This window comes from Bufo bufo, chromosome 2 (assembly GCF_905171765.1).
Source record: "Bufo bufo chromosome 2, aBufBuf1.1, whole genome shotgun sequence".
In the NCBI taxonomy this organism is placed as follows: Eukaryota; Metazoa; Chordata; class Amphibia; order Anura; family Bufonidae; genus Bufo; species Bufo bufo.
This window is the reverse complement of record NC_053390.1, coordinates 396,971,250-397,043,338: the sequence shown is the minus strand read 5'-3', so window position 1 is coordinate 397,043,338 and position 72,089 is coordinate 396,971,250.

Sequence of the window (72,089 nt, the reverse complement as noted above, 5' to 3'; positions counted from 1 at the left end):
GGGTGCGTATGACTTTTTGATCGCTTGGTATTACACTTTTTGTGATGTAAGGGGACAAAAAATGGCTTTTTTGACACACTTTTTTTTTACGGTGTTCATCTGAGGGATAAGTTCATGTGGTATTTAAATACAGGAGGTTCTTACGGATGCAGCGATACCTAATATGTATACTTTTTATTTATTAAGTTTTATTTATTTAAGTTTTACACAATAACAGCATTTTTTTATTAAAAAAATCATGTTTTAGTGTCTCCATATTCTGAGAGCCATAGTTTTTTTTATTTTGTGGGCGATCGTCTTAGGTAGGGTCTCATTTTTTGCAGGATGAGATTACAGTTTAATTAGTATGATTTTGGGGTGCGTATGTCTTTTTGATCACTTGCTATTAAACTTTTTGTGATGTAAGGTGACAAAAAATGGCTTTTCTTACACAGTTTTTATTTTTAATTTTTTTTACGGTGTTCACCTGAGTGGTTAGTTCAGGTGATATTTTTATACAGCAGGTTCTTACAGATGCGGCGATACCTAATATGTATACTTTTTTATCCGTTTATGTTTCACACAATAACAGCATTTTTTAAACCAAAAAAATAATTTTTCAGTGTCTCCATATTCTAAATGCCATAGTTTTTTTCATTTTTTGGGCGAATGTATTAAGTAGGGGCTAATTTTTTTCGGTATGAGATGACGATTTGATTGGTACAATTTTAGGGTGCGTATGACTTTTTGATCGCTTAGTATTACACTTTTTGTGATGTAAGGTGACAAAAAATTGCTTTTCTTACACTGTTTTTATTTTTTTATTTTTTTACAGTGTTCATCTGAGTGGTTAGTTCAGGTGATATTTTTATACAGCAGGTTCTTACGGATGCGGCGATACCTAATATGTATACTTTTTTTATCCATTTATGTTTCACACAATAACAGCATTTTTGAAACCAAAAAATCATGTTTTAGTGTCTCCATAGTCTGAGAGCCATAGTTTTTTTATTTTTTGGGCGATTGTCTTAGGTAGGGGCTCATTTTTTGTGCAATGAGGTGACAGTTAGATTGGTACTATTTTGGGGGGCATAAATTTTTTTGATCACTTGGTGTTGCACTTTTAGTGATGTAAGGTGACCAAAAGGTGACCAAAAAGTGGATGGAAGCTCTCTCCCTCTACATATCGCATGTGCCGCAGTCAGCGTGGACCGCGGCACATCAAGGGTTTATGCCCATACAGCAGGGGTCTGGCTATCAGTCACTGCCGGACCTCTGCTGCTGATCGGGCGGGCGCAGCTCCTGCACCCGCCCGATCATCCCACCGTAATAGTACTGCTCTGGGCGGCAAGTCACGTCCCGCTGTGCCGTACTATTACGCGCTGGTCAGGAAGGGGTTAAACAACATTAGGCTACAAGCTAGACATCCAGCTATCATGATGCACAGAAAGAAGGCAGTGGAGGCTGGAATAGATATCTATCTTCAGCAATGAGTCCCGCTTTTTTCTCTGATGCAATGATAGCCTGAAATTGGTTTGGAAACCACATGGGCAATGCCATGAAGAGGACTTCACAATAGAATGTTTTATTGGTCTTACATCAGGGATTAGGGTGTGGGGGAGGGGTGTAGCTAAAAGCTCATGGGCCCTCGTGCAAGAGTTCAGCTTGGGCCCCCCTTCCCTCAGTGCTTGTTGGCAAGGGGCAGGGGAGCACATATCCTTCCTGCTGCCTGAGGCAAACATTGAAAGGGCACCCCCTCATGCCAAATTCTTAACCTAACCCCTTCCCTCCAGCCAGAGGTGTAAATTAATACAATTGTAAATTGACCAGTATGCACTTTCAATAATGCCAGTGTCTTATGTGGCACAAGGGCCTTTGGGCCCCCTCAGGCTCCTGGGCCCGGTAGCGACTGCTACCTCTGCACCCTCTATAGCTACGCCCCTGGTGTGGGGTTGCATAATGTTCATAGCCAGAGCCCTCTAGTCTTTATTTCAGGTACACTAACAGCTCGACATTACATTGATTTGGTCATGGAACCAGTAGTATGGTAATTTCTTTAACCGCCTCCGGACCGCCTAACGCAGGATCGCGTTCCGGAGGCGGCAGCGCTGCGCAGAGTCACGCATATACGCGTCATCTCGCGAGACGCGAGATTTCGCTCAAAGCCGGCCCACGCATGCGCATCGTGGGCCGGCAAAAGTCAAAGAACAATTTCGTCACCAGCCTGCCAGCAACGATCATTGGCTGGCAGGCTGGCGATTTTCAAAAAAAACGAATCACAAGCCGTATAACAGATCATATTAGTAAATATGATCTGTTATATGGCTTGTCTGCTCCTCTGCTGGTCCTTTTCGTCGGTTGGATCCAGCAGAGGAGCAGACTTTCACAGTGAGTAGCACCAACACCACACTTTAGCCCCAGATCACCCCATGCACCCCAATTAAACCTTTGATCACCCCTTTGATCGCCCCTGTCAATCACTTAGTGAAAGACAAAAAGTGATCAGTGTAAACTGTCACTTTTTTTTTCACTAGTATTGGCTGTTAGGTTTTAGGATAGTTTAGGCCCCTTGGTTAGGTAGTTAGCGATCGGTTAGCGCCCAGCCCACCGCACCGCAGTCACTGATTCGCTGATTAGCGTATCGCTAATCAGCATTTGTACTTTTATAGTATCTGTAAGTGATCAAAACTGATCACGGTCAGATCTATAATAGTATTAGTGTCACTTTAGTTCGCTCTCCACCCAAAACGCAGTGTTTGCCCAATCAGGCCTGATCGGTCGCCCACACGTGCGTTCACCCACGCCCGCCCCACCGCAGTGACAAAAAATATATATTTTTTGATCACTGCACATTCACTTTACAAGCACTGCGGCGATAAAAAAAATCAGTTTTGATATTTTTTATCAACCGCAGCGGCCTCCGGTACTTCGCTAGCCTCCCCTTTGTAAGACAGGCTTGCTTTTTTTCTTGGGTAGTCTCAGGGAATACCCCTAAATTTAGTAGTCCAAAATGTCAAACAGGGGGTATTCTTCTGAAGAGGCCTACAGGATTCTGACCCAGTCGGATGAGGAATGGGAACCCTCATCTGACGAATCTAGCGGGTCAGAATAGGAACCTGTAGAAAGCAGTGGCTCTCTGACCCAAAGTTCAGACGAGGAGGTGGAGGTCCCTGATAGCACCAGGCGTACCAGGCCCCGTGTCGCTAGACCACAGGTTATGCAAGATCCGCTTCAAGAGCAGCAGAGTGGGGCTGGCGCTGCCGGATCACGTGGTGAGGCATACACCAGCAGCGCAGCCCTCCCTGGACCTAGTACCAGCACTGCCGTACAACATGGTGACGTGGCGAGCACCAGAAGGGCAGTTGAAGCTGGTACGGTGGCACGTGCAATAGTTACCCCGTCGCAGCCACCGCAAAGACAGGCCCGTAGAGCCCCTAGAATCCCTGAGGTGCTGGCAAACCCTGATTGGCAGTCACCAACTTCAGCCGCACCATTAGTTTCCCCTTTCACCGCCCAGTCTGGAGTTCGGGTTGAGACGGCTCATATCGGTTCTGCCCTGGGATTTTTTTGAGCTGTTCTTGACTGCGGAGCTCTTGGACTTAGTCGTGGCAGAGACAAACAGGTATGCCACACAATTTATATCCGCCAACCCGGGAAGCTATTATGCCCAGCCTTTCCGGTGGAAACCAGTCCAAGTTTCCGAAATTAAAATTTTTCTGGGCCTTCTCCTCAACATGGGTCTAACTAAAAAGCATGAATTGCGGTCATATTGGTCCACGAACCCGATTCATCACATGCCCATGTTCTCTGCTGCTATGTCCAGGGCACGATTTGAGGCCATCCTCCGTTTCCTGCATTTTAGCGACAACACCACCTCCCGTCCCAGAGGCCACCCAGCTTTTGACCGGCTCCACAAAATTCGGCCCCTCATAGACCACTTCAACCAGAAATTTGCAGATTTGTATACCCCCGAGCAAAACATCTGCGTAGACGAGTCCCTAATACATTTTACCGGGCGCCTTGGCTTCAAACAATACATCCCAAGCAAGCGTGCCCGGTATGGGGTCAAATTGTATAAGCTCTGTGAAAGGGCCACAGGCTATACCCACAAATTTCGGATCTATGAGGGAAAAGATCAGACCCTGGAGCCGGTCGGTTGCCCTGACTACCTGGGGAGCAGTGGGAAGACAGTCTGGGACTTGGTGTCACCCTTATTTGGCAAGGGGTACCATCTTTATGTGGACAATTTCTACACAAGTGTGGCCCTCTTTAGGCATTTGTTTCTAGAACGGATTTGCGCCTGTGGCACCGCACGAACTAGTTGCGTGGACTTCCCCCAACGGCTCGTTACCACCCGTCTTGCAAGGGGGGAGAGGGCTGCCTTGTGTAACGAAGAACTGCTCGCGGTGAAATGGAGAGACAAGCGTGACGTTTACATGCTCTCCTCCATTCACGCAGACACGACAATCCAAATTGAGCGAGCAACCCGTGTCATTGAAAAGCCCCTCTCAGTCCACGACTATAATTTGCTCATGGGAGGGGTGGACTTCAATGACCAGATGTTGTCTCCGTATTTAGTTTCCCGACGCACCAGACGCTGGTATAAGAAGGTGTCTGTATATTTAATTCAATTGGCTCTGTACAATAGTTTTGTTCTCTACAGTAAGGCTGGGAGAACACGATCTTCCTCAAATTCCAGGAAGAGATCATCGAGAACCTCCTGTATCCAGAAGGTTCCGTGGCCCCATCCACCAGTGTAGTTAGCCGTCTACACGAGCGACATTTCCCCAGTGTCGTTCCTGGCACCTCAACCCAACCGTCACCCCGAAAAAGATGTCGTGTCTGTAGCAGGAGTGGAATAAGGCGTGACACCCGCTATTTCTGTCCTGACTGTCCTGACCACCCTGCCCTATGCTTTGGAGAGTGTTTCCGGAAGTACCACACACAGGTACACTTAGCATAGGGATCACATCTCACAGGACAGGCACACAGGGCTATTAGGGCCCTTTTACTCACAGCTGCTGCAAACCTCTCCTTTCACCTGGGATAAAGTGCATAACGTACTTCGCCACATCTTTGGGCGATTTGCGCTTTGCACATTGTCCCATGGGGAAGGAGAGGTTTGTTCTATAAAGGTAAAAAAAACTAAACAAAAAAAAAAATACCGGTAAGTAAAAAAGTTAAACGTTCAGTTAAAAAAGTTTAAAAAAGTTTATATGTTCTGTTCAAAAGTTAATAAATTTATTGCGTTGCGGCCTGGTTTTTTCTTTTTTGTTTTTTTTACCTTCCAGGTGGACCAACCGATCGACTAGCTGCAGCACTGATGTGCATTCTGACAGAAGCATTGCGCTGCTGTCAGATTACACGCAAGTCGGTGTATGCGGCGCTGCAAGACGAGATTTCTCCTCTGCAGTAAAAGATACGTTTGCCGAGGCATATGAGCTGAGGAGGTGGCGGTGTTCATATACTTTGGCAAACACTTTGTATATATAAAAAAAAAAATCCCGGCAAGGATTTATTCATCCACATCGATTGATGTGAATGGAGAAATCTGGTTTGCCAGGGCATACGAGCTAAGTGGGTATGGATGTTGGGCGGAGCTCCTATGTCCTGGCAGACGCCTTTCCCCTCCTTTTTCTTTTTTTGGCAGAGATTTTTTCATCCACATTGATCGATGCGAATGAAGAAATCTGTGCCGTTCATTTTTTTCTTTCAGCCCAGAGGCTGAACGGAAAAAAGAAATCTCATTACCCGTATGCTCAATATAAGGAGAATAGCAGAAACTCCTAATGCTGGGCATACATGTAATGATTGCGGAGACCCTCAAATGACAGGGCAGTACAAACACCCCACAAATGACCCCATTTTGGAAAGAAGACACCCCAAGGTATTCGCTGAGGGGCATATTGAGTCCATGAAAGATTGAAATTTTTGTCCCAAGTTAGCGGAAAGGGAGACTTTGTGAGAAAAAAATAAAAAAAATCAATTTCTGCTAACTTGTGCCAAAAATTTTTTTTTTATATGAACTCGCCATGCCCATCATTGAATACCTTGGGGTGTCTTCTTTCCAAAATGGGGTCACATGTGGGGTATTTATACTGCCCTGGCATTTTAGGGGCCCCAAAGAGTGAGAAGAAGTCTGGTATCCAAATGTCTAAAAATGCCCTCCTAAAAGGAATTTGGGCCCCTTTGCCCACCTAGGCTGCTAAAAAGTGTCACACATGTGGTATCTCCGTATTCAGGAGAAGTTGGGGAATGTGTTTTGGGGTGTCATTTTACATATAGCCATGCTGGGTGAGAGAAATATATGTTGGCAAAAGACAACTTTGTATAAAAAAATGGGAAAAGTTGTCTTTTGCCAAGATATTTCTCTCACCCAGCATGGGTATATGTAAAATGACACCCCAAAACACATTCCCCAACTTCTCCTGAATACGGAGATACCAGATGTGTGACACTTTTTTGCAGCCTAGGTGGGCAAAGGGGCCCACATTCCAAAGAGCACCTTTCGGATTTCACCGGCCATTTTTTACAGAATTTGATTTCAAACTCCTTACCACACATTTGGGCCCCTAGAATGCCAGGGCAGTATAACTACCCCACAAGTGACCCCATTTTGGAAAGAAGACACCCCAAGGTATTCGCTGATGGGCATAGTGAGTTCATGGAAGTTTTTATTTTTTGTCACAAGTTAGTGAAATATGAGACTTTGTAAGAAAAAAAAAATCATCATTTTCCACTAACTTGTGACAAAAAATAAAAAATTCTAGGAACTCGCCATGCCCCTCACGGAATACCTTGGGGTGTCTTCTTTCCAAAATGGGGTCACTTGTGGGGTAGTTATACTGCCCTGGCATTCTAGGGGCCCAAATGTGTGGTAAGGAGTTTGAAATCAAATTCTGTAAAAAATGGACGGTGAAATCCGAAAGGTGCTCTTTGGAATGTGGGCCCCTTTGCCCACCTAGGCTGCAAAAAAGTGTCACACATCTGGTATCTCCGTATTCAGGAGAAGTTGGGGAATGTGTTTTGGGGTGTCATTTTACATATACCCATGCTGGGTGAGAGAAATATCTTGGCAAAAGACAACTTTGTATAAAAAAAATGGGAAAAGTTGTCTTTTGCCAAGATATTTCTCTCACCCAGCATGGCTATATGTAAAATGACACCCCAAAACACATTCCCCAACTTCTCCTGAATACGGAGATACCAGATGTGTGACACTTTTTTGCAGCCTAGGTGGGCAAAGGGGCCCACATTCCAAAGAGCACCTTTCGGATTTCACCGGCCATTTTTTACAGAACTTGATTTCAAACTCCTTACCACACATTTGGGCCCCTAGAATGCCAGGGCAGTATAACTACCCCACAAGTGACCCCATTTTGGAAAGAAGACACCCCAAGGTATTCGCTGATGGGCATAGTGAGTTCATGGAAGTTTTTATTTTTTGTGACAAGTTAGTGGAATATGAGACTTTGTAAGAAAAATAAAATAAAAAATCATCATTTTCCACTAAATTGTGACAAAAAATAAAAAGTTCTATGAACTCACTATGCCCATCAGCGAATACCTTAGGGTGTCTACTTTCCGAAATGGGGTCATTTGTGGGGTGTTTGTACTGTCTGGGCATTGTAGAACCTCAGGAAACATGACAGGTGCTCAGAAAGTCAGAGCTGCTTCAAAAAGCGGAAATTCACATTTTTGTACCATAGTTTGTAAACGCTATAACTTTTACCCAAACCATTTTTTTTTTACCCAAACATTTTTTTTTATCAAAGACATGTAGAACAATAAATTTAGAGCAAATATGGATGTCGTTTTTTTTGCAAAATTTTACAACTGAAAGTGAAAAATGTCATTTTTTTGCAAAAAAATCGTTACATTTCGATTAATAACAAAAAAATTAAAAATGTCAGCAGCAATGAAATACCACCAAATGAAAGCTCTATTAGTGAGAAGAAAAGGAGGTAAAATTCATTTGGGTGGTAAGTTGCATGACCGAGCAATAAACGGTGAAAGTAGTGTAGGTCAGAAGTGTAAAAAGTGGCCTGGTCTTTCAGGGTGTTTAAGCTATGGGGGCTGAGGTGGTTAAAGTGTCCCAACAACTGTTTTTCAAAAGAACAACGTCCGGCTGCATGTTGCTTGTGCTACTGTGAGCAGCCTGTGTGGCCTAAATGTGCTACCATGGTTTGCAGCTTCTCTGGACTTCTCTCCAATGGAGCACATCTGGATTGTAATTGGTCAGCAATTGCAAAAGATGCTGGTAGCAGCTGATCTTGATGATTTGCGTGACCATTAATAATCTCATTGATAGTATGCCAAGGCATGTAAGTTTGTGTATTTCTGCGTTTATTATCAATACTCCAGACTGAATAAATCAAGTTATTTTAAATATTTTTTTATCCATTTTTTTAATCATTTTCATATCATTAACATTTCTATCGATCTTGTGATTTCATAAATGAATCAATTTTCCTTCTTGGTGCTGCAATTTTAATGTTGAGGAGTTTATGTAAACCACACCATCAACAAAAGAAGGAAAATGAAAGTGGAACTCAAACACCTAATTACCTGGATTACATCCCCAATAGCAGCACCTGCTACAAAGCTTAAAATACCTGCCCAGAAGCACCACATACCACAGTGAAGCACAAAATGCCTCCCGAGCAGAGGTAAACAAATACATTGCAGAACAAAATAACTCCCCAACATTTGTAAAAAAATATCACAGTGCAGCACAAAATACTTTTTCAGTAGCAGCAAACATCTACCACAGTACAGTGCAGCATACTCTCATTCTTTCATCTAATATCTATATAGATTTGAGAAAGGCAGATTTTATGCGTCACTGTAATGTGTCAATAAATCACAGCAAGATTATATACTAACAGCGAGTGCCGGTCCTTTTTTCCTAATATCTATACAGGTGATTGTACTTTACATGTTTTATTACCTTTAAGCACCTAATCATATGGGTATTTATAGGACAATGAGATATTCAGACTTTTACCCCTGAGGAAGCTGGGCTTTCCCGGCTATACGCGCGGGGCGTTTTTTTCTTAAAATAGGCGCACATCCATGTCCGGGTTTCATACTATTGCACTTTATCCTTTTCAAGTATTGTTCTATATTTCTTCATGCTACATTATTATTTATATATTACTTTTTCTTTTTGGCATTGAATTGGACTTTAAGTCATCCCGGACTGCACATCTTTGGTCCCTGTTTGTGGACCTTTGTGGGCTGTGTATCCGTGCCTGGTTTCACATATACCGGCACATTGTTCATTGTATACAATTTTTAAAGTGTTTGTATTTATGTTTGTCCTGTCCAATAAAATTGATTTACTGATTTTATATCTATTAGATGTGCATTTCATTATGGTTTTCTAAGCTCTCTTGCTTCTTGGTTGTTTAGTATTGTATTTGAACCTTTTTTGCACTCCTTACTATTGGTAGTGTGCCCCCCATACCAATTAGAAATAAAGTTGAACCTCAGGCTGATTACTGACATGTTTTTGTCCTTTGTGCTTGTCAAATCATTTCCACATTCATCCAAATGCTATTGTCTTGCACTTTCTTGTTCCAACAGGATGTACGTAGGATTAATACACCTTAAGGCCTTATTCACATGTGAGTGATTTGCGAACAGCTCACGCACCCATTCATTTTAATCTGTGTATTAACACATCTGTGTTTTAGCCCGGCCCGTTGGTCTGTGCTTTTAGCAACAGTGATGCTATCTGTGTTTCATCCGTGTTTCATGGACCATTTATAGGATGTGCTCTGAAAATTAATTTTCAGCTATGCAGTGTCAGTGGAACACGGATGACATACGGAAGGAAAAAAATTGACACATGGGCAAAACATGGATTCTTCACAGATAAATCACTGACCATCTTTTCAAGGATTTTATTACAGACGTGTGAATAAGAATAGACATATTCTAGGTAATTATAACTCACTAAAGGGGTTAAGCACTAATTTCTAGACCTCTCGGACTGGCAGGACCCGGGGATCAGACTTACCTGATCAGACCTACCCTGGCACTGAGTCCCAGTTCGTTCCCAGCCTCCTCTGCTTATCTCGGGTCCCTCCATGGGACCCGAAAACAAGCTGTTGCAGGCAATTACTGGCTGGGGCTCCTCTTGCATCATGTCAAATGGTCACGTGACAAAAGAGGAGCAGATCAATGCGGCAGCTAGTGATTGGCTGCAGCAGCGTCAAACCAGAAGTTCACATGGAGGGACCCGAAGCAACCAGCGGAGGCTGAGGAGCAAACAAGCGGGACCCAGCACTGGTGATCAGGTAAATCTGATCACCAACGCGGGTGCCACCAGTCTGAGATGTCGGGAAATTAGTGCAAAACCCCTTTAATCCCTTCCTGACCACCCTATGTAAATTTTCCTCGGCAGAGACCACATGCATTTAATCCCTCAGATGCCATGGTCAAATGTCACCAAAGCATCTGGGAGTTTAAAGACCAGGAGTGCGTGCTCCCGACCTGTCTCCGGCTTCCCCGGCCAGGATCAGGGGAGCCAGAAGTAGTGTGCGGCAGCCTCTGTACTCAGGAGCGCTGTTGCACATAAGTTCCTATGGAGAGCCTGCCTGAAGAGTGTAAACCACATATACTCTAATGGTGGCTTGCTATAGTTCCCTATATTAATTACTATTACTATTAAAAAGTGTAAAGTAAAAAAAAAAATTATAAAAATATTTTAAAAAAATATATATATAGAAAAATGAAAATAATTAAAAAATTAAGACCATGGGCATCGCCACGTGCTGTTAAGATCTAAAAATATTTATCCCATACGGCAAACGGCAAAACTGAAAAAAGTCAAAATGGCCGTTTTGCCGTTTTTTTGTGGCTTCACCTCTCAAAAAAATTTTTTATAAAAAGTAATCAAAAAGCCATACACTCCACAGAATGGTATCAATGAAAAGTACATCGTCCCACAAAAATGAACTCTCACACAGCTCCGTACACATAAAAAAGCGTCAGAATATGGCAATGCAAAGGAAAAATTTGTTTTTTTCCAAAGTTTTAAAAAAAAATTCAGTATTAAAATGCAAGGAAAACTATACATATGTGGTATCATTGTAATTGCACTGACCTAGAGAATAAAAGTAACAGGTTATTTATGAATGGGATGGTTTCTGCAGCACGTTCAAAGATTTCTGCAAGCCCCATTCAGATTAATGGGCTGTTACTGAAAGTTTTGCAGCAAATCTGCCTTGTCTGAATTCACCCTAAACCTCACTTTGTACTGAAACTTAAAATAAGAGTGAAATAGCCGCTACAGAGAACAGTATACAGTATTAAGAAGCAGATGAAAGATTGCTAAAACTGGCAATTATGATAAAAGTATTCCCCCCTTTTCAATGTTTTCGGCAGAGAAGCAGAATACCAGAATTGGGGTATCCGGCATAGCTGGGGACTGTGGGGGCCCACCAGATCCCCATTCACTATAATGACATCCTTCATGTTTCTGGCATGAATGTCAGATTTCTGTTGGAAAAATACTGCTACATGTGCAGCACTAGTAACCAGTGTAAAACCCAATGTGAGTAGAGAAAAGACTACAGTGCTTGCCCAAGCACCAGGGCCTCTGCCAACAGCTGATCTACAGGGGTGCCAATGGATACACCTCACACCAAATTTTGATGACTTATCCCAAGGATAGACCATCAGTTTTAACACCCTTTTGCTGCAGAGGTTTCCTGTTTTTGTGTTTTCCTTTTTTACTCTCTGCCTTCGAAAGCCATAACTTTTTTATTTTTCTGTTCGTCCACATAGCCATATGAGAGCATGTTTGTTTGTTGGACAAGTTGTCACACAATGTCACACATATTAATGTATTGGAATTGGTAAACCGCAGTTCACAAAGGAATGTAAAGGTGCACCATGTGATCGATGTAAAAACAGGCGTGTTTTAGGTAAATCATTGCTGTCTAAATGCAAGGGACGATCCTCCATTAAAGGGGTTAGGCTATGATTGTTGTAAAAAATGAAAAAGACATCATATAGTACATAACAGTGGTTTCCTAACAACAGTGTTTTGTGGTCTGTTTTTCACGGATCCGTTGTTCCGTTCTTTGTTTCTGTTTCTGTTCCGTTTTTCCATATGGCATATACAGTATACAGTAATTACATAGAAAAAATTGGTCTGGGCATAAAATTTTCAATAGATGATTCCGCAAAAATGGAACGGATACGGAAGACATAAGGATGCATTTCCGTATGTGTTTTTTTTTGCTGACCCAATGACTTGAATGGAGCCACAGAACGGGATTTGCGGGCAATAATAGGACATGTTCTATCTTTCAACGGGACAGAAAAACGGAAATACGGAAATGGAATGCATTTGGAATGGTTCTGTATACGGACCATATACGGAATGCAAAAATGGCTCGTATACGGAACGCAAAAAAACGTTTGTGTGAATAAGCCTTTAAACAGAATTTGTGGATTGTAAATGTTGTAGATTTAAACATGAGCATGTGCAACAACCTCAGGAAGGTGGACAAGAAATAAGAAAAAAAAAACAGCAGGTGGCGCTGTACAGATGCATTTTATTGAATAGCTCAATGGCTACACAACATTTTTAATTACGTGCAGTTGTAAGGCTGGGTTCACACGAGCGGATGCCGTGCGTGGCATTCGCTCCGTTAAAGAGTGCCAAGACCCGATGCAGACTGCAGAGGCACGGATCATTAACATGACTGATAATGCTCCGTGCCTCTCTGATCTCTTTACTATGAAATCACAGTGACAACTGTGAGAGATCACAGAGAGGCACAGAGCATTATCAGGCATGTTAATGCTCCGTGCCTCTGCAGTCTGCATCGGGTCTTGGCACTCTTTCACGGAGCGGATGCCACGCACGGCATCCGCTCGTGTGAACCCAGCCTAAAAGTTTTGAGATCCAGGTGCTGGTTTGAAAAATGTTAAATATTTTTTGTGGCACAACCCCTTTAAGTGAGTTAACGATCGCATGCAAATTAATTTGTACATAATAATCTTCCCATGAAAATGCTTGTCTGTCATTGGCTTTAAAGTAATAAATTGAATTGCTTTGTTAATCACCCAAACCATTATCCACTAGTCTGAATGTGCCGTCATACAGACAACCTGGTACTTTGAAAGGAGCTCAAGCCTGGTCTTTGATAATATCTGTAAGGGCTAATGCATACAGCTGTGCCGTGTGTTCAAACCTTGTTCGCCTGGCACGTGAGAACAATACCTTCACTAAAGAGCAATGGCCCACATTTACTAATACTGTCTAATACTAAGGCTTCATACACACGACCGTTGTGTGTTCTGCGGTCCGCAAATCGCGGATCCGCAAAACACGGATGGCGTCCGTGCGCGTTCCACAATTTGCAGAACGGCAAAGAATAGGACAGGTTATATTTTTTTTGCGGGGCCACGGAACGGAGCAACGGATGCGGACAGCACATGGAGTGCTGTCAACATCTTTTGCGGCCCCATTGAAGTTAATGGGTCCGCATCCAAGCCGCCAAAGCTGCAACGGCCGTGTGCATGAGGCCTAAGACAGTGTAACGTCAGATGGATAGTATTAAACTGCACCAGATTTATCACAGTTAGCTTAGTTAAATCCCAAAAAATAGCCAAAGCAAATCTCAAGGCATTTTTTGGCACATGGTGTCAAATGTAAGCCATACCTATTTTGGCAACGTCACGCTCCCATTACACAAAAGCCTCATGCACACGACCGTTGTGTGCATCCGTGGCCATTGTTCCATTTTCCGTGATTTTTTGACTTTCAATGGGTCCGTTGAAAACTCGGAAAATGCACCGTTGTTCATCCGCAGCAGTGATCCGTGTTTCCTGTCCGTCAAAAAAATATGACCTGTCCTATTTTTTTGACGGACAACGGTTCACGGACCCATTCAAGTCAATGTTCAAGTTAAAAACACGGATGCACACAAGATTGGCATCCGAGTCCGTGATCCGTGGCCGTTGACAACTTTCACACAGACGGATCACAGATGCGTCTGCATAAAAGCTTTTTCAGATATGAGTTTTCACTTCAAGAAAACTCATATCCGACAGTATATTCTAACACAGAGGCGTTCCCATAGTGATGGGGACGCTTCAAGTTAGAATATACTGAGAACTGTGTACATGACTGCCCCCTGCTGCCTGGCAGCACCCAATCTTTTACAGGGGGCTGTGATCCGCACAATTAACCCCTCAGGTGCCGCACCTAAAGGGTAAATTGTGCGTATTATAGCCCCCTGAAAGAGATCATGTGCTGCCAGGCAGGAGGGGGCAGACCCCCTCCCTCCCCAATATTATATTCATTGGTGGCCAGTGCGGCCCCCCTCCCCCCCCAGTTAAAATCACGTTTCGAATCCCCCATCATTGGTGGCCAGTGCGGCCTCACATCTCCCCCCCTTGTTAAAATCACGTTCCGAATCCCCCATCATTGGTGGCCAGTGCGGCCTCACATCTCCCCTCTCCTAGTTAAAATCACGCTCCGAATCCCCCATCATTGGTGGCCAGTGCGGCCTCACATCTCCCCCCCCTTGTTAAAATCACGTTCCGAATCCCCCATCATTGTGGCCAGTGCGGCCTCACCTCTCCCCCCCCTTGTTAAAATCACGTTCCGAATCCCCCATCATTGTGGCCAGTGCGGCCTCACCTCTCCCCCCCCCTCCCTAGTTAAAATCACGTTCCCCCATCATTGGTGGCAGCGGAGAGTTCCGATCGGAGTCCCAGTTTAATCGCTGGGGCTCCGATCGGTAACCATGGCAACCAGGATGCTACTGCAGTCCTGGTTGCCATGGTTACTTAGCAATTTTTAGAAGCATTATACTTACCTGCGAGCTGCGATGTCTGTGACCGTCCGGGAGCTCCTCCTACTGGTAAGTGACAGGTCTGTGCTATAGGCAATGCGCCGCACAGACCTTTTACTTACCAGTAGGAGGAGCGCCCGGACGGTCACAGACATCGCAGCTCGCAGGTAAGTATAATGCTTCTAAAAATTGCTAAGTAACCATGGCAACCAGGACTGCAGTAGCGTCCTGGTTGCCATGGTTACCGATCGGAGCCCCAGCGATTAAACTGTCACGGATCACGGACCAACGGAACCTCGTTTTGTGGACCGTGAAAAAATACTGTCGTGTGCATGAGGCCTAAGCCGTGTTAGGTGAGTCACACAAATTGTCTAAATCAATTAAAGGGGTATTCCCATCTGAGACAATGGGGGCATACTGTATGTTCACATTGTCTGATAGGTGTGGGCCCACCGCTGGAACCTGCACTTACATTGAGAACAGAGCGGGGAAGATGGTGTCTTGAAGACCCCAGGTTTCTTCGGGTCCTGCCACCACCAAGCGCCCTCCCATAGAAGTGAATTGGAGTGCATCCCGCTTGCACGGCCACCACTCCCATTCATTTCTATGGAGCTGATGGAAATAGCCAACCCAGTGCTCGACTATTTTCGGCAGCCCCATAGAAATGAATAGAGGGCAGCCGCACATGTGTGGTGCGCACTCAGGGACTTTGCTGACTGCCATTACAAGATACAGTAGGTCCCCATTGTCTGAGATAGGAACACTCTTTAGGCTCCATTCACACATCCGCAATTTCGTTCTGCATTTTGCGGAACGGAATTGCGGACCCATTCATTCCTATAGGGCAGCATGATGTGCTGCCCGGACACGGAATTACGGATCCGCACTTCCGGGTCCGCACTTCCGTTTAAAAATAGAATATGTCCTATTCTTGTCCGCAATTGCGGACAGGCATATTCTATTAGTGCCGGCAATGTGCGGTCCGCAAAATGCGGAATGCACATTGCCGCTTTTCGTGTTTTGCGGATCCGCGGCTCCGTGGATCCGCAAAACACGTTGCGGACGTGTGAATGGAGCCTTAAGGCCTATTTCACACTGGCGTGTGCGGACCGCATTTGCGGATCCGCGATACACGGGTGCCGTTCCGTGGGCATTCCGCATCACGGATGCGGACCCATTCACTTGAAAGGGTCCGCAAATCCGGAGATGCGGAATGGTGCGGAACGGAACCACAGAACGGAACTCTGTAGTGCTTCCATGGGTTTTCGTTCCGTACTTCCGCTCATGTCCTATCTTTTTGCAGAACGGCCGGATCGCGGACCCATTCAAGTGCATGGGTCTGCGATCTGCTGCGGTTGCCCCACGGACTGTGCTCGTGCATTGCGGTCCGGGAGGCACACGCCAGTGTGAAAGAGGCCTTAATGTGTTGCAAAGCATGTACGCCAGGATTTTTTTTTTCTTGCACAAATTATGCCAGATTTATAATGGGGCATTAGATGCTGCATTGCATAATTTTTTTCCCTGGTAGATGTAAATATATTATGTAAGGCTTTAAGATATATTTTAGGGATGCCATACCTTCCAGACAACAGAATCGATTTGATTTGATTTGCCCAAAATAAAACTATATATATATAAAGTTATCATATGAAATTATTATTATTAAATGATCGAATTTATATAAAATATGATATTCGAGAAAAATAAAGAAAGTTTTATTTGCCAGACCTTGGGGGGGCGGGGGGGGTAAAATTTAAAAATCTTAGTCTTAGGCCTCATTCACAGGAATATTTTTGAGTCCGCATCCGAACAGCATTTTTTGTGGCTTGGGTGTGGACCCATTCACTTCAATGGGGCCGCAAAAGATGCGGACAGCACTCCGTGTGCTTTCCGCATCCGTTGCACTGTTCCGTGGCCCCGCAAAACAAATTCAGCATGTCCTATTCTTGTCCGTTTTGCATTTCTACAATGGGCCGCCAGTTCCGTTCCGCAAATTGCGGAAGGCACATGGACTGCTTCCGTTTTTTGCGGATCCGTGGTTTGCGGACCGCAAAAAACAAAACGGTTGTGTGCATGAGGCCTTAATTTGAGAGGTATGAGGGTTTAGATATGGATGCCAGCTTGGATCTTGAATATGAAATACAATAATTCAAACAGTACTACTGCACTAATTCAGCTAGTTTTTTGTTGAGGTGGTAGGACCATGAGTGCGTTTCTTTATTTTATTTCCATTGTGCTGATAATTTCCTTGAATATTATCAGCAAAGGAGCTAAGTTTCAAGCGCAGTGACTCTAATTAAAACCTCTTGACCCCAAATTTTAATAAGCAGATAATTCAAGTCATCTACATATTACAGGTTTTTGGCAGGTCACAGACATGGCCGGTCACAGACATTGCAGCTCGCAGGTAAGTATAATGCTTCTAAAAATTGCTAAGTAACCATGGCAACCAGGACTGCAGTAGCGTCCTGGTTGCCATAGTTACCGATCGGAGCCCCAGCGATTAAACTGGGACTCCGATCAGTACTCTCCACTGCCACCAATGATGGGGGAATGTGATTTTAACTAGGGGGGGGGGAGATGTGAGGCCGCACTGGCCACCAATGATGGGGGATTCGGAACGTGATTTTAACAAGGGGGGGGGGAGATGTGAGGCCACACTGGCCACCAATGATGGGGGATTCGGAACGGGATTTTAACTAGGGAGGGAGAGGTGAGGCCGCACTGGCCACCAATGATGGGGGATTCGGAATGTGATTTTAACAAGGGGGGGAAAGGTGAGGCCGCACTGGCCACCAATGATGGGGGATTCGGAACGTGATTTTAACTGGGGGGGGAGAGGGGAGGCACACTGGCCACCAATGAATATAATATTGGGAAGGGAGGGGGGTGTGCCCCCTCCTGCCTGGCAGCACATGATCTCTTACAGGGGGCTATGATACGCACAATTAACCCTTTAGGTGCGGCACCTGAGGGGTTAATTGTGCGGATCACAGCCCCCTGTAAGAGATCGGGTGCTGCCAGGCAGCAGGGGGTAGTGAACTATCACTATGGAAACGCCTCTGTGTTAGGATATACTGTCGGATATGAGTTTTCACGAAGTGAAAACTCATATCTGAAAAAGCTTTTATGCAGACGGATGTGCGATCGGTCTGTGTGAAAGTTGCCAACGGCCACGGATCACGGACGCGGATGCCAATCTTGTGTGCATCCGTGTTTTTTCACGGACCCATTGACTTGAATGGGTCCGTGAACCGTTGTCCGTTAAAAAAAATAGGACAGGTCATATTTTTTTGACGGACAGGAAACACGGATCACGGATGCGGCTGCAAAACGGTGCATTTTCCGATTTTTCCACGGACCCATTGAAAGTCAATGAGTCCGTGAAAAAAAACGGAAAACGGAACACACAACGGTCGTGTGCATGAGGATGCACACAACGGTCGTGTGCATGAGGCCTAACTGAGCAGATTGTGAAATACTCAGACCGGCCCGTCTGGCACCAACAACCATGCCACGCTCAAAATTGTTTAAATCACCTTTCTTTCCCATTCTGACATTCAGTTTGGAGTTCAGGAGATTGTCTTGACCAGGACCACACCCCTAAATGCATTGAAGCAACTGCCATGTGATTAGTTGACTAGATAATTTCATTAATGAGAAATAGAACAGGTGTTCCTAATAATTCTTTAGGTGAGTGTATATAATACATATAGTTAGGGGGAGATAGTCAGTGTAGGTTATATCCTGATATAATGTAGCTCTTGCAGTGCAGTGTGTTAGGTAGTGTGATAGGTTCTGCTGTCCATACATACATGCAGACCTGCTAAAATGTGAAGTTTCACGTATTGAGCCAAAATATTCGCATCATTAGTGCCGATTAGCGAAATCGCAATTATATTGGAGCACTCTAACTGCATATAAAGCCATTTTAATGTTCTGCCATGCCAACCATTTTCTCCAGTGTCAGAAAACTTCTAGCAGCTTGGAAAATGTAGCAAAAGTGACCCATGCATGTATTTTGCACGCATTACGCAAATATTACATTGCCAATTTTTCGCAATCAAGAAAATAATCTCGAATTAGCGAATATATGACGAGTATTCGCCCAAATATTCGTGAAATATTGCGAATTCGAATATAGCCTCTGCCGCTCATCACTAGTGCTTATTGTTATAAAGAAAAACTAAACTAAAGGAGCCTTACACAATCCAATAATGGGAACAATTCAACTATTGTTGATCATCAATTGCAAGCATTTTAATGTGTTATCAAATTCCAAAAATAAAATTCAGACCTGATTGATGGCACTGTTGAGGAAGGGTTGAGACAGATGCATATATATATATATATATATATATATACACTCACCTAAAGAATTATTAGGAACACCATACTAATACGGTGTTGGACCCCCTTTTGCCTTCAGAACTGCCTTAATTCTACGTGGCATTGATTCAACAAGGTGCTGATAGCATTCTTTAGAAATGTTGGCCCATATTGATAGGATAGCATCTTGCAGTTGATGGAGATTTGAGGGATGCACATCCAGGGCACGAAGCTCCCGTTCCACCACATCCCAAAGATGCTCTATTGGGTTGAGATCTGGTGACTGTGGGGGCCATTTTAGTACAGTGAACTCATTGTCATGTTCAAGAAACCAATTTGAAATGATTCGAGCTTTGTGACATGGTGCATTATCCTGCTGGAAGTAACCATCAGAGGATGGATACATGTTCTCATTCTGTTTACGCCAAATTCAGACTCTACCATTTGAATGTCTCAACAGAAATCGAGACTCATCAGACCAGGCAACATTTTTCCAGTCTTCAACAGTCCAATTTTGGTGAGCTCGTGCAAATTGTAGCCTCTTTTACCTATTTGTAGTGGAGATGAGTGGTACCCGGTGGGGTCTTCTGCTGTTGTAGCCCATCCGCCTCAAGGTTGTGCGTGTTGTGGCTTCACAAATGCTTTGCTGCATACCTCGGTTGTAACGAGTGGTTATTTCAGTCAACGTTGCTTTTCTATCAGCTTGAATCAGTCGGCCCATTCTCCTCTGACCTCTAGCATCCACAAGGCATTTTTGCCCACAGGACTGCCGCATACTGGATGTTTTTCCCTTTTCACACCATTCTTTGTAAACCCTAGAAATGGTTGTGCATGAAAATCCCAGTAACTGAGCAGATTGCGAAATACTCAGACCGGCCCGTCTGGCACCAACAACCATGCCACGCTCAAAATTGCTTAAATCACCTTTCTTTCCCATTCTGACATTCAGTTTGGAGTTCAGGAGATTGTCTTGACCAGGACGACACCCCTTAATGCTTTGAAGCAACTGCCATGTGATTGGTTGACTAGATAATTGCATTAATGAGAAATAGAACAGGTGTTCCTAATAATTCTTTAGGTGAGTGTATATATATATATATATATATGCATGCATGCAAACACGTGCATGCATGTATAATATATACGCATACATAAATGGGCGCATTATGGGATGATGTGCGCAGATTTGCCCAGCATCTGCGCACATATGCCCTTAATATTCCACAGGGGCTCATTGTGGCCCCTGTGGGGAACACGTGCCCCCTTATACATGTGCCCCCATATACAGTATGTGTCCCCTTATAGTGTGTCCCCTTATAGTAAATCATATACCCCCCCCATATCCATAGGCCCCTTTTATACCTGAAACCAGGTGCATCAGTGTGAATGTGCCCCAAGCATTCACACTGATGCAATCTGGTTGATTGCATCAGAATGACCGGACAAGGGTCCGGTCATCCTGATGACTACAAAGAACTCAGATTCATCAGAATCTGAGTCCTTTGTTTTAATTATCTCCAGCGCTGCTGGAGATAATTATGCATGATAGAAGGAAGGGAGAAACCTCCCCTCCTTCTATTATGCGCATTCCGGCAGCGAGATTACCGTCGCGCTGCCCGGAATGCAAAGTGCTACAGGCGGGAGATCAAAGGCTTCTCTCGACTGTCAGCAAGTGGCGCGGCCCCGAAGCGCTCGTGCGGTGACGCACGGGCTGGCGCAGTGACGTCATCTCACTGCGCCGGCCCACGTTTCTCCCCCATAAATGTCTGGCAGGCCCTGCAATAAGGGGAGAAGATGCGAGCCGCCCCCTGAAGAGGAGAGACCCCCTACCCCCCAGCAGAGGACGGAGAGTGCAGGCAGCGCTCGCTGGAGGAGTTAGAATCATCCCCAGGATGACAAGCATCCCCTGGACAACGAGCAATTAACCCCTGGAGGGCTGAGTATTGATTCCCTACCACTATCCCACCAACTATTCCCCTACCACTATCCCACCAATGACCACCACCCATATAACCTGCCCATATTTCCCTATAACCCCTACCTGCCCATATTCCCTTGACCCTCACATACCCTAATTCCCCTGCCAAGTTACCCCAGCATTCACCTACAGGGTATTAACCCTTGCATTGCCTGCTGTACCCCTACCCTTCAGTTACCACCTCTGTACCCCTACCCTTCAGTTACCCCTGACCCCTTGACCACCTATCCCCTACCCTAACCCTACAGGAGAATCCCTGCTCCCTATTAACCCCTGCTGTAACCCTGTGTCTGTGGCCTGCAATTACCCTTGCAGCGCCACCGTTAACCCTTCGTTCATAGGGATAGTTTAGAGCCAGGTGGGGTGGGCTGCTAATAAATGTATGTAAGTGTATTGTCTAGTTAGTTTGTGGGTGGAACTTGGGATTGAATAGTGTATTTAGTGCTGTATTTATGGTGCTGTATTGTGTGTATTGTGTACTGTAGGTGATAATAAATATCTTGTATTATACCTACTGTGTATTGTGTGGTTATTAGCGGTAGCTAGCTCAGTTAGGCGCTTGTAGCTAGCTTAGTGATTAGCGTAAGGCAAAGTGAAAGTATTATTCTTTACTTAAGGTATAACTAGGCGGAGTCATCACTAGACGACTCCTCCTATTTATGAATATTAATTATTGATATTTGCATAAATATTGGTAATTAAGATTCCCCCTTTACAGGTACCATCAATTGGGTCTGTATTTTATTTTTGGAATTTTTATCACTTTTTCATTAGGACGGTGAACTACTTGGTATATTTTTTTAACCTTCCGGTTTGTATTTATTACCTTATTATATACTATTACTTTTGACCTCTTCTTTTGCTGGCATATGTATGTGTCTGTATTTGCCAACTTATATAAATTGACCAAAAATATAAACGCAACACTTTTGGTTTTACTCCCATTTTGCATGAGCTGAACTCGAAGATCTGAAACATTTTCTTCAAATATTGTTCACAAATCTGTCTAATACTGTGTTAGTGAGCACATCTCCTTTGCCGAGATAATCCATCCCACCTCACAGGTGTGGCATATTAAGGTGCTGATTAGACAGCATGAATATTGCACAGGTGTGCCTTAGACTGCCCACAATAAAAGGCCACTCTGAAATGTGTACAGTTTTGCCATACGGGGGGGGGGGGCAAAAAACCAGTCAGTATCTGGTGTGGCTACCATTTGCCTCACGCAGTGAAACACATCTCCGTCGCATAGAGTTGATCAGGGTGTTAATTGTGTCCTGTGGAATGTTGGTCCACTCCTCTTCAATAGCTGTGCGAAGTTGCAGAATATTGTCAGGAACTGGAACACGCTGTCGTATACGCCGATCCAGAGCATCACAAACATGCTCCAGTGTCCAGTGAGTATGCTGGCCATGCAAGAACTGGGATGGTTTCAGCTTCCAGGAATTGTGTACAGATCCTTGCAATATGGGGCAGTGCATTATCATGCTGCAACATGAGGTAATGGTCGTGGATGAATGGGTCTCAGGATCTTGTCACGGTATCTCTGTCCAATCAAAATGCCATCAATAAAACGCACCTGTGTTCGTTGTCTATAACATACGCCTACCCATACCATAACCCCACGGCCACCATGGGCCACTTGATCTACAACATTTGACATCAGCAGACGGTTTCTGACAGTTTGTGCAGAAATTCTTTGGTTATGAAAACTGATTGTTGCTGCAGCTGTCCGGATGGCTGGTCTCAGACGATCATTGAAGTGAACATGCTGGATGTGAAGGTCCTGGGCTGGTATGGTTACACGTGGTCTGCTGTTGTAAGGCCAGTTGGATGTACTGCCAAATTCTATGAAACGCCTATGGAGATGGCTTATGGTAGAGAAATGAACATTAATTGCCCAGGCAACAGCTCTGGTAGACATCCCTGCAGTCAGCATGCCAATTGCACGCTCCCTCAAACATTGAGACATCTGTGGCATTGTGCTGTGTGATCAAACTGCACATTTCAGAGTGGCCTTTCATTGTGGGCATTCTAAGGCATACCTGTGCAATATTCATGCTGTCTAATCAGCACCTTGATATGCCACACCTGTGAGGTGGGATGTATTATTTCTGCAAAGGAGAAGCGCTCATTAACAGAGATTTAGACAGATTTGTGAACAATATTTGAGAGCAATGGATCTTTTGTGTATGTAGAAAATGTTTCAGATATTTGAGTTCAGCTCATGGAAAATGGGAGCAAAACCGAAAGTGTTGCGTTTATATTTTTGGTCAGTGTATTTATATTATATTCTTGTCTTAACATTCAATAAAGATAGGTTTTGAATTGTTTAATAACAGCCACGTACCCTATTCTTATGTACGGTATAGATGGGGTTCCTAAGCTCAGCGCACTGGAGTCACTAAGAAAGAATCTCTGGTCATCCAATCTCTCTCTTTGGATGACCCAACCATTTAATGCTATATTTCCCTTGCAGTGGCTGAGCAAGTTAAATTTTAAGTGGCTACTAGGCTATTTTGAACAAGGAGGTCTCCTGTGATTTTACTAATACCAGCTTCTCAGATGCTTTGTTTTTCAATCCTAATGCATCAATCAAAGAAAGCCAGGTGGCTCTACCTCTGAAATCACAGAAAACTTCTTAAAAGAATTTGCGTACAATGCAAAAAAACATCTGTGACCAGGATTACACTCAACTAAAGGCTGTATTAGAAAGCCAGATCAGGCAGGCGATTGTCAGCAGGAAAGCGGACTCATCAGTGAAGGAGACCACTGCTATGACATGCAGCGATCTTCTCCATAGAATGGGAGGAGCGATTGTTATGCCATTGCTCGTCTTCATACAGAATGATTGTTTGCCGGCAGCAGATCAGTACACAGCACGATCTACCACCTCCCCACAATAATTTGTAAACCTGTTGAAAGATTCTGATTGCCCGATAAATGAGCGTTTGTTCATTCATCGGGTAATCAGCGGCGGTATTGCACTGCCAGATCATCGCTAACAAGCGTTACTACAAACGCTCGTTAGCCATTGTCTGGCAGACAATCTGCCTGTCTAATACTGCCTTAACTATAACAATATCTTACCAGTACCTATATTGCAGTTAGAGCCCACTAGAGGGCAGAACACTGATGGGTGACATATTCCTGTTCGCCAGCTAGTAATTCTAATAACTCTAACTACTGTATTGGAGAAACTGCAGTATATGAAGTTAATGTGAAGAAAATGAAATGTATCTATCTACCTATCTATCTATCTATCTATCTATCTATCTATCTATCTATATCTATCTATCTATCTATCTGCTATCTAATATATAATGAATACAATATATCAATTTACTTGTCTCCTTATATATTTTTGTACTGCAATGTTGCTATGTATTTTATCCATTAAAACGCAGACAAATCCGGTCAATTTGGAATTTTTTCTTTAATTAAGACAGCTTTCTAAGGCTTGCGTAAATGGAAACTTTTCTATCTAATCAAATACCCCTTCCAAAGTAATTATCTGCATTCCTTCTTCAGTATACCAGAGTATGAGGCATGTAATGTTCTTATTTCTTAACAGAGATCAATAAATTCCCCAGACCCTCAAAACTATATTAAATTCAGTAAGGGCCTTATAGAATATAGTGCCAATGGCAAACGAAAAAATAATCCCCAAGAGAGACGCCTTTAAGTGCAACTTAACTATTTTGGCTCCAAGAGACAATGCAATTGCCTACATTATACCATATACATGTATTTGGAAGGCTTAGGTAACTTATTGTTAGCAAACAGGTTGTGATTCCAAGACGGCAGTCTCTTTGGCACTACAGTTTCCATGTACATTTTACTGTCAAACTGCTCCTTCCGTTTTTTTATCTTGAGAGCTGGTGTAAAATATCTCAGTGTACACAGAGCATAATCACAGGGCCAAGGGGATACCAGACATTTTTGGAATAGCAGTGGAATAAAGCCAAGTCTGTTCTTATGTGAATGGAAGTTTGAAGACTGACTCCTAAGTTCTGTTCCATTTGGAGTTTACCTGGCTTGGCACAAGGATGACACAAACTGTAAATTATCGGATCGCAGCAGAAAATCTGTTTGGATTATTTAAAGAACAAAAACAGAAGAAGCAGAACTTTTCTTAACTATACGATAGGGAGAAAGTAATGCAGTCAGTTGATAGAGGTAAAGCCATATCAGTTGCAAAGATAGAGATCACAGGAATGGCTGGAGCTGAATTTATTCAGCTTTTTATGTAGCTGAGAAAAGGAAATGGGCAGAAGTTTGCATGTAAAAAAAAATATTTTTACTGCTGCAAAAGGAAGATTTGTGCTGGAGAAATTTTAATTGGAGAATTTTAATTTATTCATTTCTATAGTGCTTGCATATTCCGCCGCATTTCAACAGAGATTGTAGTCACGTCAGTCAATGGCCCCATTGGGTCTCAAAATCTAAATTTTAAATGAACCTATCAGTATGTTTTGGTATAGAAACCCACACAAACACAGGGAGAACATACAGTACAAAATTCACGCAAATTTGTCCATCGAAACCCAGGACTTCGGAACAGCACGGCAACAGTGTTAATCACTGAGCCACCGTGCGGCATGTTGTAAAGATATCAGAACCTGGTTTAATCTATTTAAAATATGATCTTATAGCCCTACTGATGCTTCCCCATCTGTGGAAACTTGTTCAGATACTACACAGTAAGGGTCCATTCACACATCTGCAACTTTTTGAGGTCCGGAATGTGCATATCCGCAAAACATGGACACCAGTCATGTGCGTTCCGCATTTTTCGGACTGCACATGGCCGGCGCTATAATAGAAATTCTATTCTGTGGACAAGAATAAGATATGTTCTATTTTTTTTCGGGGCCAGGGAACGGAAGTGCGGATGTGGACAGCACACTGTGTGCTGTCCGCATCTTTTGCAGGCCCATTCAAAATGAATGGGTCGCACCCATTCTGCAAAATTGTGGAACGGATGCGGACCCATTTTGCGAACGTGTGAATGGACCCTAAGGCTACATTCACACGACAATGAAAAAAAATTGTTTTTCATGGCTATTTTTCAACCACATTCGCATCCATTTTCGGGCCTTCTGGCCACTTTAAACGGCCGTTTTGCTTCTGTTTTTAACAGCCATTAAATATAGTCATTTAAAATAGATGATTTTCATAGTTGTTTTTTTTTATTTAAATCCCAACCCCTGCGGTATACATAATGTCCTCCATAGTGGCCCCCAGAAGTAATACTTTCCCTTGAGATTGGCCCCCAGCTGTAATAATGTCCCCCATAGTAGCCCATAGCTTGACTGCAAATCATTTATTGTTAGGCTAGTTTTACATCTGTGGTAGAGCCTCTGGCGGCATTGCCAGTTACTGCCGCTTGCCCGTCGGACCCCATTGATTATAATGGTGTCCAGCAGAGATTCGGCTGCTACCCAGCAAATACGCACGCAGAGGTTATTGTCTGGCGATTTCCTGGGATTCTCTGCCGGAGCAGTCGGCCGCAGATCTGGAGGTAGTCTTAAAGGCAGCAAGGTTTTGCTGGGAAACCTACAATAGCTTTAATAATTAGCAAACAATCAATCTGCTGTACACAAAAAAATCCCTTGTACCTCACATTAGTAACACCAGTGTGCCTAGTGCAAGGATGCATGAGAATAAAGTCATAGGGATTAGTGATTATGTGAGGACATAGTTACTAAAATAAAGTGTGAAAGGATTACTAATTTGAGGCACAAGAAGTAAATAAATAACTCCATCTACCCTATATTAGTGTTACTAATGTGTGGCCAGGACCATGGGCACTTTTTTTCTATAGTGTGCAAGCATGGCCACCGCTGGTGGATTGCAGGAGGAACGTAACCATGGAAACGAGCAGTGTATAATGCAATGAAAAAATTAATCAAGCCAGCAAAGGAGGAAATATGGACAATCACAATACATTAATAATACATAATAATAAGAGCCTTGTAGCCTTTGTCTGCATGAGTGTCATTTGCTAAAGTGAGACAACCCCTTTAAAATTTTTAAACTGGGAAAAATATATTTGCATGTATACTAGAGGCATGTCTAGTAGTTACGGATCTCTCACCAGGAGGTACACTACTTAAAAGTAGCCTCTGAGAGCCTTTTTATAGGGCAACGAGGGAAGCACTTTTATGCCCTTTTGTGGCAATACCCAGTATCTAATCAGACCACATCTGTAATCATTTACATATGTGCCTGAGATATAACTGCATGCTCAGTTCTGTAGCAATCTGACATTTCTATCTGGGTGTGTTATTTTTGTCATTGAGTATATATCTAATGTATAAAGCTGAGTGTATGTGTGTATGTCCACTAAAGGAATCTGCACCGTCGTATTTACAATCACGAAATTTGGCACACAGGTACATCAGGTGTCCGTGAAGATATTAGACCGGGTCTCAGCTCTCTAGTTCCTGACATGTTCCCAAAAATGCATTAGTCAATAGAAGCCAGGTCACATGACCATTATCAGCCAATAGAAGCTCGCAGTTCCTTAGTCTCCACATACACACAGTTTTACACCAGGTTTCCATAACAACACAGCCATTTTACTTAACTGCTGTAGGTCAGCTTTAAAGGGGCATGGCGCTGTGGATGACACTGTTATGGGAGCAGAGTGCTCTGGAGGTCACAGTTAAGGGGGCAGGTAGGGTGGCCATTCAAGCCACCCTCAAAAGACAGACTTAAAAACCCCGCCCCCAGTTCCCGCTGAGTCATGCCCGTCCCAGTTTGGCCACGCCCCCTTCCACTCCACAGCCAATGGGGATTGAAAAAATGAAGGGAAAAAACTATTCTGTCAGCTGCAGCTTGACTTTCTCCCTGCAGCTCACTCTCAGACAGCACAGTCCTGCTGTCTGAGAGTGAGTTGTTCAAAAGGACATCCCTGTGTCCATTCAGGCTCTGCGCCAGACGGGGTACAGTGAGTCTGAAGGCCGGACTGTCCACCTAAAACCGACCTCTGGCCACCTTAGGGGCAGGCTGCTGTGGAGGTCCCAGTTAAGGGAACGGTCCGCTATGGAGGTCAGTGTTAAGGGGCAGATTGCTGTAGAGGCCACTGTTAAGGGGACGGGATGTTGTGGAAATCACTGTTAAGGAGATGGGGTACTGTGGAGGTCACTAATAAAGGGGCGGCCGCTGTGGAGGTCACTGTTAAAGGGGCAGGCTGCTTTGGAGGTAACTGTAAAGGGGGCGGGATGCTGTGGAGGTCAATGTTAAAGGATTGGGCGCTGTTGAGGTCTCTGTTAAGGGGGCAGGGAACGGTGGATGTCACAGTTAAGGGGACGGTCCACTATGGAGGTTAGTGTTAAGGGTCGGGGTGTTGTGGAGGTCACATTTTAAGGAAACGGAGCTCTGTGGAGGTCACTGTTAAGGGGCGGGTTATTGTGGAAATCACTGTTAACTAGACGGGTTAGGGGCGGCCGCTGTGGAGGTCACTGTTAAAGAGGAGGGTCCTTCTGCTAGTATACATATATATATATATATATATATATTTATAGTACTGTGCCAAAGTTATAGGCCAAAAAACTTTCGTGAAAAAAATGTTGCAAAGTGACAATGCTTTTCAGTTGGATGCTAGTTTCAATATTAATATTCCATATTTTGACGAAGGAGACCGAGTTCTCTGAAACGCGTTTTTTTTTTCTGGTTCCCAGAGGCTGCCGTACATGTGTGACTTCACACAAACACTTCAGGAAGCCCGTTCTGACTTCTAAGACACAAGCGAATGCCACCGGCCGAGGCGTCGCCACGTGCAGAAGTCGAAGTGCAAGCAAGCAGGAATAAGCGTCGGAGCTGATTGGCAGGACTAAACTACAGGATCGCTACAAATATAAATATAAACAAGGCAAGTGACTGCAGTAGACTATTTTTGAGCACTTTGAAACATTGTACTAAATTGTATGTATTGAAATAAGGCACAGAAGTTTCTTTGTGGGAGTCTTATTTCTATTTATATTGCAATAAGCACAATAGGTATCTGTGGGTTTGGAATATTAATATTAAAACTAGCTTCCAACTGATATCAACACCAATACCTCAAAAAAAGTGATAGGTGCCTACTAGTAAGCGCGGGTTGATTGCTATTTTCTGTTGTATATTAACCACATCAAGTACGGGCAGGTTACCTTTATTACAACCCAGCAGCTACACAGAAGCTAATAGGAAAATTATATTTATATATAAAAAAAATCTATACTGATAGGATATTTGCTACAGCACACTCAAAATATTAAGGAACGCAGCAGTGGAACGTTATTTAAGCTGTGTGATTTAAATCAAAACAATGTTTGGCGTGACCACCCTTTGCCTTCAAAAGAACATCAGTCCTTCTATATATACCTGAAAACAGTTTTTGAAGGCACTTGGCAGGGAGGTTGTTCCAAAAATCAGAGAATTAACCACTGATCTTTTGTCTCTTCATGTAGACTTGATGAGGTTGATATTAGGGTGCAGACAAGTAGAAAAAGGTTCTGGAGACAATGGAGGTCCTCTTACAGCTCTTCTTTATTAGTATTATTCATAAAACGGACATGGCCACTTGATACACGGCATGGGCGTTGACGCGTTTCGGGTGAGTACCCTTAGTCGTAACACCATGCTATGTGTGACCCCACAATATAAAGGAATTAGAGTGCACCTCTACCCATAGGGCTCTGTGATATTAGGGCTCTGTGGGGGCCGTATCAACAGTTCCAGGACTCCCTATTCTTCTTTATGTTGAAGATAGTTCTTAATGTATGTTTATACTGCACCTGCAAGGTCCCAAAGCAGACTGGGGTTTTCAGGATGTGCTGTTTAGTGATGAGCGCCAGAGGCTATATTCGAATTTGCGATATTTCATGAATATTTTGTAGAATATTCGTCATATATTTGCGAATTTGGAGAATTCGAGATTATTTTATTGAATGTGAAAAATCGGCAATGTAAAAATCGCGTAATGCGAATTCGTAACGCTGAATACATGCGTGGGTCACTTTGGCTACATTTTTCAAGCTGCTAGAAGTTTCATGAGTGCTCCAATATATTCGCGATTGTGCTAATCGGCGGTGATTAGAATATTTTTTCGCTCTATGTGCAGTTTCACTTTTTAGCAGGTCTGACTACAGATTACTGATTGGTGTACTTAGTATTGTTGTGAACTTGACATTGCTTCCTTCTCATTGGCCCACAAGCAAGAAGCAGAGAGGAATCATGTGTTCAGATGGAAAAAAATGCAGAATATTCGATATAACGAATATATAGCACTATATTCTAAATATTCACGAATTCTCGAAGTGGCGATATTCGCAATAAAAATTTGCTATTCGAATATTCGTGCTCAACACTAGTGCTGTTCAAGTTCTTTTAAAGAAGCACAAAGAAATGGGCACGGTTGAGGATCGTAGACACAATGGTTGGCCAGGGAAACTTGGTGCAGCAAAAAAAAGACACATTATGTTTTCTTCCCTTCAAAATTGGAAGATGTCCAGCAGTGCCATTAGCTCTGAACTGGCAAAAAGCAGTGGGACCCAGGTACACCCATCTACTGTTTAGAGAAGTATGGCCAGAAGTGGTCTTCATCAAAGAATTGCAGCCAAAAAGCCATGCCTTCTATGTGGAAACAAGGTCAAGTGAGTCAACTATGCATGAAAACATAGAAACTGGGGTGCAGAAAATATTGACTATGCAGAGTCAATATTTGAAATGTTTGGCTATAACAGAAGGCAATTTACCAAGGGGCTGGAGAGCAGTGCAAAAAAAAAGTGTCTGCAGACAACAGTGAAGCATGGTGGATGTTCCTTGCAAGTTTGGGGCTGCATTTCAGCAGATGGATTTGAAGGTTTGGTCAGTATTAATGTTGTTTTCAATACTGTGATGGCTTTGCAGACAGCAGGAGCAACCCTGAGCATCCACGATGCCCAAAAAGCAGTCCGTGTTCCGATTCCTAAGATGAACCCTGCAGATGACAACGAAACCTATCTGGCGATGTACGATAAAGTGGCCATCAGGGAAAAGCTACCCCATGACCAGTGGGCTGAGGTCATCACTCCATTCCTGGGATCCGATTCCCAGCAGGTGTATTTTGACTTGCCGGACGATCAAGTGGCCGACCACAAAAAAGTCAAGGGTGAGATTTTGGCAAGACTGTGGGTAAATGTGTTGGTCCGGGCCCAGCGGGTACATCAGTGGGGGTATAAGCTGACTGAGTCCCCTAGCTATGCTGAATAGACTATTAGCTGATATATTCTGGAGGGCTTTGCCATACCCTCTCCAGCACTGGATCGGTCAGGTGTCTCCTGGTAATGCCCTAGAGATGGTGGACCTGTTGGAACGCTATGAAGCGACCAGGAATCTAAAGGAGGGTTCTGTTGGGAGGGGGGTCAACAAACCCCGGAAATCTCCACCCCAGTCCCGGAGATTTGAGCTGATAAAACCCACCTGGGATGTACCCATGGCAGACCTGGCTCCGATAGTCTGCTGGCGGTGTCAGGAGCCTGGCCATGTAAGGGCTGACTGTCCCAATCGGGTTGAGCCCATGGACACTAACTATGGCTACCGTCAGTCGCTATATGAAAGGAAGCTGTGTGCAACAGGTACCCCAGAGTCTCTAGATCACTTGTGCAAGGTGGAAGTGGGAGACACTCCGGCGGAGGCTCTGCTGGACTCAGGGAGTCTGGTGACCCTAGTAAAGGCTACCCTGGTGTGTTCTACTGAGTATACTGGCCAGAAAGTCGGGGTGATGTGCATCCACGGAGACTTAAAAGACTACCCCACCGCGCTGGTGTCTATAACCACAGTGGCCGGTAGATGGACCCACGAGGTGGCTGTCGCCACAAATCTACATTATGAACTTATAATTGGGAGAGACTTCCTGGGCTATCCAGCACTGTGGCATGCTATGAGAGTGACTGATAGCCATGAGACAGGGGTAACCCTAGCAGAGTGGCCCGGCTCAGTGGGGAGACCAGAACCCTAGGAACCTAAGACCGAAGAACCAGCGGTAGGGGTGAACGCCACTTCGGTGAAAGAGAGGGGGACAATCCCGCTAAGTGTGATGGTGGGAGACGTGGAGAACTCCTGAATTGGCAGACCTCAATGTCTCCGGGGATAATTTTGGTACCGCACAACGTCGTGACCCAACCCTCTCCCGTGCCTGGGAAAATGTGTTAATAGTAGATGGTGAACCACAACAACCTGGGGCAGAGTCAGTGTTTCCCAGTTTTGTGGTTCATCAGGATATGTTGTAGTGGGTAAACCAACTACGGGGTGAGCCTATTCAACAGTTAGTGGTCCCCAAGGCTTATCGCAAGCTTGTGTTAGATCTAGCCCACGAACATGTTTTCAGGGGTCACCTGGGGCTGCAGAAAACTCAGGATCGTATTCTACAGCGGTTTTAATGGCCCACCATATTCAAAGAAGTGGAAGAGTTTTGAAAGTCTTGCCCGACCTGCCAGATAACTAGCCCCCAGCCACATTTCCGTAATCCCCTAGTACCTCTCCCGATTATCGAAGTATCGTTTGACTGAATAGCTATGGACCTCATAGGCCCACTAGCGAAGTCCGCTAGAGGGCATCAACACATCTTAGTCATTCTAGACTACACCACTTAGTACCCAGAGGCAGTGCCAATACCTCGGCCATACTCATAGCTAAGAAGTTAATGGAGATGTTTTCCTGAGTAGGTTCTGACCAACCAAGGGACCCCTTTTATGTCCAAGATGATGAGGGAACACTGTAAGTTGCTGCACATAAAACAACTATGGACGTCCGTTTACCATCTGCAAACGGATGCTCTGGTAGAACAGTTTAACCAAACATTAAAAAATATGTTGAAAAAGGTAGTGTCTAAAGATGAAAAGGACTGGGACCTCCTTCTGCCCTATCTCATGTTCGCAGTGCGAGAGGTACCCCAGGCCTTTACTGGGTTCTTACCCTTCAAACTGCTATATAGCAGACACCCTAGCGGTCTCTTGTATGTTGCCAAAGAGGCGTGGGAACAACAACTCACTCTACATAAAAGTGTCATTGAGTACGTTAACCAGATGCAAGATCGGATAGAGACAGTATTGCCTCTTGTTAGGGATTATATGGAGGCAGCTCAGTGAGCCCAGAGTCGGGTTTATAATCGGCAGGCTCGAGTCCGGATCTTTAACCCGGGTGATCGGGTTTTGGTTCTGGTGCCGAACGCGGATAGTAAGTTCCTGGCTAGGTGGCTGGGGCCCTACGAGGTATTCGAGAAAATTGGAGATGTAAACTACAAGGTACACCAGCCAGGGCGGCGAAAGCCGGAGCAGGTTTACCATGTGACTTTACTCAAACCGTGGAAAGATAGGGAAACCTGTACAGAAGACAGCTAGGAGAAGATGTACTGGCCCCTCTGTCTGATGCCACAGTAAAAATTGCTGAAAGCCTCTCCTCTAAACAGACTCAGGAGGCCAGGGAGTTTGTTAGTCGGAACACAGATGTGTTCTCAGACCTCCCTGAATGCACTTCCATAATCCAACATGACATTGTCACTGAGCCTCAGGCAAAAGTCAGATTAAAACCATACCGGGTACCCGAGGCTCGTCGACAATCCATATCGGAGGAAGTGTAGCTAATGTTGCAGTTAGACGTCATTGAGTAGTCAAAAAGTGAGTGGGCCAGTCCTATCGTATTGATACCCAAACCGGACAGGACACACATTGCGGTTTTGTAACGACTTTCGAAAACTTAACGAGGTTTCCAAATTCGATGCCCCGGGTGGATGAGCTCATCGAGAGGATAGGACAAGCCCGGTATTTTGGACCTCACGAAAGGGTACTGGCAGGTGCCCTTAATGGAGGCTGCCAAACAGAAAACTGCCTTCATCACGTCTGAGGGGCTGTATCAATATAAGGTCTTACCCTTTGGTCTGCATGGTGCCCCTGCCGCTTTTCAGTGACTAATGGATATTGTGCTTCGTCGACATCGTTGGTATGCTTCAGCTTACCTGGACGATATTGTCATCCACAGTACCGACTGGGAAAGTCACCTACCCAAAGTGAAGGCTGTAGTGGACTCCCTTCGGAAAGCTGGCCTAACTACTAACCCAAAAAAATGCGCGATAGGGTTAGAAGAGACTAAGTACCTGGGGTATGTCATTGGGCGCGAAGTCAACAAACCCCAAGTGAACAAAATAGAGGCGATACAGAATTGGCCCGAACCTGTCACCACTAGGCAAATAAAGTCATTCCTGGGATTGTGGGCAATTACATGAGGTTTGTTCCCCACTTTGCTACTCTAGCAGCACACTTGACAGGACTCTTGAAAGGACACAAGTCAATGATGGTTCGCTAGGATGATCGGGCGGAAGAGGCTTTCTCCGCTTTGAAGTCGGCCCTGTGCGGGTCCCCGGTTTGGTGACGCCCGACTTCAAAATGGAGTTTATAGTACAGACCGATGCCTCCGAAGTAGGCCTCGGTGTTGTACTGTCTCAGGAAGATAACAGGGAGGAGCATCCCGTTGTCTTCCTCAGCCATAAGCTCACCCCAGCCAAGACCCGGTATAGTATAGTGGGCACTAGAATCTCTCCGCTATTATTTATTGGGGAGAAAATTCAGCCTGGTGACTGACCACTCCCCTCTCAAGTGGATGAGCCAGGCCAAGGACAGAAATGCCCGGGTCACCTCATGGTTTCTCTCCCTACAAAACTTTAAGTTTTCGGTGGTTACAGGGAAATGCGGATGATCTGTCCCGGGTACACTGTCTGGTGTGTGTTCACCCCCTCAGGGTTGAACAAAGGGGGGCAGTATGTGACACAGTGAGAGGTTTAGTCTGGGAAAACAGGTATTTTCCTCCCAGCATGTGCTGCTGGGCTGATTTACAGCCAGGTGAGGTCAAATATCGGACCAGATTTTAAATGCCGGTCCGGGCTTTGGCAGCACCTGGCTGTCCTTAAATAAGCAGCTGGGCTCAGAAGCCATGTATCTGTGTTGGGATCTGGGAGCCTTGTGTCTGAATGAAGGCTTGCTGTCTGCTTGGTGTGAAAACAGGTTGGCGCTGCTATGGTCAAGGACTCATTGAGGCAGAATTGCCGCATGGTGTGAATTACCACCAACACCGCAAAGTGACTTTTTGTTTGAATATGACTGCTTGTTTTGTCACTTGCCTAAAGTGTGAATAATATACTGAACTGTTTGATCCAAAGAACTTGTTGTTGCCTCTATACTGCTTCCGCTAATCCTGTCTACCAGAGCGAGTCCCCACAATATATATATATATATTTATATATATATATATACACTGCTCAAAAAAATAAAGGGAACACTTAAACAACACAATGTAACTCCAAGTCAATCACACTTCTGTGAAATCAAACTGTCCACTTAGGAAGCAACACTGAGTGACAATCAATTTCACATGCTGTTGTGCAAATGGGATAGACAACAGGTGGAAATTATAGGCAATTAGCAAGACACCCCCAATAAAGGAGTGGTTCTGCAGGTGGTGATCACAGACCACTTCTCAGTTTCTATGCTTCCTGGCTGATGTTTTGGTCACTTTTGAATGCTGGCGGTGCTTTCACTCTAGTGGTAGCATGAGACGGAGTCTACAACCCACACAAGTGGCTCAGGTAGTGCAGCTTATCCAAGATGGCACATCAATGTGAGCTGTGGCAAGAAGGTTTGCTGTGTCTGTCAGCGTAGTGTCCAGAGCATGGAGGCGCTACCAGGAGACAGGCCAGTACATCAGGAGACGTGGAGGAGGCCGTAGGAGGGCAACAACCCAGCAGCAGGACCGCTACCTCCGCCTTTGTGCAAGGAGGAACAGGAGGAGCACTGCCAGAGCCCTGCAAAATGACCTCCAGCAGGCCACAAATGTGCATGTGTCTGCTCAAACGGTCAGAAACAGACTCCATGAGGGTGATATGAGGGCCCGACATCCACAGGTGGGAGTTGTGGTTACCCGCCCAACACCGTGCAGGACGTTTGGCATTTGCCAGAAAACACCAAGATTGGCAAATTCGCCACTGGAGCCCTGTGCTATTCACAGATGAAAGCAGGTTCACACTGAGCACATGTGACAGACGTGACAGAGTCTGGAGATGCCGTGGAGAACGTTCTGCTGCCTGCAACATCCTCCAGCATGACCGGTTTGGCATTGGGTCATTAATGGTGTGGGGTGGCATTTCTTTGGAGGGCCGCACAGCCCTCCATGTGCTCGCCAGAGGTAGCCTGACTGCCATTAGGTACCGAGATGAGATCCTCAGACCCCTTGTGAGACCATATGCTGGTGCGGTTGGCCCTGGGTTCCTCCTAATGCAAGACAATGTGCTAGACCCTGATGTGGCTGGAGTGTGTCAGCAGTTCCTGCAAGACGAAGGCATTGATGCTATGGACTGGCCCGCCCGTTCCCCAGACCTGAATCCAATTGAGCACATCTGGGACATCATGTCTCACTATATCCACCAACGTCACATTGCACCACAGACTGTCCAGGAGTTGGCAGATGCTTTAGTCCAGGTCTGGGAGGAGATCCCTCAGGAGACCGTCCGCCACCTCATCAGGAGCATGCACAGGCGTTGTAGGGAGGTCATACAGGCACGTGGAGGCCACACACACTACTGAGCCTCATTTTGACTTGTTTTAAGGACATTACATCAAAGTTGGATCAGCCTGTAGTGTGTTTTTCCACTTTAATTTTGAGTGTGACTCCAAATCCAGACCTCCATGGGTTGAAAATTTGGATTTCCATTTTAAAATTTTTGTGTGATTTTGTTGTCATCACCTATGTAACTATGTATGTAAAGAACAAAGTATTTCAGAAGAATATTTAATTAACTCAGATCTAGGATGTATTATTTTTGTGTTCCCTTTATTTTTTTGAGCAGTGTATATATAAATAAATATATATATATATATATATATATATATATATATATATATATATCCACATCAAATGCAAATAAATGTTTCAAATAAACATTTATACTATTTTGGATGTTTCGCTATTTATTTTCGAAGGTATTTATATACTTTTTTAAACCCTCTACTCAGTGACCCCAGCCACCCCTGACTGCAGTTCCTAGCAGTTAATTCACAAAGGTAACTCTGGCCACAGTTCATAAATTGCCAGGTTAAACAAGGATACAGCTGAAAAATAACTTGTATGTTTGAAAGAAGTTATGGGGCTATGACTTAAGACAAAAATTTTAAAACAATGCCAATGATTCCAATCAGTTGGCTGTAAAAAATCTGATTGCTTGCTATGGGCAACTAAGCCCGTTCCACTTTACACCAGTTTGATAAATCTCCCCCAATACCTACAGAGTAGCTAAAGGCACTGGCGTACATACAGGGGTCGCAATTGCGACCGGGCCCGGCACTCCAAGGGGCCCGGCTGGCTGTGGACCCCTGGCCCTGCCCTGCAGTAGTGCTGTATACCATAGTACCCAAGGCCTGCCGCCCCCCTTCCCCCTTTAATATACTTACCCTCCCCGGCTGGCGCATCACTGTCCTGAGCGTGTACAGTGTCAGGACGTAGTGCGAGCACTATGACCTGACGCTGCACGCTGCCAGGTGACAGTGCAGCGCCGGCTGGGAAGACATAGAGAGGAGCGGAGCGCGACTTCTGCCAGGGGCCCAAAGAGGAAGAGTAGCCCCACGGCGCAGAATAGGTAAGTATTAGGGCCTGGGGGAATGGGGATCACTCTGGGCTGCGCCGGTGATTGATCTGAGCCGATGGGGGCTGAGTGGGAGTCTGATGGGGGTCTTTGGGATGATCTGAGGTCTGATGAGGGCTGACTGGGGACCTGGGGGTCTTTGTGCTAATCTGAGTTCTGATGGGGGCTGAGTGAAGATCTTTGGGATGATCTAAGGTCTGATGGGGGCTTAGTGGGGGTTTGATGGGGGTCTTTGGGCTGATCTGAGGTCTGATGGGGCTGAGTGATGGTCTTTGGGCTGATCTGAGGTCTGATGGGGGCTGAGTGGGGGTCTGATGATGATGGGGGTCTTTGGGCTGATCTGAGGTCTGATGGGGGCTGAGTGGGGGTCTGATGGGGGTCTTTGGGCTGATATGAGGTCTGATGGGGCTGACTGGGGGTCTTTGGGCTGATCTGAGTTCTGATGGGGGCTGAGTGGGGGTCTGATGGTGATGGGAGTCTTTGGACTGATCTGAGGTCTGATGGTAGCTGAGTGGGGGTCTGATGGGGTATTTGGGCTTATCTGAGGTCTGATGGGGCTAAGTGGGGGTCTTTGGCTGATCTGTGGTCTCATGGGGGCTGAGTGGGGGTCTGATGATGATGGGGGTCTTTGGGCTGATCTGAAGTCTGATGGGGGCTGAATGGGGGTCTGATGGGGGTCTTTGGGCTGATCTGAGGTCTAATGGGGGCTGACTGGAGGTCTTTGGGATGATCTGAGGTCTGATAGGCGCTTAGTGGGGATCTGATGGGGGTCTTTGGGCTGATCTGAGGTCTGATAGGGCCTGAGTGGGGGTCTTTGGGCTGATCTGAGGTGTGATGGGGGCTGAGTGGGAGTCTAATGATGATGGGGGTCTTTGGGCTGATCTGAGGTCTGATTGGGGATGAGTGGGGGTCTTTGGGCTGATCTGAGGTCTGATGGGGGCTGAGTGGGGGTCTTATGGGGGTCTTTGGGCTGATCTTAGATCTGATGGGGGCTGAGTGGGGGTCTGATGGTGATGGGGGTCTTTGGGCTGATCTGAGGTCTGACGGTGGCTGAGTGGGGGTCGGATGGGGGTCTTTAGGCTGATCTGAGGTCTGATGGGGGCTGAGTGGTGGTCTGATGGGGGTCTTTGGGCTGATCTGAGGTCTGATGGGGCTGACTGGGGGTCTTTGGGCTGATCTGAGGTCTGATGGGGTCTGAGTGGGGGTCTGATGATGATGGGGGTCTTTGGGCTGATCTGAGGTCTGATGGGGGCTGAGTGGGGGTCTGATGGGGGTCTTTGGGCTTATATGAGGTCTTAAGGTTGCTGAGTGGGGGTCTTTGGGCTGATCTGAGCTCTGATGGGGGCTGAGTTGGGGTCTGATGGTGATGGGGGTCTTTGGGCTGATCTGAGGTCTGATAGTGGCTGACTGGGGGTCTGATGGGGGTCTTTAGGCTGATCTGAGGTCTGATGGGGGCTGAGTGGGGGGCTGAGGATAATGAGGGTCTTTGGGCTGATCTGAGGTCTGGTGGGGCTGAGTGGGGGTCTTTGGGCTGATCTGAGGTCTGATGGGGCTGACTGGGGGTCTTTGGGCTGACCTGAGGTCTGATGGGGGCTGAGTGGGGGTCTTTGGGCTGATTTGAGGTCTGATGGGGCTAAGTGGGGGCCTGATTGTGATGGGGGTCTTTGGGTTGATCTGAGATCTGATAATGGCTGAGTGGGGGTCTGATGGGGTCTTTGGGCTGATCTGAGGTCTGATGGGAGCTGAGTGGGGTCTGATGGTGATGGGGGTCTTTGGGCTGATCTGAGGTCTGATTGTGGCTGAGTGGGGGTCTGATGGGGGTCTTTGGGTTTATCTGAGGTCTGATGGGGGCTGTGTTTTTTTTGGCTGATCGGAGGTCTGATGGGGGCTGAGTGGGGGTCTGATGATAATGGGGGTCTTTGGGCTGATCTGAGGTCTGATGGGGCTGAGTGGGGGTCTTTGGGCTGATCTGAGGTCTGATGGGGCTGAGTGGGGGACTTTGGGCTGATCTGAGGTCTGATGGGGCTGAGTGGGGGTCTGATGATGATGGGGGTCTTTGGGCTGATCTGAGTTATGATGGGGGCTGAGTGGGGGGCTGATGGTGACGGGGGTCTTTGTGCTGATCTGAGATCTGATGGTGGCTGAGTGGGGGTCTGATGGGGGTCTTTGGGCTGATCTGAGGTGTGATGGGGGCTGAGTGGGGGTCTGATGTTGATGGGGGTCTTTGGGCTGATCTGAGGTCTGATGGGGGCTGAGTGGGGGTCTGATGGGGGTCTTTGGGCTTATCTGAGGTCTGATGGTGGCTGAGTGGGGGTCTTTAGGCTGATCTGAGGTCTCATGGTGGCTGAGTGGGGGTCTGATGATTATGGGGGTCTTTGGGCTGATCTGAGGTCTGATGGGGGCTGAGTGGTGGTCTGATGGGGGTCTTTGGGCTGATCTGAGGTCTGATGGGGGCTGACTGGGGGTCTTTGGGCTGATCTGAGGTCTGATGGGCGCTTAGTGGGGATCTGATGGGGGTATTTGGGCTGATCTGAGGTCTGGGGGCTGAGTGGGGGTCTGATGGGGGTCTTTGGGCTTATATGAGGTCTAAAGGGGGCTGAGTGGGGGTCTTTTGGATGATCTGAGGTCTGATGGTGGCTGAGTGGGGGTCTGATGGGGGTCTTTGGGCTGATCTGAGGTCTGATGGGGCTGAGTGGGGGTCTTTGGGCTGATATGAGGTGTGATGGGGCTGAGTGGGGGTCTGATTGTGATGGGGGTCTTTGGACTGATCTGAGGTCTGATGGTGGCTGAGTGGAGGTCTGATGGGGTATTTGGGCTTATCTGACGTCTGATGGGGCTAAGTGGGGGTCTTTGGCTGATCTGTGGTCTCATGGGGGCTGAGTGGGGGTCTGATGATGATGGGGGTCTTTGGGCTGATCTGAAGTCTGATGGGGGCTGAATGGGGGTCTGATGGGGGGTCTTTGGGCTGATCTGAGGTCTAATGGGGGCTGACTGGAGGTCTTTGGGATGATCTGAGGTCTGATGGGTGCTTAGTGGTGATCTGATGGGGGTCTTTGGGCTGATCTGAGGTCTGATAGGGCCTGAGTGGGGGTCTTTGGGCTGATCTGAGTTCTGATGGGGGCTGAGTGGGGCTCTGGTGGTGATGGGGGTCTTTGGGCTGATCTGAGGTCTGATGGTGGCTGAGTGGGGGTCTTATGGGGGTCTTTGGGCTGATCTTAGATCTGATGGGGGCTGAGTGGGGGTCGGATGGTGATGGGGGTCTTTGGGCTTATCTGAGGTCTGATGGGGGCTGAGTGGGGGTCTTTATGCTGATCTGAGGTCTGATGGGGGCTGAGTGGTGGTCTGATGGGGGTCTTTGGGCTGATCTGAGGTCTGATGGGGGCTGACTGGGGGTCTTTGGGCTGATCTGAGGTCTGATGGGGTCTGAGTGGGGGTCTGATGATGGGGGTCTTTGGGCTGATCTGAGGTCTGATGGAGGCTGAGTGGGGGTCTGATGGGGGTCTTTGGGCTGATCTGAGGTCTGATGTGGGCTGACTGGGGGTCTTTGGGCTAATCTGAGGTCTGATGGGGGCTGATCTGAGGTCTCATGGGGGTCTTTGGGCTGATCTGAGGTCCGATGGGGGCTAAGTTGGCTGATATGAGGTCTCTCTGCAGTGGTAGAGAGACTCAACTCAATGAGGCCAGCGGCAGCCATTTTAGTCAGATTACAGCCACTCTGCAGCTTTGGCTCTAATCTGACTGAAATGGCAGCTGCTGGACTCAGTCTCTCTGCCACTGCTGCTCTTAGGTTGGCCAGACGTCCGATTTTTAGACTCCTAGTCCGGCGCAAGGCCAGGACGGACGGCCAGAAGTCCCCCTTTTTAGTTGTTAATAAATGGTAAAACACTCGGTAAAACTGACATGGAAAAGGATCTAGGAATTTCAATAAACAGCAAACTAAGCTGCAAAAAACAGTGTCAGGCAGCTGCTGCCAAGGCCAATAAGATAATGGGTTGCATCAAAAGGGGCATAGATGCCCGTGATGAGAACATATTCCTACTACTTTACAAATCATTAGTCAGACCACACATGGAGTACTGTGTACAGTTCTGGGCTCCAGTGAACAAGACAGACATAGCAGAGCTGGAGAGGGTCCAGAGGAGGGCAACTAAAGTAATAACTGGAATGGGGCAACTACAGTACCCTGAAAGATTATCAAAATTAGGGTTATTCACGTTAGAAAAAAGACGACTGAGGGGAGATCTAATTACTATGTATAAATATATCAGGGGTCAGTACAGAGATCTATCCCATCATCTATTTATCCCCAGGACTGTGACTGTGACGAGGGGACATCCTCTGCGTTTGGAGGAAAGAAGTTTTGTACACAAACATAGAAGAGGATTCTTTACGGTAAGAGCAGTGAGACTATGGAACTCTCTGCCTGAGGAGGTGGTGATGGTGAGTACAATAAAGGAATTCAAGAGGGGCCTGGATGTATTTCTGGAGTGTAATAATATTACAGGATATAGCTACTAGAGAGGGGTCGTTGATCCAGGGAGTTATTCTGATTGCCTGATTGGAGTCGGGAAGGAATTTTTTATTCCCCTAAAGTGAGGAAAATTGGCTTCTACCTCACAGGGTTTTTTTTTTGCCTTCCTCTGGATCAACTTGCAGGATGACAGGCCGAACTGGATGGACAAATGTCTTTTTTAGGCCTTATGTACTATGTTACTATGTTACTATGGGATGGCGGGTCCAGCTTAGGCATGGTCACTTTAAGTACCAATGGCAGGTGGCAGGGCAGCATGTCCAGATCACACTGCGCACTTACGTGACGTCACAAAGTGCTGCAGGACCGTCAGGAAGTTGGGAACAGAGGAGCACGGGAGCCACTGCCGACTTGCCCAGTAGTCTGACTCTATACTACAGTCACTCACCCCAACTCGCCTCGTTCTCTCTCTCTCTCTGCCAGACATTTCTGCCAGCCTGAGCCAGGCCCAGGAGCAGCACTCATTCAGCCAGCCAGAGCCCACACTGAGCCCAGCCAGCCTCCAGCATTCAGCCTTGCCAGTTGCCACTGACTTTCAGCAGGTCAATTCAGCAGCTTTCAGCCTGAGCCAGCCCAACAGGTAATTGTTACTATCTGGCCTTGGTATGTTCTGTATATTATTATATGTGAGCTGGCCTGGTATACATCTTCTGGTATATTAAGATGTATAACTAATACCAGCTGTACATATAAGGAGATACCTAGGTTATACCAGCATGCTCCATATCCCTATATACAAGAAGATGTATAACTTATACCAGCTGTACATATACACTGCTCAAAAAAATAAAGGGAACACTTAAACAACACAATGTAACTCCAAGTCAATCACACTTCTGTGAAATCAAACTGTCCACTTAGGAAGCAACACTGAGTGACAATCAATTTCACATGCTGTTGTGCAAATGGGATAGACAACAGGTGGAAATTATAGGCTATTAGCAAGACACCCCCAATAAAGGAGTGGTTCTGCAAGTGGTGACCACAGACTACTTCTCAGTTCCTATGCTTCCTGGCTGATGTTTTGGTCACTTTTGAATGCTTGGTCAGTAATGGTGTGGGGTGGTCAGTAATTGGGTCAGTAATGGTGTGGGGTGGCATTTCTTTGGAGGGCCGCACAGCCCTCCATGTGTTCGCCAGAGGTAGCCTGACTGCCATTAGGTACCGAGATGAGATCCTCAGACCCCTTGTGAGACCATATGCTGGTGCGGTTGGCCCTGGGTTCCTCCTAATGCAAGACAATGCTAGACCTCATGTGGCTGAAGTGTGTCAGCAGTTCCTGCAAGACGAAGGCATTAATGCTATGGACTGGCCCGCCCGTTCCCCAGACCTGAATCCAATTGAGCACATCTGGGACATCATGTCTCACTCTATCCACCAACGTCACATTGCACCACAGACTGTCCAGGAGTTGGCAGATGCTTTAGTCCAGGTCTGGGAGGAGATCCCTCAGGAGACCGTCCGCCACCTCATCAGGAGCATGCACAGATGTTGTAGGGAGGTCATACAGGCACGTGGAGGCCACACACACTACTGAGCCTCATTTTGACTTGTTTTAAGGACATTACATCAAAGTTGGATCAGCCTGTAGTGTGTTTTTCCACTTTAATTTTGAGTGTGACTCCAAATCCAGACCTCCATGGGTTGAAAAATTTGATTTCCATTTTTTTATTTTTGTGTGATTTTGTTGTCAGCATATTCAACTATGTAAAGAACAAAGTATTTCAGAAGAATATTTAATTAACTCAGATCTAGGATGTGTTATTTTTGCGTTCCCTTTATTTTTTTGAGCAGTGTATATATTTATTTACAGGAGATACCCAGGTTATACCAGCAAGGTCCATATCACTATATACAAAATGTATAACTTATACAAGCTGTACATATATAATTATGTACAGGAGATACCCAGGGTATATCATCAGCGTGGTCCACTATATCACTATATACAAGAAGATGTTATACCGTATATCATCCTCTTGTATATAGTGATATACAGTATAAAATATATAAATATACATACATACACACGCGAGCGGAGGGGGTGGAGGCAGGATGGGGGGCAGTGGCGGGTTGGGGGGGGCATCAACGGGGGGGGGCCCATGGATCAGTTTCACCCCGGGGCTCCATGGATTGTGTGTATGCCACTGGCTAAAGGGTTATAGTTTCTAGCTTATTTTACATGTTTTTCAGATGTAGATTCCAATGTCTATATTCTCAAATAGTCCTGTATTACATTATGAACATTTGCAACTGCAAATACATTATACAGCAGTTCCTCAAGTTATAATATTAAAGGGGTTATCCCACATTTGAAAACTGTGTTTTACTCATATCTGGAGGACCTTCTTCCCTTTCTGTAGTTGGGCACCAGCTCATCAAGCACCTGCAACTCCCAACATACATTGCAATTAGCTCTTTTTTTTTTACCCCTTACTCCCCTGTATATAAAATAGCCCCACAGATACAAATGGTATGTAATGCCCAGGCTCCCGGGCCTGCCATAGCACAGTTCCCTTTGAGTCCTGCTTCAGGGTAAACAGCTGCAGTCTACAGTATAAGCAATCTGCTGATCAGATATTCATGTTCAAGTCCTCTAGATGGTCTAAGTATAAAGTTAAAAAACTACAAAAAAATATTTAAATATAAAAAAACACAAATTCAAAATTCAGTTCACCTCCTTCCCCCATTTTACATATAAAAATAAAACAAAATAATAAACATCATTGGTATCTGAAAATTCCCAAACTATCAAAATATAAATATATCTATATATAGCTGAATCACCATTCTTTCCCAAATTTTTTTTAATAAAAATCAAAAAGTCATACATATGCTAAAATGTAATTGATAAAAACTAAAGGTCACCCAGCAAAAAATAAGTCCTTGAATAACTCTATAGGCAGAAATATGTAAAAAAAAGTTCTGGGTGTCAGAACAAAGAGATGAAGTTTTTATTTATATTTTCATTTTTTTAATGTTAAAAACAACAGCAGTTTTTGAACTATAAGACTCGATTTTTTGCAGGAAAAAAAATCTTGTAGTCTGCAGTCAGGGTGCTCCAGCAGTGCCAGCCCTCCCTGACTGCTTTCTCAAGCAGAGTGCTCATACAGATCTTTGCTGAATCAATGAGTAAGCTGTGTGTCTGCACACTTCTCTCTCTCCCTGTCCAACACTGATCTGTGTGGTCAGTGCAGACAGGAGACGAGGTGGAAAGATTATTCATCTCATGGAGACGATTGTGAGAAACACTTCCCTCCCCATATTGAAGGTTCCTTCAGCAGAGAAACATATGAAAGCTCTGACTGAGGCCTCTTTCACACTTGCGTTGTTGGGATCCGGCATGCACTTCCGTTGCCGGAGGTGCCCACCGGATCCGGAAAAACGCAAGTGTACTGAAAGCATTTGAAGACGGAACCGTCTTCCAAATGCTTTCAGTGTTACTATGGCACCCAGGACGCTATTAAAGTCCTGGTTGCCATAGTAGGAGCGGGGAGCAGGGGAGCGGTATACTTACAGTCCGTGCGGCTCCCGGGGCGCTCCAGAATGACGTCAGAGCGCCCCATGCGCATGGATGACGTGATCCATGCGATCACGTGATCCATGCGCTTGGGGCGCCCTGACGTCACTCTGGAGCGCCCGGGGAGCCGCACGGACGGTAAGTATGCTGCTCCCCCGCTCCCCGCTACACTTTAGCGTCCCGGCAGCCATGGTAACCACTCTGAAAAAGCTAAATGTTGGCTCCGGTAATGCGCCGAAACGACGTTTAGCTTAAGGCCGGATCCGGATCAATGCCTTCCAATGGGCATTAATTCCGGATCCGGCCTTGCGGCAAGTGTTCCGGATTTTTGGCCGGAGCAAAAAGCGCAGCATGCTGCGGTATTTTCTCCGGCCAACAAACGTTCCGTTCCGGAACTGAAGACATCCTGATGCATCCTGAACGGATTTCTCTCCATTCAGAATGCATTAGGATAATCCTGATCAGGATTCTTCCGGCATAGAGCCCCGACGACGGAACTCTATGCCGGAAGACAATAACGCAAGTGTGAAAGAGCCCTTAGTGTAGCTAAAGGACCTTTGATGATATCACTAGTGGACTACATAGTGGGTACTATATTGCAATTTATACTGTAACTTGTGATATTGATACTCTTATCATGTGATGTGCCATTGCTGTTTGCTTCAGTGGTCAAAAGATAACACACTAAAGCCTCATTCCCACTTCAATGGTGTGATCAGAGATTTCCATCGGTCATTGCGAGCCAAAACCAGTATTGGAGCCTCCACAGAGATAAGGTTTAAGGGACAGATCTGCACCTGTTCTGTGTTTAGAGCCGCACCTGGTTTTGGCTCCTAATCACTGATGGAAATTACTGACCGAACACTGACTGTGTGAATGAGGCTTAAGAGTCACAGGATGTGACTGTAAACTATTAACCCTCTCTAACCTAGACTGTTAAGCCTTTTTCACACGGGTGTCCTGGATTTTCTCCGGATGCGTCGCGTGTCAGTTTTGACTGCGATTGCATTCCGATGTTCAGTTTTTTCCGCGCGAGTGCAATGCGTTTTGCAGGCGCATGAGAAAAAACTGAATGTGGTACCCAGACCCAAACCCGGACTTCTTCACTGAAGTTCGGGTTTGGGTTAGGTGTTCTGCAGATTTTATTATTTTCCCTTATAACATGGTTATAAGGGAAAATAATAGCATTCTTAATACAGAATGCTTACTAAAATGTGGATTGAGGGGTTAAAAAAATAAATAAAATTAACTCACCTTATCCAATTGTTCGCGCAGCTGGCATCGACTTCTTGCTTTTTCTTTCAGGACCTGCAAAAGGATCTTTGATGACGTTATCGCGCTCACCACGTGGTGAGCGCGGTGACATCATCAAAGGTCTTTTTGCAGGTCCTGAAAGAAGAAGCAAGAAGAAGATGCCAGCTGTGCAATCAATTGGATAAGGTGAGTTAATTTTGTTTTATTTTTTAACCCCTCAATCCACATTTTAGTAAGCATTCTGTATTAAGAATTATATTATTTTCCCTTATAACCATGTTATAAGGGAAAATAATACAGTGAATACACTTTAATGGGGTCCGGGGTTGCTTTCATCCCTATAATCTCCTAGCAACCTTGCGATTTCATTCATTTCTATGGGGTCTGCGTTTCGTGAAAAACACAGAATAAAGAACATGCAGCGATTTTCATGCAACGCACAAGTGATGCGTGAAAATCACCGCTCATCTGAACAGCCCCATTGAAGTGAATGGGTTCGGATTCAGTGCGGGTGCAATGCAATCACCTCACACATTGCACCCGCGCGGAATTCTTGCCCGTGTGAAAGGGGCCTTAAAGTTTGTGACATTGACCGCCCCCGACCTTGATTAAAATAACAGGGAAGTTTTAATTAGTAGAAAATATTTATTTTCTAACTTTCTGTTGTCTACACCTGAGGGGTGTCTTATCGTCAGGTGCATCTTATAGTTAAAGAATACAGGTATAGAAATTTGGTATTGCTGTAATCATACTGACTGTAATCATACTGATAATAGGCGCGATATATCATTTAAATAGGCCACTTTTGTGGCGTGAAAAAGTCGCAAACAGCATGTTGCGTGGAAAAAGTGGAATTTCTCTGTCAGCATCACCAATTTGCCAAAAAGGTGGAGTGGCAAGGACAAGGCCAACATCCCCATTTTCTGGCATTAAAGAATACTGTAATCCATGCCAGCCAGGGGCTGTCATAGATGTCAGTATAGGCGCACGGACACCTCATCATAAATTAGGCGCAGCATTCAGGAACACACCTGGTTATTGTAGACTAGCATACTCCGCCAGTGTACAATAAGTCTGGCCAAGTGTTTTATTTTTGCCGAAAAATGAACACCATAAAAACAAAGTCAATAAAACAATTTTTTCCCTTTACTTTTAATAAAACCCGTCTCCAATATACTAAATATATTATATTTTGGCCCATTAAAGCACCTTTCTAAATATTCTTTTATATTATTTTCCCCAGATTTTAACCACTGGTATTATTTATGTATCACAGTTAGTTAAGAATGGGGAAATAAGAGCACTACAAGAATTATGCTGTGGAATCAACTTGGATTTAATGAGTCGGTTTAGATATCACCAGTTAAAACATGCATTCGAAGCCACACAAAATCGGGTATATTTTATCACAACAAAACCTGAATTTATAGAGTTTTGTCACCATTAAAAGACAACTAGGGTGTCTATCTCTCAAGTTTATAGGATAATAAGGAAGGGGCTGAGTAAGATTGTTAAGTTTAAAAGTGAGGAAAAATGGGCAAAGGATATTGGATCAAACACATTAGAATGGCGAAATATATATAAAAACATAAAAAAGATAACGATTTCTAGTAATTTTAGGATAATCCACTTTAATATTATACATAGAACATACATGACTCCATTACTGCTAAATAAGATCTTTAAAGAACGAGAATCTAACTGTTGGAAATGTAGAGAAGAGGTTGCTGACTATATGCATATGATATGGGAATGTCCAAATCATATTGGAGAGAGATCTACCGTGTTTTAAGTGCAAAGTCCCTTGTGTCCCTTCAAAATAAACCGGAAGTGGCTGTTTTGGGCAGCATCCCATAATCAATCAGGGACAAAAAAAAAAAGGTTTGGACAAGAGGACTTATGGCGGCAAGAGTCATCATTGCAAGAGAATGGGGCTCTAACAGAGCACCCAACATTACTGAGTGGAAAAATGTATTAGTAAAGATTGAGAGGTTTGAGGAGTACGCAATAAGTACCACAATCAGGCGTTGATGGGCAGTGTTGCTGTCGTTTAATTGGGGGGTGGGGAGGGTAGGGGGAGGAGTGAGAGAGTCAAAAATAACATAAACCCCTTAGGGGGCTTGTTAACGGTGCTCACCAAGACAAACATCATGGGGTGGGGGGGGTTATCAATAGGGGGGGGAGTAAAATAATGGATGAACAGTGAGAGTTCAGAGTAAAATGCTATATTTTTTGTTTTGCTTGTTCCTACTTTGTTGTATAATTTATTATAACGAATGTTTTGGAAAGTGTGTATTGATGAACTCAGACTTTGTACTGTGTAATCTTATTTTATTTTGTATTATGAAAAGAATTAAAAAAAAATTTAATATAAAAAAAAACAACAAGCAGGAACTGAAAAAAAAAACATTGGGGTGGATCAATCATGCTTTGGGGTTGTGCTGCAGCCAATGGCACAAGGAAAATTACACGGGTAGAGGGAAGATTGGATTCAATGGCATTCCAGCAAATTCTGAAATCAAATATAACACCAACTGTAAAAAAAGCTGAAGTTGAAAAGAGGATGACTTCTACAAATGGATAATGATCCTAAACACACCTCAAAATCTACAATATCTACAAAATCCTCAAAATATGCAAGCTGCAGGTTTTACCATGGTCCTCCCAGTCCCCTGATCTAAACATCATTTAAATTATGGATAGACCTCAAAACATGCAAAATGGCAGGAATCTCGCAGAACTTGAAGACTTTTGCCAGGAAGAATGTATGAAATGCCTCAAACAAGACTTGAAAGACTCTTTGCTGGCTACAAAAAAGGATTTACAAGCTATGATACTTGCCAAAGGGGGTGCTACTAGGTACTAACCTAGTACCTTGTTTTTGCAGGGTGCCACATTTCCTTTTTGTTATTTTGAAAATGTAAAAGATGAAAATAAAAAATGTTTTTGCTTCAAATACAAAGGGAATGTGTCATCTTTAACTTTATGCCTTTTGGAGATCATTTCATCTTTAACTTGCTTAAATGTTCACAGTAACAGTCTTTTGCATACCACTGTAGATGTTGACTGCTCCTGTCTAGTGCTGACACAGACAGGCTGCTCCCCGTGCTCTACCCCTTCCTTCTCTCAGGCTGCATCATTCATTTTCAAACCTCCTGATATGCAATTTGCAACCTGCTCCGGCTTTAGACTGTTCTCATTTTGATGTGTCCCTCCCAGTAAAACATGCTGTATTGAAAGACTGTGTATCCAGATTGCTGCTGTCTTCACTAGCTTTCATATGCAAGCACAGCTTCATTCCTATACAAATATATCCTTCGCCTATGTGGATTTCTTCTCTCTTGCACTGGCATACTCTGATGCTGAAGAGAGAATATTTTAACCCTCCCCTTCACATTTTTCTGTGGGTTTTTTTATTCTATCCATACACTGATATGCGGTTTGTAGGATTCCTATTCCTTATCCCTGCAACCTCCTATGAGTGTGCTTCCCTCCCTCTTATCACTGAGCAAAATAACAGTTTTGACACTAGAAAATTATCTATCACTGACCAGCCAAAAAGTGTATTGTAACCCTCTCCTGCAGAGTCTTTTGTGGGATTTTATTTCTATACATATACTGATATACCATTTGTAGGATTCCTATTCCCTCTCCCTGCAACCTCATATGTGTGTGAGATTAAAGATAAACTGCAGCAGCTGAAGCAGGAGGTGTCTGTTCATCCAAACTACAAGAGATATACTGAAGACTCTTGGGCAATGTCATAGACCTCATGGGAGCATCAGCAGAAACCCTGGCCTCAACAAACTGACATGAGTCCTATCAGGATTGTACATCCCTTGGGTTGCCACAGATGAAGCTCAGCACATCTGGTTGTAAATCCATGGGCAATGGCTGATTTGTAGTTGAACAAGCAAAAGGTCAGGGATGGCAGAGTTCATGCAGTACAAGGAAATCCACACACTACAGCAGCTAATAAAACCTGTTTGCTCAGCCAAGGAACACAGCGGTCCTTAAATAGCCATACAGTTCAGTTCTGAAAGAGTTATGGACTGTTTAGTTTTTGAACTACAGTAGGTGTGGTCAGATAACAAAGCTGTAACGGTCACGTCCACACACACACAGGGGGAAGGATAGTGACCACTGCGCTCCACCCTCACCCCTGGCCCTGCCTACTTGCCTCACGAGTCCTGATGACAGGGGACAACTGGACGACAGTCCCTAACTTAGGATACGTGCAGAGAAGACAGACAAGACAAAATACGGAACATGAACGGACCGGGTCAGAACCAAGAGAGCTACGCAGTACAAAGGGTTAAGCAAAGAATGGTCAGGAGAAGCCAGGGTCAAATACCAGGAGAGTAGAGAAGTACAAGAGGAGTCCTAAGAGAGTAGTCAGGTGGGAGCTGAGGTCACAATACCAGGACGGATGCGCAGTACAGGAGGAGCAGGCAAAAGGATCGTCAGGGAACGGAATCAGGTGAGTATTCAGTAGTCCAACAAATAGCCAGGAACCTAGAAATTAACAGGCAACCTGTGGCTAGCAGGCTGCCTGTATTTATAGTGGGGAATGAGGGTCATGTGACGTGGCCAGCGTCACATGACCAACAGACCAACCAGTTGAGCACCGAGTGATCAGCTCGGCGCTCAAGGCAGACTTAGGAGCAGGGAGCCACCCAGCAGTAAAGCCGCCCTGGGAATGAGGTCAAACACAGATCCTCATTCCCAAAGCTAAGCAACAGTTCTGCGGGCAATGGGGGACCGAGTGCACCTTCAGAACCCCGTTACAAAAGCACAGTCTGCAAGAATAGAGTAGAGAGATGCAGAGAATGTATCTTGTCAGCAGTAATGGGCACAGTGGGCAGAGAGTGTTACACATAATAATAATTATGAGGTATGTATGATATGATATGCCGATAAATGATAGGAAAACCAATACATACACATAAGCATAGATGCTGCAATCAGGGATTAGATACAGTAATCACAGTAGATTGGAGAAACCATCACAGGATAAAACATGACAGTTATGGACTGTCAACTCAAGATTCCTGGTACCATGTACTGAGAGTTTATTCCAAATGGTGAGCATCCCACCTTTGTATGGTGTTTTACAGCAGGAAATTGAATATATAACAAACAGAACACTACAAAAATGAGGGGATTATTGCCCTATAGGAGTAGGGAGTAGCAGAGGGAAGCCCCAACGTCAGCCAGTCCACATGGCCATAAAATCTAGGCCATTCTATGCAGGGAATTTTTAAGTTGGGCACCAGTGGGAGGATGCAAAGCACATGAGCAAGAGATGTTTGAGTATCTTCAGTTTCCTGACTTGAATATTAAGTGTTCTTTTGAATATATTTCATATGGATAGATGGCTTAAACAGAGTTTCCTTCTGGGTGCTTTCCTCCCTACTTATACACTGACACAGTAGAGAAATGGAGATCTTACCCTGAAAATGTGGCTGCTTTCCTCCCTCTCCACACTCTGACGTGCAAAGTATAACCTCTTTCACAGGGCTGCTGCTACTGCTAACATTAAGGCCTCTTTCACACAGGCGTCATGTTTTTTGCCCGGATAAGATGCGGGTGCGTTGCGGGAAAATGCGTTTTGCACGCGCGTGAGAAAAATCGGCATGTTTGGTACCCAAACCCGAACTTCTTCACAGAAGTTCGGGTTTGAGTTAGGTGTTCTGTAGATTGTATTATTTTCCCTTATAACATGGTTATAAGGGAAAATAATAGCATTCTTAATACAGAATGCATAGTACAATAGGGCTGGAGGGGTTAAAAAAAATAAAATAATAATTTAACTTACCTTAATCCACTTGATCGCGCAGCCGGCATCTCTTCTGTCTTCTTCTTTGCTGTGCACAGGAATAGGACCTTTGATGACGTCACTGTGCTCATCACATGGTCCAATCACATGGTTCATCACCATGGTGAGGGACCATGTGATTGGATCATGTGATGTGACGTCACCATAGGTCCTTAGCCGGCAGCTCAACATTACAGAAGAAGACAGAGATCCGCAACTACGCGATCAAGTGGACTCGGTGAGTTTTTATTTTTTTATTTTTAACCCCTCCATCACTATTTTACTTTGCATTCTGTATTCAGAATGCTATTATTTTCCCTTATAACCATGTTATAAGGGAAAATAACACAGATCGGGTCCCCAGCCCGATCGTCACTTAGCAACCATGCGTGAAGATCGCACCGCATCCGCACTTGCTTGCGGATGCTTGCGATTTTCACGCGGCCCCATTCACTTCTATGGGGCCTGCGTTGCGTGAAAAACGCAGAATATAGAGCTTGCTGCGTTTTTCACGCAACGCACAAGTGATGCGTGAAAATCACAGCTCATGTGCACAGCCCCATAGAAATGAATGGGTCAGGATTCAGTGCGGGTGCAATGCGTTCAACTCACGCATTGCACCCGCGTGGAATACTCTCCCGTGTGAAAGGGGCCTAACAGATAGGAGGAGAGAGCAGAAAAATGCAACATAGCCTGGAGCAGTGTGCTGACAAATCCATGCCTGAAGCAACAAGGCAGGTGACTATTTGAGGAGTTGCACAGACTCTACAACTAAAGGTTAGAACATTTTAAATTAGACTATTTAGAAAGTTTCTTAATTTTAATTTTGGAAGCAAATGAACAATGGAAAGAAATTCTGCGTTGTTGTCTATTGACATTAACCGCTTTATGCACCATACAGTTACATCTCTGACAGGATGTAGTTTACCCAATGGGAATTTGCAATTCACCATTTTGAGTAGGTGTCAGCTGCAACCTAAAGAAGACACCCTGCTGCAATAACCATGGAACATATATTGGCCATTTAAATCATTGGATTCCACGGTCAAAACTGATCATGGAAACAAAACTGTTCTATAGAGGAAGGAGGCTACTGATGCTGAGTGCTGATTGGTTCTGATGGAAGCCAAGGGCCTATAAAAAAGCCTAATAGGTAGCCTGTCAGTTTTACACTGACAGGCATACTGCTCTCCAATATGGTAGTATTATGATACTTTATAGAAGCGATCAAAGATCACATGGTCAAGTAACCCTGTTGGGATTTTAAAAATTGAAGCATAAATAAAGATGGCCATATACTGTCAGCTGTCTCTCCAACCCCTCCACACAAATGCTGACTCAGCTTGGCTGAACAACAGTAAAGAAAACTGCTGACATGTCCTTGAGAGGTTAAAGGGGTTGCACAACAAAATTCAAACATAAATGGCAGATGGGAGTATATTAAGTAAAAAATAAAACCTCATATTTTAAAATTCCCTCCATTCCAGTGTTATGTGCCGTTTTTGCACACATGACCACGTAGGCCCATGAGTGGCTGCAATAGTGTCTAGACCAAGAACAGGTCCCCATCACTTTCTGGTCCAATGGGGAGCACTGAAAGCTGCAGCGTTTAACAGATTGCATTTAAAAAGTGAGCTTTTTTTAACATACTCCTTACTGCTATTCCTGTTTGACTTATGTCAGACAACTCCTTTAACCCCTTAATGACCACACTTTTTTGGGCCTTATTGACCAAGCTTTTTTTTTCCATCTCTAGCTGTATAAGGGCTTTTTTTTTTTTGCAGGACAAGTTGTACTTTTTAATGGTGCCATTTTGGGCTACATATAACTTACTGATTAAAACTTTTATTAACTGTTTCTGGGAGGGAGATGGGAAAAAACTGGAATACTGCCACTGAGCTTTTACATTATAAATGTTGTGGCATTTTTTGGCATAAATAACATAACTTTATTCTTTGGGTCAGTATGATTACAGTGATACTAAATATTTTTTTTTTTACCTTTTACTATTTTTGTGCAATAAAAGCCCTTTTTTAAAAAGAAGAAAATCTTTTTTGCATCGCTGTATCCCAAGACCCATAATTTTTTTATTTTTCTTTCTATGGAGCTGCATGAGGGCTTGATTTTTGCAGGACGACTTGTAGTTTTCATTGGTATCATTTTGGGGTACATCACACTTTTTGATAGCTTTTCTTATTTATTTTTTATTTTTGGTGGCAACTAAGCAAAAGAGTTCATCGCATGGGATAATTTACATGATATTTATGTAGTGTGGGTCATTACGGATGCGGTGATACCAAACATGTGGGGCAGATTTTATTTTTGCATTTGTATTTTGAATGGAATTATTTTAATTCAACAAGTTATTTTTTGAAGGTATACAAACAACATCTCTTAGCAACCATCCATGAAAAACGCATCACATCCATACTTGCTTGCGGATGCTATGCGATTTTCACGCAGCTCCATTCACTTCTATGGGGCCAGTGTTGCGTGAAAAAGGCAGAATATAGAACATGCTGAGATTTTCACGCAATGCACAAGTGATGCATGAAAACCAACGCACATGTACACAGCCCCATTGAAATGAATGGGTCCGGATTCTGTGCGGGCACAATGCGCTCACATCACGCATTGCACCCGTGCGGAATACTCGCTCGTGTAACAGGGGCCTTAGGCCCTGGTCTGCATATACACACATCAGCACACCGCAATCTCATTTGCGGAATGCCAATGGAGTACAGAAGGAGTCAGCTCCTTCTGTAACCGCTTAGGCGGACACCATTGCCCGCTCCATGTAAGAGGTTAGACAGCCCAGATTGGCGTTCCTGCCAGTCCAGGCTGTAAAAGCAAGAGCGTACCTGTGCAGTGCTTAGACTGGTCTGCTGTGAAAAGGCGGCAGCTCAGTCTAATGCCCCTTAATGACCACCATAAAAAGGTGTATGGGTAGTCACTGAGGGGTTAAAATTTTTGCCCTAGTGTGGTGTCACAACAGACAGTATGTGTTTTACTGGGGTAATACTGTATGTATAATGTGACAATAGTGTTTATGCATTTCTAAGGCCTTATGCACATGACATTTTTTTTTTCCATTTACGGGCCGTTTTTTTTGTGTTCCGTATACGGTCCATATACGGAACCATTAATTTCAATGGGTCCGCAAAAAAACGGAATGTACTCCGTAAGCATTCCGTTTCCGTATTTCCGCTTTTCCGTTCCGTTGAAAGATAGAACATGTTCTATTATTGCCCGCAAATCACATTCCGTGGCTCCATTCAAGTCAATTGGTACGCAAAAAAAAGGAACACATACGGAAATGCATCCGTATGTCTTCTGTATCCGTTTTTTGCAGAACCATTTATTGAAAATGTTATGCCCAGCCCGATTTTTCGACGTAATTACTGTATACTGTATATGCAATACCGAAAAACGGAACGGAGAAACGGTAACACAACGGAAACAAAAAACGGAAGAACGGATCCGTGAAAAACGGACCGCAAAATACTCATAAAAACTATATGGTCATGTGCAATAGGCCTAATTTGTACTATGTATCTATATTTATACACTAGAATGTGTGAGAAATTATAGGTTTAACTCTATAGGTTTAAACTCTTCTCTGATTAATTTGAAACAATAAGGCATATTTACTAATGAAGTTGGCAAAATATGCGCCAAAAATCAACTGGAGTACAGACTTTGCATCACATTTACTATTTTAGACAATTTTCTTTTATGCTTCGTCCAACAAGATATCATGGCTTCGCTGGAAAGGAGTGTGGCCTAAATGTAGCTCTACATTTTTGGAGTAAAACCAATGCCAACTTATGAGTGGTGTAAACAGACTGAGTAGGTTTTTTAGTGCACAGACACATTTTTATGGCGCACAGAATTTTTGCTGTACTGAAAAAATTATAGCATAAATGGAGGTTATAAAGGTTTATGATACTCCAAATTTACAAAGGTTAATATGCCAGAATAGTAAATTTGGCTAACATTAAGGCTACTTTCACACTTGCGTTTGGGGTTCCGCTTGTGAGATCTGTTTGAGGGCTCTCACAAGTGGCCCCGAACGGATCCTTTCATCCCAATGCATTCTGAATGGATAAGGATCCGTTCAGAATGCATCAGTTTGGCTCCGTTCCGCCTCCGTTCCGCTCTGTAAGCGGACACCAAAACGCTGCTTGCAGCGTTTTGGTGTTTGCCTGGCCGTGCGGAGCCAAACGGATCCGTCCTGACTTACAATGCAAGTCAATGGGGACGGATCCGTTTGACGTTGACACAATATGGTGCAATTGCAAACGGATCCGTCCCCCATTGACTTTCAATGTAAAGTCAGGACGGATCCGTCTGACTAACAATTAGACTTAGACTTTTTTTTTACATAGAATGCAGATGGATCTGTTCTGAACGGATACCATCATTTGCATTATAGGTGCGGATCCGTCTGTGCAGATACCAGACGGATCCGCACCTAACGCAAGTGTGAAAGTAGCCTAAGACTGTTATTTATATTCTGAGACAAAGTACAACAGTATTAGTAAATCTGCCCCAATGTATTTATAGTCTGTATACTGTTGTGATGATGTCAAAATTGGGTGTAAGAAATTATACATGCTGTGCTCTCTTGTGATATCACAATAGTCTTGTGTATACCAAGTCAACACCTTGAACTCTTTGTCTTGTTTCTCAAATCATTCCTGAGAAATTTGTACTTTGTGACTGGGTGCATTATCCTGATTAAAAAGGCCACCACCATCAAAGAACACTGTTGCCATGAAGGGGTGTCATAGTCTGCAGCAATATTTAGGTAGCATATACACTCACCTAAAGAATTATTAGGAACACCTGTTCTATGTCTCATTAATGCAATTATCTAGTCAACCAATCACATGGCAGTTGCTTCAATGCATTTAGGGGTGTGGTCCTGGTCAAGACAATCTCCTGAACTCCAAACTGAATGTCAGAATGGGAAAGAAAGGTGATTTAATCCATTTTGAGCGTGGCATGGTTGTTGGTGCCAGACGGGCCGGTCTGAGTATTTCACAATCTGCTCAGTTACTGGGATTTTCACGCACAACCATTTCTAGGGTTTACAAAGAATGGTGTGAAAAGGGAAAAACATCCAGTATGCGGCAGTCCTGTGGGCAAAAATGCCTTGTGGATGCTAGAGGTCAGAGGAGAATGGGCCAACTGATTCAAGCTGATAGAAGAGCAACGTTGACTGAAATAACCACTCGTTACAAACGAGGTATGCAGAAAAGCATTTGTGAAGCCACAACACGCACAACCTTGAGGCGAATGGGCTACAACAGCAGAAGACCCCACCGGTTACCACTCATCTCCACTACAAATAGGAAAAAGAGGCTACAATTTGCACGAGCTCACCAAAATTGGACTGTTGAAGACTAGAAAAATGTTGCCTGGTCTGATGAGTCTCGATTTCTGTTGAGACATTCAAATGGTTTACGCGAGTCCGAATTTGGCGTAAACAGAATGAGAACATGTATCCATCCTCTGATGGCTACTTCCAGCATGATAATGCACCATGTAACAAAGCTCGAATCATTTCAAATTGGTTTCTTGAACATGACAATGAGTTCACTGTACTAAAATGGCCCCCACAGTCACCAGATCTCAACCCAATAGAGCATCTTTGGGATGTGGTGGAACGGGAGCTTCGTGCCCTGGATGTGCATCCCTCAAATCTCCATCAACTGCAAGATGCTATCCTATCAATATGGGCCAACATTTCTAAAGAATGCTATCAGCACCTTGTTGAATCAATGCAATGTAGAATTAAGGCAGTTCTGAAGGCAAAAGGGGGTCCAACACCGTATTAGTATGGTGTTTCTAATAATTCTTTAGGTGAGTGTATGTGTACAAGTAACATCTATAAGAATGCCAGGACCTAAGATTTCCTAGCAGAACATTGCCCAAAGCATCACACTGCCTCTAATGGCTTGCATTCTTCCTATAGTGCATCCTGATGCTGTCTCTTCCCAAGTTGAACAATGGAATAAAGACCTGGTGATCCACATAATTTAAAAGAAAACATGATTCGTCAGACAAGATTGCTTTCTTCCATTGCTCACTGGTCCAGTTCTGATGTTCATCTGCCCACTTTAGGTGCTTTTGGCAGTGGACACAGTCATATATCCAGCAAGTTATGATGACTGAGTGCTCTGACACCTTTTTATCTTAGCTAGCATTAACTATTTCAACAATTTGTGCTGCAGTAGCTCTTCTCTAAGATCTGGCTACCTTCAAGCGTAACTAAGCCTTGGGCGCCCATGGCCACTAGTTGTTCACTAGTTGTCCTTCTTTGTGCAGTGTCCCACATATGTGTGTAAATGGGACACTTTAAACATCTGCCAATGTATTTGCATTGTATGGTATTTTCTATTATCAGGCTGGCAATGTTATTTCACCCAGTCGCCCCTAGGTGGTGCTGGCACCACATAATATATATAGTGGGGTGTGTCTAGCTTGAAGTAGAATGTAGAGGAGAACAGGAAGTTAGTAGTTAGTGAGAGGAGAAGAAGCAAGTTCATGAAGGAGAGAAACAGGCATCGTCCACCATGTAGTCTGCTATTTCTACCCCTTGGTCATGGCCAGGCTAAGGGAGTACACCTAACATTTATCTGCAGCAGCTTAGCACAGACAAGTAAGTCTATGTCTAAATATGGGGAGAGACCAGTGAGGGTTACAGCTGAATCTAGCTCATGGACCTCATTAGCACAAGTGCCTGAGAGCAACTTTCCGAGTGCCGGGACACAACTAGACAATTAATGCGCAAAGTGGTCATTACAACTACAAAGCCTTCCGGGATATAGTTGACCTTGAATTCTATGATAGAGTATCCTGCAATTATTAAACCAGAAGTGTTTGCCTACCGCGAGGGGAATGCCCTTATTGGATAACTTAAAATATAAAGTAAGTAAATATCATATCCAGTACCAGAGTGCTAGAGCTGGAACTTAAAGTAAATCTTCAGATTGCCTGTAGAGTATCAGCAGTAGAAGAATCCCTCCATCGACAACTGCCACTACCTGATAATATAAGGAAAGCGAATACGTCCCACGGCGCAAGAGACCGTTGTATCGCTGCAATAAAAGATCTTACTCCTGATCCTGGTGACTGGCTGACGGTTTCTTGCGCCATGGGACGTATTCGCTTTCCTTATGCTACTCGTCTTCTTGGGGATTCCAGGCATCTCTAACAAGAAGATTTCTTGTGATCCCGTGGCTGCAGACCGCCATTTCCAGGCGTCCAGGTCTTTCTGAAAAGTCCTCAATAGTGTTGTGCCTACATTTGCACAACCTTGCAAGGTGAGCCTTGTAATTTATCACCCATTTATCATTTGTTCTCACAGAATTACCCTATGGTGCGCACATCTGTTTTAGTACAGTTTTAATCAAGCCTGCTATATCGTATTAACTACCTGATAATAGGATTACAATTTAACTTATTATTACTTATGCTATACAAAAAGCTTTCCATTGATGAACTGTACCAACTGTCCAGAGACTATTGATTTTCAGTAAATGTTCAACTTGTTTACAACTGACTTCTCATCCTTTCTACTACTCTCAACATTTGCACCTAGTGGTGCTGGCGTCACGAACCAGGGGCCCAGCCACCAAAGTACCTTAAACACCAATTACAATCAAGGGCACCTCAACCAACATCTGGCTGGTGTTCCCTGCAACAGAGAGTGCCCCGGAGAATTTTGTGCTGTCTTCCCATCCACTGCACGCCGGCCCCAAGGGACAACTTAACCGTGAGTACTACTATCCTCGGCACCTTATCACTAGTACACTCACGCACATCACCCCTAGGGTGTCCGGTCGTTGCATTTATGGTAGGAAATCTCGGTATACGGTGAACATCCCACAAGACCTGTGGTTTTGGAGATGTTCTTACATGGGAGCTAAGCTGAAGTAATCTGCCATAGCCACAACACTCTATATGGCTCCACTCAGAGTGCTAATTTTGGTGCTAGAGGCTGCAGGGAACAGATAATTGTGGGGGTGCCAGATGTCGAACCCCCAACAATTAGATGTTGATGACCTATCCTTAAGATAGGTCATTAATATCACAAATCTGAAAAAAACAAAACTGATGGAGACCTAGATCAGACAGGAGATCAACACTATACACACACACAGAATTTGCAGTTACCCTGTCACTCTCTGGTTTCAGGGGGAGGAAACAGTATTCCATAATTTCCTGTAGATTGTAATAGTCTATTAACATTTCTCCAGTGGCTTAAGTAGAGTCCTATTGGCCCCACAACAAAGTCTGCAAATTATGATCAAAAATATTATTCCCCATTACAACTTTCCTTGTTGTCTCCACATATTAAATTTTTGGGTAATGTATTGGTATTTTAGATGCTTTGCTAAAAGAAGATATTTAATGCACCTGTCTAGTGCAAATACTGCCATTTGAATTTGACAGAGTAGTGTAAATGTTGCCGCTGGTCAGTCTATAATCTAGTGTAACATTTTCCAACAGTCATTCCACAGTCCAGTGTACATGATGCCACTGCTCTGTCAAGTTTAATGCAAAAGCTGTAGCTGGTCAGCTCACAGTCTAGGGTAAAGGCAGTGGCTGGTCAGTCCACAATCTGCTGTAAAGCCTGTTGCTGGTCAGTCCACAATCTGTTGTAAAGCCTGTTGCTGGTCAGTCTACATTGTGCGGAAATCAGTCCAGAGTCTAGTGGAAATGTTGTTGCCAGTCTATCCGTAGTCTAACATGAAAGCTTTCACCAGTCAGTCTACAGTCTGATGTAAAGGGTGATGATCACATGTGGTGTAAAATAAATAAATTTCTAAGCAGTTAAAGCTAAATGACCAAAAATATAGCAGTACATAAATGAAATGTGTGCCATTGTTCTAAATGCTACATAAGTATTGGTTTGTGAACATGAAAAAGTCTCCCAATAAAGAGTATTCTAGGTGTAAGGGATCACTCTCTCTCAGGGGGTTGCAATTACAGACTTCTTCGCAGACAACAGGATTTACTGTCCAAACTGGTGGTTTATTTTGGAACTTCAGCACCCGCACAAGCATAAAGCATCAAATAAACACCTGCCCGTCTAGGCACTTCCTAATACAAAGTAGTTTTCCCTAACTCACCTCTAAGCACAGCTTATACACAGGGTCTCAGGCTCCAAGCCTTAGCAGGTCTGGTCATCGAACACAAGTCCAGATAGGGAAGAGATCCATCTTCACATAGCCTGGTGGCCCCTCAGCTCTCCTGGCTGAGACCACCCAGAGCCTCTGTTTCCAAGTCCTCTCTCTTCCCTGACTGACATCCAGAGGGTTGGTTTTATACCTCTTTGATTACAGCAGGCATCACATGCGATCACCTCCGGCAAAAGACAACACACGTACTGGAAGAGGGTGGACTGGCAGATCCCACTACCAAACTTATCCACCAGTCCAAATAAAATCCATCCAAGAACAAAATGTAAACAACACTGTTTCAGAAAACTACGCTTTGCAGAAAACACCTGCAGCTTTCTGGATCTTATTTATCTCAGCCAGTTGAGGTATCTGGGTGGGATATACACACCTTCCAGCACTTATACAGTACACATCACCACAAAATTGAGGGGTAAATTACTTATTCATATTTTGACTTTAAATTTTGAGAATCATAGATTATTCTTTAATTCACAACTTCCAAATGGCGAATTCAAAATAAGTGATAGCTGGTTCATGTATTCTTTGTATAAATTATGCTAAGGTAATTTTTTGAGTTCACTTAAATGCACTTTCTTGTCTCCAAACTTTTCCACGGAGCTGAACAGAGAACAAAATAAAATAAAAGCATTGTATGACCAAATGATTTCATATCTTGAATATCTAGCTATAAAATGAAGCTGCACATTGTCAAGTTTTCTACTAGGCAATACTAGAAATGCGTATTTCATATGTTATAGATAGCAGCAGGAGGGTTAAAACAGAACAGAACAATTCATAAATATAGTTTCCATACAACTATCTTGAAGAAATAAAAAACATGGGCCTTGTAGAACAGTGGATCATTCTTAGCAGGTTAGATTAGGGGAAAATGATGGTTATGTTCCAAATTCCTCTTGTCCAGATCAGGATTCAGATTTCCAGCTAATTTAATACGGCAGCCATTTCTACAGTTACCAACAGAGGCACACAAAACGCTCAAGAAAAATATCCAAGTCGAGATAATTATGACGGGGGGGAAAGAGCTGGTCACAGAGCTGCACACGAGAAGCAGGCTGCATGCCACCAAGAGGAAAAGTAATACGGCTAGTAACTGACCTAGCCATCCATCATCACAGGGATAAAATACAGCCTGGCATCAGATATCCACACTAGAGCCTACTGTTCCCCAGCACGGTTTCTCAGCTTCTGGCAGTGGGTTAGCAATCACAGATGTGACATCTGACTGTTCTCAGGTTCATCATTCCAGTGGGGCAGAGTTGTCTCCCTAAATTTGGCTACCTTCTGAGTAATGAACAACTTATTCACACTTATGTTTTCGGTTTCATCATAAGATCCTGGATGATGCTGGACAGTGGCATTCATATACTTGATTTAAGTAATGATTATCTAATATAAAATGTGCTCATCCTATGGCTTGCAAGATACAGTATAACAAATGTGCAATATAAACTCACAACAATGTACTACTATAAATATCCAACTAATACCACAAATAGTACAAACCACACATGGCTGTGGAAATGCCAAAATCCCGCTCCAGCAGATACACAGTCCCTATTTAGATTCTGAACAGCAAATCAATCCATATAATCCAGCACTGTGTGAGCTATATACATATAAAAGAAAGATAGTTGGTGATATAAAATACAGGAATCACACGAACGTGTGTGACCCGTGCCCCTGCTGCGGTACGCAAATTGCGGGCCCGCAATGCACGATCGCCGGCCGTAGGTCAGCCGCATCGGATCGCGGACCCATTCACTTTAATGGGTCCGCGATCTGCCCGTTCCGCAAAAAAATAGGACATGTTCTATCTTTTTGCGGAACGGAAGTACGGGACGCAACACCACGGAAGCACTCCGTAGTGCTTCCGAGGGGTCCCGTTCCGGATTTGCGGACCCATTGAAGTGAATGGGTCCGCATCCGTGATGCGGAATGCACACGGAACTGTGGCCGTGTATTGCGGCCCGCGATTTGCGGGCCGCAATACGGCCACGGATCACACACGTTCGTGTGAACTAGGCCTCATATGGGTTAAATTAATTTGGGTTCTGACTAGTAATGTAGTATTTGGTTTATCAAACTGTATAGCTTTTGCAGTTACATTATCTAGAAAGGTTAATGCTTTAATGATCCATACAAAAATTCAAACTATTGAGGGAGTGAAATACATTTTCTCCTGAAGATCGACTCAGTGGGAAGCATTGATTTCTTCATTTGTAATGGGTAATTCCAACAGAAAACTTTTGTCATCTATCCAATAGATAGGTGATAAATATAAAATTGGTTGGAGTATGACTTCTGGAACCCTCACTAATGTAACGTTGGTCACCTATGCAGTAGATTAAAGGGTTTCTGTCACCCCATTAAACCGTTTTTTTTTTTTTTTTCTTTAATAATAATCCCTATAGTGTGATCTCATGATACATAATCAAATTAATAATTTTGGTTCAGTAGATTTTGCTAAAAAACGATTTTTAAAATATGCTAATTACCTTGCTACCAGCAAGTAGGGCGGCTACTTGCTGGTAGCAGCCGCATCCTCCGATGGTAATGACGCCCCCTCGGCATGCTGATTGACAGGGCCAGGGAAGGTAATCCTTCTCTGCTGGCGCTGTTAGAATTTGAAATGTCGCGCCTGCGCCGTACCTGGCTTCAATCGGCGCAGGCGCACTGAGAGGCGGCCGCTCTGCTCGACCGCTCCATCCTCAATGCGCCTGCGTCGATGACGTCATCGCATACACCCGGAAGAGAAGATGCCGACAGAAACCCTTTAAGTGAAGTAAATCTACAATTCTTATTCCTAGAGCTCTTGTCAATGCTATCAGTTACACATTCATTTTTCATTGGTAGACCATGTTAGTATCTATTGAGTTCTTTATGTCTAGTATGGGAAGTATTTTTCTCCCAATTTTTTCTCTGGGCCTCTCCTTCTCTTTCTATAAGATACCAGGATGCATATATCAGGCCTAATTCACATTTCCGTTTGATGTCAGTGGAAAATCTCAGTGTTTCATCCATGAAGATGTCTGTGAAGGATCTGTGTGTCTATTTTTTGCACTCCGTGTGTCATTCGTACTCCACAGACACTGTTCAGCTGAAAATTAATTTCCAGATCAGTGGTTTTTCACAGACCCATTGATTTAAATGGACATTAGTGATGAGCGAGCATGCTCGGCCGAGTACTGCATGTGCTAGAGCGCCATGCTCGAGTCTCCTTCCCGCACGTTTCGCGGCTGCTAAGCAGCCAATAAACGTGCAGGTAAGTACTGCCCTCACTGTAATGCCTGTAGCCATATTGGCTGTTGGCATTATAGTGATTGGCTGGCCGGAACTATATAGCACCCGATGACACGTACTGTACATCATCCGCAGACTGTGTCTTTTTGTGTAAATTCCAAAAATCAGCGCCACATTTATTGTCTACAGTGTGCGTTTAATACACATCCGTGACATATACAGTACTTAGGGTTGAGCGAACCCGAACTGTAAAGTTCTGGCTCGTACCGAACTTTAGGATTTTTGGACCCCGGACCCCAACATTGTAGTAAAAGTTCGGGTTCGGTGATTTATTGGCGCTTTTTGAAAGGCTGCAGAGCAGCCAATCAACAAGCGTTTAACTCTGTGCCCTTAGAAGCCATCACAGCCATGTCTACTAATGGCATGGCTGTGATTGGCCAGTGCAGCATGTGACCCAGCCTCTATATAAGCTGGAGTCACGTAGTGCTGCACGTCACTCTGCTGTTACTAGTGTAGGGAGAGGATGCTGCTGCTGTGAGGGAGAGAATAGAAAAGAAACTTTAATCAGACCTGCAATTGACATCAGCGATCTACATAGAGTTTGTTGTGTGGGTGCAGTGCACAATCTTTTTACCCGGCCCTGAGCCCAGTGACAGAAAAAAAGAACTTTTATCCATCTGTTCGTTAGGTGGGCGGCGGAGGCCATTTTATGCAAGCTCAGTGCACCAGCACTGCATATGTGCTTTTGTAATATTGAAATGCAAGCTTGAAATACTGCAATAATAATGGGTTTAAAAAAACACCCATTTTTAGCAATATCCTACATGTGGAGCCTTTGCAGCATTAATCAGTGTGCAATTTAAGCTAGAAAAACAGCTATAATTTTCAGGGTTTTAAAAAACACCCTTTTTGGGCAAAATACTAAATTTTACAGACCTTGCTGCAGCTGTACGTGTGAAATTCAAGTGTTATATACTGCTGTCATATTCTGTTGGTAAAAATAACACCCATTTTGGGCAAAATACTTAATATTGCAGCCATTGCTGCATCTGTGATTGTTAAAAACAAGCTTGAAATATTTCAATAGTTTTCAATAGCGTCCAACTTGGGCCTCTGCCGCATTAGTCAGTGTGCAATTTAAGCTAGAAATACAGCTATAATTTTCTGGGTTTTCTAAAAAACACCCATTTAGGACAAAATAATTAATTTGCGGCCTTGTTTGCATCTGTCAGTGTTAGATACTGTACACACTTTAGATATTTCTGTGCTATTCTGGTATTAAAAAAACATCCATTTTGGGCAAAATACTTAATTTGCGGCCTTGTCTTCATCTGTACGTGTGAAATTCAAGCGTTATATACTGCTGTCATGTTCTGGTATTTAAAAAACACCCATTTAGGGCAAAAATCTTAATTTTGCAGCCTTTGCTGCAGATGTCATTGTGAGATACACCCTTTAGATACTGTTGTTCTATTCTGCTATTAAAAAAGCACCCATTTAGGGTAAAAATCTTAATTTTGCAGCCTTTGCTGCATCTGTCATTGTGAGATACACCCTTTACATACTGCTGTGCTATTCTGGCATTAAATAAACACCCATTTGGGGCAAAAATCTTAATTTGCAGTCTTTGCTGCATCTGTCATTGTGAGATACAGACTTTAGATACTGCTTTCTGGTAATAAAAAAACACCCATTTAGGGCAAAAATCTTAATTTTGCAGCCTTTTCTGCATCTGTCATTGTGAGATACTGTCACCGCCACTTCTGTGAGAAGGTCTGGCAGACGTTCTTCTCTACCTCTTGTATGATGTTCTTTGTTTTGGTTTCACTTTCTCATCTCCTTTCCTTCTGCCAGGTGTCACTTATTTAGACATAATCGTCTTCCTTTATATTCCCTCCCATACTGCCTCACTTTGCGGTTTATACTACTTCCTGGATGAAGTGTTCACTGCTGGAGGCTGCGTCTGCTGTTTGCTCAGAAAAGTCCTTTACTTTATTGTGTTTGCTTGCTGGCTTGATTCTAGGTGACCCTGACTCCCTTCGTAGTGCAGGGAGCCGGTGGTCGTGTCCCCTCATTATTATAGGGTTTTCAGGTGTCACACAGGCTTAGGTACATGGGCATGCAATCGTCTACCATCGAGACCCTTGTATGTGCATAGCAGTCAGGGAGAGCTCTTAGGGTTTTATAGGGCTCACCTAATAGCTCCTTAGTTTGGGATCAAGCCAGTCGCTTGTTTATTTATAAGTTCCAGCTATCTGCAAATCTCATTATTGACATCATAAACCGCTATAACCGTCTTAAGCATGGATCCGGTTTCAGCCTTGATTGACCGCATGCAAGGTCTTTCGCTGGAGGTAGCAGATCTCTGTAAAACTGTGTCTCAGTTTCAGGTGACCGGATCTGCTAGCGTTCATGGAGTTTGTTCCGAGCCTAAGATCTCGATTCCGGATACGTTCTCCGTGGGTAGTGAGAATTTTGTTCGCTTTAGAGAGGCTTGCAAACTCCATTTTCGTCTACTTCCCCATTCCTCTGGTGATGAGGAGCAGAGGGTGGGGATCATCATCTCGCTGCTCAGGGATAATGCTCAGTCTTGGGCCTTTTTGCTGCCGGTGGGGACACGGCCCCTCCGATTGGTGGATGAATTTTTTGTAGCCCTGGGGCAGATATATGATGACCCGGATCGTATTGCTCTGGCTGAATCTAAACTGCGTTTTTTATGCCATGTTAAACAGTCCGCAGAGATATATTGTTCTGAATTTCAGAGATGGGCAGCTGATACTGGTTGGAATGATGTTGCACTCCGAAGTCAATTTTGCCATGGTCTTTCAGAAAGATTGAAAGATGCATTCGCTTTTCATGAGAGACCAGCGTCCTTAGAGTCAGCCATGTCTCTAGCTGTTCGTATTGACAGGCGTCTTAGAGAGAGAGAGGAGACTACTCTTTCCTGTCATATTCAGCCCAAGGACAGTGGGGCTGTCTCGTTCAGTGCACAGGGGTCTCAGTCTGTCTCAATCCCCTCTGAGGAGGAGGCCATGCAGCTGGGTTTGCTTGCCTCTGATAGTAGAGGATTCAGCTCTCAGAGGAGGGTTTGTTTCTGCTGTGGGGGTATAAATCATTTAGCTAATGTTTGCCCCTCTAGGAGATTCATGAAGTTTTCTGAGGGTAATAAAAACAAAACAAAAAAAAAAAAAATCTAAAAACTTTCCATTTGCTACTATTGGCAAGGTTGATGCAGAAAGTGAAGGTTTGCCGTTTGCTTGTAGTTCCCGTTTTGTCCTACCTGCCAGGGTGGCGCTAGACAGCAAGAACATTGTTTGTGAGATTTTTGTAGATAGTGGAGCAGCTGTCAATCTCATTGATAATCAATTTGCAACAACGCATGGTTTCCAGGTATGCACTTTGGAAAAGGATATACCTGTTTTTGCTATCGATTCCGCTCCAAAGATCATTAAAGGACATAGTTCACAATATCCGTTTGACTGTGGGTGACGCTCATGTTGAGGATATGTCATGTTTCGTCTTAAACGGATTACCTACTCCTCTAGTGTTGGGGCTACCCTGGCTCACTAAACATAACCCCACCATTGATTGGCAAGCAGAGAGAATTGCCTCACGGCATCTCTTTCAGAGGTTTCTACCAAGACTGTGCCATCTTTTCTCTCTGAATTTTCGGATGTGTTTTCCGAGAGTGGCGTCCAGGAGTTGTGTCCTCACCGGGAGTACGACTGCCCTATTAATCTCATCCCAGGCGCCAAGCTGCCAAAATCACGACTATACAATCTCTCCCAACCTGAAAGGTTCGCTATGCGTACTTATATCTCTGAGAGCCTGAGAAAGGGACACATCCGACCCTCGAAGTCACCTGTTGCCGCTGTTTTTTTTTTTTGTTAAGAAAAAAGATGCTTCTTTAAGACCTTGTCTGGATTTCAGGGAGCTGAACCGTATCACGATTCGTGACCCATATCCGCTTCTTCTGATCCCGGACCTGTTTAACCAGATTGTTGGGGCTAAAGTTTTTTCTAAGTTGGATTTAAGAGGGGCATACAACCTAGTCAGGGTCAGGCAAGGGGACGAATGGAAGACGGCCTTCAATACCCCTGAGGGTCATTTCGAAAATTTGGTTATGCCCTTTGGTTTGATGATGCTCCGGCCTTCTTCCAACATTTTGTGAACAGCATTTTTTTATCATTTAATGGGGAAATTTGTACTGGTGTATCTAGATGACATTTAGATTTTTTCTCCTGATTTCAAGACTCATCGGGACCACCTATGTCAGGTCTTGCTGATTCTGCGGGAGAATAAATTGTACGCTAAACTGGAAAAATTTGTGTTTGCGGTTCCGGAGATTCAATTTCTTGGTTTTCTTCTCTCTGTTTTCTTCTCTCCGTTTTCTTCTCTCCGTTTTTAAGGAGCACCACGATACTGTCCTTGCTGGGCACCCGGGGAGTAGAGCCACAGTGGATCTCATTGCTCAGAGATTCTGGTGGCCGGCTCCTCGTAAGACGGTTGAGGGTTTTGTGGCAGCCTGTGAGACCTGCGCTCGTGTCAAGGTCCCTCATTCACGGCCATCGAGTTCTCTCCTCTCGTTACCCATTCCTTCCCGTCCTTGGACGCATCTGTCCATGGACTTCATTACGGACCTGCCTCATTCCTCGGGGAAGACTGTGATTCTGGTGGTAGTGGACCGTTTTAGCAAAATGGTACATTTCATTCCCTTTCCTGGGTTACCCAATGCTAAGACGCTGGCGCAAGCGTTTGTTGATCATATTGTTAAATTGCATGGCATCCCTTCAGACATCGTTTCTGATAGGGGCACGCAATTTGTTTCCAGATTCTGGAAGGCCTTCTGTTCTCGCTTGGGGGTTCGGTTGTCGTTCTCTTCTGCTTTTCACCCGCAGTCGAATGGTCAGAACGAACGTGTCAATCAGAATCTGGAGACATATCTGCACTGTTTTGTGGCGGAGAATCAGGAGGATTGGTATTCTTTTTTGTCCCTTGCTGAGTTTGCCTTAAATAACCGTCGCCAGGAGTCCTCTGATAAGTCACAATTTTTTGGTGCATATGGGTTTCATCCGCAGTTTGGGACATTCTCTGGAGAGGGGTCTTCTGGTTTACCTGATGAGGAGAAATTTTCCTCGTCTTTGTCATTTATTTGGCAAAAGATTCAGGGTAATCTGAAGAGGATGAGTGAGAGATATAAGCGTGTGGCGGATAAGAGACGTGTGCCTGGTCCGGAACTGAACGTGGGTGATCTGGTGTGGTTGTCCACAAAGAATATCAAACTGAAGGTTCCCTCCTGGAAGTTGGGTCCTAAGTTTATTGGGTCTTCCAAGATCTTGTCTGTCATCCATCCCGTTGCCTTCCGTTTTGATCTTCCTCAGATTTGGAAGATCCATAATCTTTTTCACAAGTCCCTATTAAAACCTTATGTCCAACCCACTGTACCCTCCTCTTTGCCTCCTCCTCCGATTATTGCTGATGGTAATCTTGAATTTCAGGTCTCTAGGATTGTGGATTCTCGCATTATCCGCGGTTATCTCCAGTACCTCATTCATTGGGAGGGTTATGGTCCTGAGGAGAGGATGTGGGTCCCAGTGGCAGACATTAAGGCCACTCGTCTCATCAGGGCTTTGCATAGGTCTCATCCTGGGAAGGTGGGCTCTGAGTGTCCGGAGTCCACCCGTAGAGGGAGGGGTACTGTCACCGCCACTTCTGTGAGAAGGTCTGGCAGACGTTCTTCTCTACCTCTTGTATGATGTTCTTTGTTTTGGTTTCACTTTCTCATCTCCTTTCCTTCTGCCAGGTGTCACTTATTTAGACAAAATCTTCTTCCTTTATATTCCCTCCCATACTGCCTCACTTTGCGGTTTATACTACTTCCTGGATGAAGTGTTCACTGCTGGAGGCTGCGTCTGCTGTTTGCTCAGATAAGTCCTTTACTTTATTGTGTTTGCTTGCTGGCTTGATTCTAGGTGACCCTGACTCCGTCCGTATTAAGTGCAGGGAGCCGGTGGTCGTGTCCCCTCACTATTATAGGGTTTTCAGGTGTCACACAGGCTTAGGTACGTGGGCATGCAATCGTCTACCATCGAGACCCTTTGGGATAAAGTCGGAGCCAGTGTCACTGTTTACTGTATCCACCTGAATTTTGGTGACGAATAAAGACCGGGATTTTTCACTAAGTCCATTCTGGTGCTGGAGCTTTCTTTCTATCTTGCGCATCGAGACCCTTGCATGTGAATAGCAGTCAGGGAGAGCTCTTAGGGTTTTATAGGGCTCACCTAATAGCTCCTTAGTTTGGGATCAAGCCAGTCGCTCGTTTATTTATAAGTTCCAGCTATCTGCAAATCTCATCCATGACATTATAACCCGCTATAACCGTCTTAAGCATGGATCCGGTTTAAGCCTTGATTGACCAAATGCAAGGTCTTTCGCTGGAGGTAGCAGATCTCCGTAAAACTGTGTCTCAGTTTCAGGTGACCGGTTCTGCTGGCGTTCATGGAGATCTCTCTTCCGGATACGTTCTCCAGGGGTAGTGAGAATATTGTTCGTTTTATAGGGCTCACCTAATAGCTCCTTAGTTTGGGATCAAGCCAGTCGCTCGTTTATTTATAAGTTCCAGCTATCTGCAAATCTCATCCATGACATTTACACCCTTTACATACTGCTGTGCTATTCTGGTATCAAATAAACACCCATTTGGGGGGTGTGGCCTGACTGAGGATGTGAGCGGACGTGTAGCTCTG